The 72,089-nt window shown below is 36.6% G+C and overlaps 1 protein-coding gene across 1 annotated transcript; it reads right to left on the bottom strand.

Annotated features, from left to right (window-relative positions):
- Positions 1-28,393: 28,393 nt before the first annotated feature.
- Positions 28,394-59,470, bottom strand: LOC149783109 (coiled-coil domain-containing protein 43-like). Its single transcript, XM_089931332.1, has 5 exons — positions 59,206-59,470; positions 56,288-56,375; positions 43,751-43,895; positions 39,783-39,868; positions 28,394-34,574 (listed from the first exon to the last, which is right to left on the bottom strand). Exons 1-5 carry the CDS (start codon positions 59,374-59,376, stop codon positions 34,384-34,386), a joined length of 681 nt encoding a protein of 226 aa, XP_089787458.1. The 5' UTR covers positions 59,377-59,470; the 3' UTR covers positions 28,394-34,383.
- Positions 59,471-72,089: the final 12,619 nt, after the last annotated feature.

Here is a 72,089-nt window from a genome sequence, read left to right as displayed (position 1 = left end):
GGTCCCCAAGAAGAATAACTTCTCCAGTGGCAGGACCCTCCTCTTACCAAACACCACCCCGGAAAAAGAAAAAAAGCCCCCAGAAAAAGAAACAGAGAAAAAGTCCTCAGAAAAAGAAAAGTCCACAGAAGAAAACTAGTCGCAAGAGAGGCACTTCGGCCAGGACGCAACCTTACACTCGCAAACCACGACCTGCCACAGCGGTGACTGCGTCTCCGGCAGCCTCACGTTTGTCCACTTCTCCGTTGATGTCACCAGGAACTGAAGAGTACTTGGAGACGTTGATCACACCAAGAACTTCTCCGTTGATGACCCCCAAAAGAACTTCCCCAGTGGCAGGACTTTCCAATTTAGCGGCAGTGGCTGCTGCTCACAAAGTACCTTCTCGGGCATGTTGCAAAGTTTACTGGATTTGTCCAAGCAAGAACTGGCTCGATTTAGTCCGTTGCGTACCCCTGCACGACGTGTCATGCCTGTCCTCAAACTAATACGCCGTAAAGACAATCAGTGGCGACGTGTTCCAGTATAAAAAGGGCCTGTGACCGAGTAGGGTATCAGTGTTTTTAGGTGCTCCTAAAGACTCAAAGATGTCACCCTCCAGAAAACCCCAAGGAAAGAAAAGGAAAGGACTGCCACCACGTTTAGCCAAACATGGGGACCTGTTATCTGTCCTGTCCAAAGCTTCTCCACCCCTACGAAAAAAACTCATTCAAACGGCCTCCAAAGAGGTCATCGATACCGTGTGCGAATGTTGTTTGAACGTTTTGAAAGGCACGATCCCTTTGTCCAAACATCAGAAACAATGCTTAGGCAAACATCGTCACGTTCTTCGGAAAATGGTTCAAAAGAAAATTCCCATTCGTCAAAAAAAGAAGATGTTGGTCCAACGTGGAGGCATTTTACCTCTCTTGTTAGGCCCCATACTGAAAGGAGTCTTGGGAACCATGTTGGGAGGACTGGTGGGAGCAAGATAAAAAGGCCTTCGGAAGTCCCAAGATCTCAGAATCGACCCCTGACAACCCCATGGAAGGACGAAAACTAGCTTTAGTGCCTTACAAACGATGGATGGAATACCATCGGTGGCAAGAACAACGCACCCGCATTTACCTCCCAATCCCAATTTGAGCGAGATGTCCCAGTTACAACACGAATTGCAGTCCTTGATGAATCGCCAAGATTTGTCCGAAACAGAAAAATCGCAAAAGTACGGTCAACTCTTGCAACGACTGCAACTCTTTCACCAGAAAGCTTTAGACGAAACAGCTCTACCCACTTTGAAAGATTTTAAGACCTTGATGAAAAGTCCAACACCATCACCAGTACCAGTACCGGTACCAGTGGTCAAGACAGAAAAAGGAAAAGAAGAAGAAGAAGAAGGGTTTCAAACTCCACCAGAAAAAGTACGCAAGTTAACAACACCACCTACCTCCAGAATTGAATGGATTAAAAAGATGATGGCCACCCCTTCTTCATCACAAGAGAAAAAGAAAGTGAAGACAGAAGTGAAGACAGAAGTGAAACAAGAACCGATATCCCCCGCTCAAACATCCTTCTCCTCTTCGACACCTATTGCTGGCCGCACACGCAAAGCCTTGCAATCCAAGAAAATCCCCCAAGAGAAAAAGAGTAGCCTCTTCCAAGAGTGGGTGCCTTATTAACACACCAACCAACACAAAAAAAATGGAAAAAGTCTTAGCCAGCATTTACTACGATCCCTCGCATCCTGCAGGTTACGCAGGAGTTCAAAAATTGTATCGTGCTGCCAAAACTCGACTGAAAAGTCTCCGTTTACCTCAAGTGCAACGATGGTTACAAGAACAAGCTACCTACACTTTACACAAACCCATTCGACGCAAGTTTGCCAGAAGTCGCACCCGAGTGGAAGGCATCGATCATCAATGGCAAGCCGATTTAGCCGATGTCTCTCATTTGGCCAGCTACAATCGTGGCTACAAATATTTGTTTTGTGTCATCGACGTCTTTTCCAAATTTGCCTGGGTCGTGCCCTTGACTTCCAAATCGAGCAGCGAGTTAGTGCGAGCCCTGCAACGGGTGTTGAAACAAAGCGGTTGTGACCCTCTTCGATGGCAAACGGACAAAGGCACCGAATTTCTGAACCAAGCTTTCCAAAAAGAATTAAAGAAACGTGACATTCATTTTTTTACCACCGAGAATCCCGAAACCAAAGCCAGCATCGTGGAACGTTTTCAACGCACTTTGAAAGAACGCATGTGGAAATATTTTACGCATCACCACACTCTGAAGTACATCGACATCTTACCGCACCTGGTGCAAGCGTACAACCAATCTTACCATCGAAGCATCGGACGTGCCCCGCAAGACGTGACTCCCGACAACGAAGTGCTGGTGTTTGAGCGCCTGTTCGGTACGTCCCCGACGAGGGCTGTCCCCAAGAAAAGTGGAGAGTTGGCCGTAGGAGATTGGGTGCGCATTGGCAAAACCAAACGCACTTTCGACAAAGGTTCCTTACCTAACTGGACGACCGAACTGTTTCGCGTTACTGGACGAGTGCATGGCCGTCATCCTACCGTCTATAAATTGGAAGACATGAACGGAGAAGTACTCAAAGGAACGTTTTATTTGCCCGAGTTACAACGTGTCACCAAAAAAGAAGACGACGTGTACGACATCGAAAGCATTCTCGAACGCAGAACCCGTAAAGTGGGCAAACGACGTGTCAAAGAAGTCAAAGTACGTTGGAAAGGATATCCACCCAGTTTCGATTCTTGGATCGACGCTTCGCCAGTCATCGACTATAAAAAGAAGAAGTGACCATCATGCCCTTTCACACATCAGACGCAGCTACGTCGACCACTCCTTCTTCACCTAGTTCTTCTGTGCAAGATTTACAAAAACAACCCTTGTGGGTGTGGTGTGGAGAACGTGTGCCTAAAACGCAAATCGTCTTTTTCTGCCAAATCTTCGTGGTGTATTGTGTCATCGGGGCAGCCATTGCCAATTTGAGTTTGCAACAAGGAGACAAACAATTGTGGACCATTTTATTGAGCAGTTGCATCGGTTACCTGCTTCCCAATCCCTTCCTGAAATTCTCCTCGAACGGGAACCCCGGGAACCTTGTGTCCAGTGCCAGTGTCAGTCACCACTCCAACAACTACAACCAGAACCCCATTTTGGACGAAGACACGCCTCTGACGTCCAGTAACCCCTCGGACAGCCACAGAACTCTGGAATTATGAGTCACCAAAACCAATTTTACTTAACCTTACCCAGTGACAGTTCCATGGAGGTGTTTCCCCACAACACGTTGTGCTGTTACACGGCCAAATTACCTCAAGCCATCCCCTTAGATCACGAAGCCCATTGGGAAGTGGCTTTAGTAGAAATGATTCACCCGACCCAAGTCCTCAATGTCCTTCCCAATCAAAATAAATTTGATGTGGAAGTTTATGACGAGCAATTGCAACAGGAGTAGGATAAGAGAGTTACCATATCTGACATTAAAACCTATAATGAGAAAACTCAAAAGTCGACCTACCACTTGTCCATTCTCCCAGGCTATTATTTCAGTGGTCAACATTTGGTCAACACCATAGCTACCAAGTTTAATGGCGTGTTTGGGAAAGCTTTTGACATTGTCAAGAACAAAAGTGTCACCATGGAGTACCACAAAGTAGCTCGTCGCTTCTTAATAAAATTTGAACGGACTAAAATCCTGTCCATTTTATTTTGTCCTGAATTGTATGACATGTTGGGCGGAGACATGAACATGAGAATGACCATACTCAAGAACAACGAATTACCCAGCGTTTACGACAACGAGTCTTTTAAGCAAGTTATTTCGTACCCCGGTAGAACTGAACCAAGGACTAAATTTGATGTTCGTGTACTCCGATGTGGTGGAGTACAACGTGGTGGGACACACCTCCGTGCCGTTACTGCGTGTCATTCCTTTCAAAGTGGATTCTGCCGCGAACGCTGACGAGGAAGGTGGAAACACTTACCACGTTCACCGCGAATTTGTCCATCCTCACTATTTGCCGGTCAGCAAGTCGTATTTGGACATGGTCAACATTACTATAAAAGGAGATTTGGGACAAAATATTCCATTCACCAAAGGAAAAGTCACGGTGAAACTCCATTTTCGAAAACGGTTCTCTCACGACTCGTAAGTAAGTCATGTATCCAGTGTACCGAGGGGTTGCTCGACAGCGAGGACACGGTTTAGGAGACATGTTAAAATCGGCCTTTCGTTCGGTGGCCCCAGTGTTGAAACCGATGGTGACACGCGGATTGCACGCCTTGAAAGATGCGGCACTGACGCAAGGCAAAGAATTTCTCCAAAATGTCATCATCGACAAACAAAACCCTAAAGAAGCCTTCATGAGGGCAGGCAAAAATGTCTTGCTGCAAACGGGTAAAGACATTTTAGGTCGACGAGACACACCTATAAATGCCCTGCACGCTACCGAGTCAGGCATTCAACAAGGACAAGGCAGAAAGAGACGACGAAGAAAACACCCTTTCACCAGACTTCAAGCGAGAAAGGCCAAGAAAAGAAGAACCGTTCGAGACTTAGACGTTTTCGATTATTGAGAAAGAACAGAACAAAATGATGCACCGAGAGTCTTGCGCTTGTTCCAAAACGGAACTGGATCTGTTTACCATGCCCCCCACCATGATGACGATGCAAGAATCCCAGTGGGTGGAATTTCACCCAGTCTCCTCATTGACCGATTCCGCTCCCATCGAGTTTGAAATCAAAGGACAGCCCGAAGATTACATCGATCTGAATAGCAGTTATTTGTACTTAAAAGTCAAAGTTCTAGATAAGGATGATGGTGGAATAGATGACACTGAGAATATAGCTCCCGTCAACAATTTCATGCATTCCTTGTTCAGCTCAGTGGACTTGTACTTGAATAACAAACTGGTCAGCAGCAGCATGGATACTTACCCTTACCGTGCCTACCTGGAGAATCTCTTGACGTACGGAATAGATGACAAGGATACTCATCTCAATGCCTGTGTGCTGTGGGAACCTGACGAAGCGGGCATGTTCGACCTTGTAGATGGAACCAATAGCGGCTTTGAGCAAAGAGAAATCAAAATCTTAGACAAGAGGAGTTTAGAACTGATGGATCGTTTGCATTTGGACATGTGGTTGCAAGAGAAGTATTTGCTGAACGGGGTCAATGTCCGCCTCAGACTGAATCGCAGCAGTACCGCTTTCCATTTGTTGGCTGATGCTACTAAGGCTCCTAAAAGCAAAATCGAAGAGGCCAAACTCTACGTACGACGCGTGGAAGTGTTACCCAAAGTAGGTAACGACATCAGTCAAACGTTGAGCAGAACAACCGCCAAGTATCCCATACGACGTGTGGAAGTGAAAACGTTCACCATTCCCGCTAACCATCATTCCATGATCGAAGATCATCTGTTTCAAGGACAGTTACCCAAACGTTTAATCCTTGGCATGGTCGAGAATTCAACCTTCAACGGACACTTCGCTAAAAATCCTTTCAACTTTCAGCACTTCAACGTGAAGAAAATCGAAGTCAGTCGCGATGGCAAGACCTTGTGTACCAGACCTTTCGAACCCGACTTTGCCAAGAACAATTACTTGAGATCGTACTTGTCCTTGTACGAAGCCACGGGCCAGTTAGGAACCAACACCAGTCACGGCATTACGTACGACGATTATGCAGGAGGCTATGCTTTGTGGGCTTTCGATTTCACTCCAGACCAGGGCAGCGACGAGGGACATTTCCACCCTATAAAATCAGGCCAGATTCGTGTGGAACTTCAGTTTGCAAAGCCACTGGACGATACAGTGAACGTCATCCTGTATGCAGAATTTGATAATACCATAGAAATCAACAGTTTGAGAGAAGTCATCCTAGATTACTAGAAACCATGGAAGACTGTTATCTCTCTTTACCTAGTGGAGAAACTTTGGAGATGGAATGTAAGGAGACCGTAGAAAAAGAAGAAGAAGTGATCATGATGAAATCGAGATGGCCAGAACAAGAAGCCCATTTAGTCTCCTGTTTTGCCAAACACTTGGTCGACAAAATGACGGAATTGATCAAGAAAAATTGCTATGGATGTCAAAACGATCATCCCAGTCAAATTCAACACGATAAATGCCTAATGTTGAGTCAAGAAGAAAAATTGGACGAGTATCTGGACGAAGCTTGGAGTCTCATCTCGAACAAAGACGTGTTGCACCAGTGGTATAAAGACTTGCGTGAACATTCTTGTCCACCATTAACCACTCAAGAGATCCATCGTATCGAAGCTCTCCTGAATCAGAGTGAGGAAACAGAACGAATAACCGTTTATTCGTCAGACATTTTCAAGCAAAAAGTCAGGATCGAATTGACGACTTATTATTACCTGTGAAGAAGAAGAAGAAGAAAAAAACACAAAACAATGGATACCTGGGAACTTTATTACCTTTTGAACCACAGTTCGTATACGGCTTCTTGGAATCCTGTCGTCTGTGCTAAAGATGAACTCCCTCATCGCAAACCTAAAGACCATCAAGCTTACGTGATCAACACGGACGACAGTCATCTCCCAGGAACCCACTGGGTAGCCGTCTACTTTCCTCAAGAAGGATGTGTGGAATATTTCGATTCGTACGGATTGCCCCCTTTGGAAGACGATATCATCGACTTTATGAGAAGAAATGCTCAAACCACCCGATTCAATAATGTGAAATTACAAGGCACAGATTCCTTGGTGTGTGGACAGTACTGTGTGTATTTTCTGCATCATCGCAGCCTGGGCTATTCCTTAGAACATTTAGTGACTCATTTTGATCCTCGTTCTTCTGCTAGAAACGATGTGAAAGTAGATCGATGGTTTTGTGACCATTATGCTTATCTTTTGTCTCAAGCTAGGAAACGTAGTGTCCATCAATGGCCTAATGATTTCCAACAGTGGAAATCACAATTTCATTCACAACGTTGTCAGCCCTGTTGAAAGTAGAATGTCTTTTGAGAAAAAAATGTTTGTGATTTGAAAAAAATTGTTTGATGTTATAGTGTTGGATTATTGTTAAAAAAATGTTAGAGTTGTTGTTTAGTGTTAAGTGATTTTTGAATAAAAAATGTTGTGTTTTGAAAAAAATGTCTTTGTCTTTTGTTTAGCTAGAAGAATGTTGGATTGATGCTCTTTGATTTCTTACTATCCCTCTCATGACACTCACTAAACGTTGCGGCTCGAAAACCGTGTGGGGATGTTTTCCTTCACGTCCGCGCTTTGACTTTAAGAACCGGGGTTGTTTCCAGTCTAACCATCCATTGTCGACTCATCCTCCTACGAAGATGTGCTCCAAACTAGCTAAGCAAAACGAAGCCTACGTGAATTTGCATAGGGTCAGACACAGTCTGATACCGAAGCCAGAAGAAATACAGAATGTGAGAATGTTAAAAATCACTGAAGACCTGATAGAAGAGCTCTTCAGAGAAGAAATGAACAGGGAAAAAGAAGAATGGACAGAGAAGTACAGACTTCAGAGACAGCAGCAACAGCAGCAACAACAGCAGCAGCAACCTGAAGCTGACAGAGGTTTTGTCGATTGTCGTATCGACACTAAAGAGTTCTTCTTCTCTTTTCGAAGAAGCAGACCTATTGCCAGAAAGTCTATCCTCAGAGGACATCGCATTCTTAGAAACTAAAAAAGAATGCCATAGCAAACAAAAAAAACAGCCCTTTTCAGGGCTACCCAATACTCTAGAAAAGAAATAACGATCAATTTGCCAATGTGTGTAGGTAGAGTAGTGTGAATATAAACACTAACTCTTTTTTAAAAAAAATGTGAGGGTATGTGTTTGTGTTTGTAAGTGGTTAAGTAAGTTGGTATGGATAGTAGATTAAAAATGATGTCTTTTTTGGTGTTTGAGGTGTATATTTGGGGTTAGATTGGATTGCTTTGCGTATGTGGATAGTCGCTTGAAGTGATTTATAAAAAAATTTAAAATAGTGATGGGGAGCATAAAAAGTGAGTGAGTGTTTCTTTTAGGTCCGCGCGTTGTTGTTGATTTTGGTCACGATCTAGGTAAGATGAATTTTATGTTTTTAGGGGGATGTTTTCCTTCACGTCCGCGCTTTCAGTATAAATTGAAACTCGTTCGGCAGTCCAGCTACCCTTGTTGATTGATCAACACCAAAAATGAACCCGAGACTGGAGAAACTGTTGGAACTTCATGTGCATCTGGAATATGCCAGGCGCATATTAAATGAACTGGCCGCGGAAGCCATTGTCGAGGAGGGAAGGATAAGAGAGGAGGAAAGAAGAAACAAAGAAGAGGAGGAGAGAAGATATAAAGAAGAAGAGGAAAGAAGATACAAAGAGGAGGAGAGAAGATACAAAGAAGAGGAGGAGGAAAAGGAGAGAAGAAAACATTTCAGAATCCCAGAGAGCGAAAATTGGGATTCTGAAGCGACATATCCTGCCTCTGCTCTCTCCCCCCAAAAGGTAAAAAGTAATTGGGGGATAAGATGTGTATGTGGCGCCAGGCCTGGAAGGTGCCACCATTAACCTGGTGTCCATGAAGTTCCAAACAAAACAGCCCTTTTCAGGGCTACCCAATACTCTAGAAAAGAAATAACGATCGATTTGCCAATGTGTGTAGGTAGAGTAGTGTGTATATAAACACTAACTCTTTTTAACAAATGTGAGAGTATGTGTTTGTGTGTTTGTGTTTGTAAGAGTAAAGGTATGTTTGTGAGAATAGTAGATTATGGGTTTCTTTATTGATTCTTAGCGTATGTAGAGAGTATAGTTAGGGTTATATTATATGAAATGAGAAAGTAGGGGATGTTTTCCTTCACGTCCGCGCGTTGTTGGGTCATGATCTAGGTAAGATCAATTTTATGTTTTAGGGGGATGTTTTCCTTCACGTACGCGCTTTCAGTATAAAACTAACAGTGTTGGCCATTGGAACCCATTCTACGGAATAAGCAAACAAGAAGATGCCAGCAGCTTCAGCTTTATACAACGATCTTATGGGAAGTTGGTATTGGATGGTAGATGGATTGAGTGTAGTAGAAAGGGTTGAACAGGAATGGAGGTATGCAGTGACAAAAGACTTCGTCTCAAGACAAGTAACCAGCCTCCACTTATCCGTAAATATTGTAAAAGAAATGATAGAGGATGAGGAGAAGAGAATCAGAGGTTTAATTAACCCACCGTATGTGAAAGTGGGTAAGTTAAAAGAAGCGATAGTTCATGTGACGAGTGCAAGGTGCTTTCTAGAAGACATTGTAGAATGGACAGATTGGTGTTTCGCGAAGTGGGGGTTAGAAAAACTTAAGAAAGCTGAAGAACTAATGAGGAATGTGCTGACCGAAGAGGTCAAGAAGATCAAAGAAAAGTGGTCAAAGGAAAGAAAAGAAGAAGAAAATAGAAAAAAAGGGATGAATTCGAAAAACTGAACACAAACTGGATGAAAATCCAAGAGAAGTTCCGGGCCATGGGCCACCCGGACTGGTTGCCGGAAACAGAAAAGAAAAAGAAGAAAGGAATGATGGACAAAATAAGAGGATGGTGGAAGAAGTTAAGAAGTTAAAAGAAGAAGAAAAAAACCCAAAGGCCCTTTTCAGGGCCAGCCATATTTCTCGAAAAGAGATAGCCTTTCCATTGCCTACCCCTTTTTAAAAATTTTTTTTAAAAAAATCCCATGTTCTATTTCCCTTGACGCTATACAGTCCCACCCTGTTTAAATTCCCCTTGACGCTCAACAGTCCCACGATTTTTCTCCATGTTAATTTCCCTTGACGCTATATGTTCCCACGATTTTTCTCCATGTTAAATTTCCCTTGACGCTATATGTTCCCAAGGGTGTTTTTAATGATAAGTCCCATTGACGCTATACTATCCCTATTCACTAATCATACTGACACAAGATCGTTTTTACTTACTTCGTGATTAAAATCAGACATGTTTCTTCCAGGGTCTGAGTAAAATCTTACAGTTCGATCTCGTGGAAATATTGTGACTGCGCTAGTCCACGCGTGAGCAATATGATCAACGATATTTATTGGAGCCCTCTCTTTTTTATAATGTTTTGAATCGTGTAAAATCTCTCCTGTTATCGTTGCTACGATTACTGGGAACTGTAGTGTTTTTTTTTCTAACTTAGCGACATCATTTATTGTAGCTCCGGTATCCTTAACCGATTCAGCCCATTTGTTTATTGGCTCACGTCGTAGATTTGTTAGCCCATTTCCACGCATCGCATTTGTAAAATGTTCGATTACTCGCTCGGCTACACAATTCAACTTTGAAAATCTCATTGGTGCAAGATCATTAATGTTGGGTTTATCATTTAGCTGATAAATTCCATAAACAATCGCTGTTATAGGATACGCTCTTTCTTAATATGGTCTGTCAATACCAGTCAGGAATCCTGGCTTGGAATTTTTACTTAACGCAGCGGTTTTTCCATTAGCAAGGACAGGGTCAAGTTTGTCACGGATAATCCACTCAGCGGAATCTGTTTCTGCTAGCACAATAAACTTTATTCTAAAAAAATATTTCTGATCGTTGAGATAATCAATTATCTTTTCCGCTCTCGTATCAATAATAACATTAGCAATAAAACAGATTTTGGCAAAGACACATTATTATTATATTTATGAACAGTAATTATTATTTATTTTAGATGCACAATTCTGCATCTTTTTAACGTGACAAAATTGGATACCTTTTTGAAAGCAGAATATGGTTCAATCAGTGAAGAAAGCAAATAATTTTTTAGTAAATTCTATTTCTCCTAGAAAACTTATCTGATAACATTAACACTAGGAATATAAACACTTCCGATTCCAGCCGTCTAAAAGACGCAAATTCGTCTTTCAATCTATAAAATAATAATTCTTGCCCTTTACCTTCTCTTTGCTGCCTATATGAACATTCTGCAAAAGGATGCTTGCATTGTTGGGATGATATTACAGTAATGTGATCGGGGTAAATATTCTAGGAGAAACATAGTTTATACAAAATTTGCTTTATCCTTGGAATACGTTCCCCAATTACATTAACCTTAGGCTAACAGGTAATATGCTGAGGGAATGCTGAGCATGCAGCCTATACCCCAGGTAAACTCTGAGAAGAGAATATTGGATCCCCCAAAATGACAATTAGCCTACTCTCTTAATTACAAGAAGCACAACTGGAGGCAATGTGGATTATATGTGGAGACTAGAAACAATGATTTCATATCACATACCAGTTTCGTGCAAATCAAGCAGGGTGTTCGTCCAAAGGCTGTGCTGATGTCATTTGGGTCGGATAGCCACTTGTGCGACTGAGACTGGGTCTACCAGATCCAGAATGTGTCACTGTAGAGCCAAGTCTGCATCTATACTCTCATCACTTTGCTCCACACAAATGACACATTTAAGAACCTAAATCTATTATATATGTAGGTTTTTCAGTTTCAGTTTTAAACAATATGAAAAAGGACTTGCAAAACTTTTAGCACAGATACATGTAGTGTACAGATCAATGAGTACAAATACATGCAGTGTGCAGAATGTTAAGTAGAGACATGCATCGTGCACAGCTTTGAGCAAAGATACATGCAGTGTGCAGAGCTTTGAGCATAGATACATGCAGTGTGCAGAACTTTGAACACATCAGAAGCTACTAAATTAGCACCATGCAAATGTGAGCACATTAAATGCTGCCAAAGTAGCACCATGCAAATGTGAGCACATCAGAAGCTACTAAATTAGCACCATGCAAATGTGAGCACATCAGAAGCTACTGAATTAGCACCATGCAAATGTGAGCACATCAGAAGCTACTTTTTCCAAAACACACTGTTAATCGCACATATATTTCTGCCGAGTTAATACATGTAGGTCTGTATACAGTTATTTATCTAGAGATCTAAAATAACTTAGCTCTAGTATACACATAATGGGGCGTGTCTGATTTACTGTTTTTCTGAACTTATCAGGGATGAAGTTAGAAGGCGTAAATAAACTAAACTAATTTGAACTATTACTCCGCTTTTTTAATCGACAATTCCTGATTACACCATCACGAGATGCTTCATATTTCTTGATGATGGGATGGTTTACAAATTCATTTTTTTCCATTTGTATAATACTATTATTTGTCGAAATATTTGAAAATCTGGCGAGATAGTCTTCAGCGTTTTTTACGACCTTGTCATTGCCGACGTTATTATTTAGATGATAATATAGTTTTGGGGCCCTTTATTTTTTACCACCACATTAAACACACACAACGGCGTTTCTTCTCTAACACCAACTCCACACTTCCAAAACGGTTTTGGTCCTAGACTATCTCTTATTACACTTTGTATGTGAAGTCCACATAATTCGTTTACGTAGGCTTTGTTACATGGAGTGGTAGAATTTATCATTAGCAATTTACACTTATTCTCAATTATAATATGGAAGAGTTTGAGAGATTATCTGCAATCGAACCTTCTAAAGCTAGATTCGATCTTGACAGAAGAACCCCTAACTTGCCGAGGAGAGCTCTGGTTGATCCGACGAAATCTATTATTAAAATTATTCATGACGACAGGAATGAATTTCGCGACGATGGCGCAACTCATGTGTGGTCAACATTCAGAATCATGCACAACACTGAAGGTGTTATCGATGCTACAATGAATGACCAACGAGCGGTGACGATTAATAATCATCTCTACAGAAATATTTATTTTAGAGTAAAATTTATTGTAGCGGTAGATGCCACGGAAGACGATACTTGGATTATCCGAAACAAACGTGACCCTGTCAGCCTTCACACTGGAAATATTGATGCATTAAATAAAATTTCCAAACCAGGAGTGTTGACTGGTATTGATAAACCGCATTATGAATGAGCGTATCCTGTGTGCAGTTATTTATGCAATATATCCGATAAATGATAAACATGACCTTCATGATGTAAAACCTATGAAATTTTCAAAAACAGTGTAGCCGAACGAGTTACAGAACACTTCACAAACGCGATACGTGGAAATAGACTAACAGATCTACGGCGTGAAAAAAATAAATAAATAGCCTGAATCAGTCAAAGATAAAGGAGCTACAACAAATGATGCTGCTAAGTTAGAAAAACACTCAAATTCCCTGTAATGGTAAAAACAATAACAGGAGAAGTATTATACGAGCCAAACTATTTATTGAAAGGAGCTTCGATAAACATTATTGACGATAATGCGCACGCTTGGACTTCTGCTATAACAATATTTCCAAGAGATAGAACCGTTAGATTTTACCAAGGAGAAATATTGGATTTTGTTAACGAAATAAATAAAAATGATCCTGTATAAGAATGGTTATTTCAGAGTTCTGAAGAAAATCACGACGAATTAATTAAATCTGATGGAAATATCTGTATCGAAGAAAATAAATTTGATTAGTTAGTAAAACCCAATGGTGAAATTTATCGAACATAATTTCTTCATATAAAAATGAAAGATCTTGCGTCAAAATACACCAGTGATCATGTAAAGTTGCTCAGTAATTGTTTAACAATTTCATCAGTCGCAGCTCATTTTGTCAGAGAGAAAAAATCCATGGAAACCAACTGGGTTTGATTTTATCGATGATATAATATCGAGTTGTGTCGACTACGGACACGGTGGATTATAAAATACCAGATACGATTATAAGAATATTATCTCGGTTGATAAGGTTGCGTGTTATCCTGCAAGTTTTCTTGGAATGGGAGATTTGAACATCCAACACACGAGATGACCAGAGTTGCGATAAATGGACCTTTACCATATTCTGACTGATTTACACGTATTGAGTCATTTAAGATTGCAGAAGGTCTTCATCCGATTTGTCTGGTTTGGAAAACATTTTTCAGAAACAATGTGGGCACCAACAGTTTTATTATGGGATATACTTGATGTAAAAAAATTAATATCGTTGATTCTAAGGGAAGCAATTATGTCAAATAGTCCGCAGAAACAAGTTTGGTTTCCACAAGAAAAGAAATATTTTGATGATAAAAATTCTCATATAACTGATTTTGAGAATAAAATCGCAAAAGACCTTGGTATAAGAATAATTGGTAAATTTACCTAAGGAGGACCATTTGAACGAGATTGTACATGATTAATTATAGATGATGCTGAACTCGATTTTATAATTACTGATACAACGGTGAGAAACACGTTTATAAGTCGAAGTAATGTTAACTTATCGGACGGAACTAAATTATGTACAATGGTAAGTTACACTGATGGTGAGTCACTGCAGTTTACTCATTTAAGATCTTCGATGCTTGCGTACGTTTCAATAAATTTATTATCGATGATACATATATTTTCTGATGCTGCTCTTATAATCGCCATATTTCCATTTTATATCGATGCAAAAATACAGGATTACTAGAACAATTACATATAATAATAATAATAATAATAATAATAATAATAATAATAATAATAATAATAATAATATAATAATAATAATAATAACAATAATAATAATAATAACAATAATAATAATAATAATAATAATAATAATGAGGACTTTGTATAGCGCCTAATCTTTAGAAGCTCTAAGCGCTTTACAACATTAGACAACACCTATAAGATAAGAAACATAATAATATTATTACAAAAACAAACAACATGAAATTAGAAAAACATTAAAAAATAAAAACATGATGAGAATATTTCAGGTAGGAAACATTATTAGGTCTTTAAGTTTATTCTTGCAGTCGAAATAAGTGAGTTTTGAGAGCCCGCTTGAATGTGATCACTGTGTCTTTGTGTCTAAGTTCAGTGGGCAATTCATTCCACGTTGCTGGGCCCTGGTATGCAAAAGAACGCTGTCCATATGACTTTGTTTCATAGTGGGAATAATGAGTATACGATTGTCAGAAGAGGAGCGTAAGTATCTTGCTGGTGTGTACACATGGGTGAGGTCAGATAGTTATTTTGGACTAGAGTCCGACAGTGAAATGTAGCACAGAGAACAAATTTTGTGTTTCATTCTGGATCGAATGGATAGCCAGTGTAGGGAACAGAGCAGCGGGAAGGTGTGCTCTGATCGTGGTACTCTAAGTATGTTGGCGCTGATATTAAATATGGAGCGAATGGAGAATAAAACAAGACAAGATAGTTATTCTTAATCTGTTGAAATCAAAGATATTTATTACAAAAATAATCAAATATCAGAATTGTCATCTGCACCATCGGTATATGGTCATGAGACCAGACATAAGACTGTTTATCTCAATGGAGCGGGTGGTTCTGGTAAAACAACACGGGTGATCGAATTATTTCGTCAGAGTTTGAAGAACTCTGTTGATATAATCGTGTTAACCCCTACACATGACTCGCCAGAGAAATGAACAAACGAGTTAAATGTCATACTTACCACAACTTCTTCCGATGGATGGGAGATACTTTGACTCTTGGACGAATGGGTTAAAAATACATTCCAAAGTTTATTATCTGGGATGAAATATGTACAGTGTCGTTGAAGACATTAAAATATTTCTTTATTGTTTGTTCAAAAACAATGCTGCTGTGATAATGTGTGGTGATCATGGTCAACCGCCACCTTTTGTTGGATTGTCTCCGCATATAAGGTTAAAAAAGTTCGTAGATCAGTATGAAAAAATAGATGATGTTTAGAATAAAACAGCTTAAGAAATTAATCATCCCAAATACAATTCAGTGTGAAATAATGCGTGGAAGTAATTTCAGAAACTCCTATGGACAATTTTTGAATTATATGGAGACCAGATGATTTGAAAGTTGCAAGTAGAATGATAGTTCGCGATATACTTCAACAACAATTATTTCTGTTCATAAAAGTACAGGTTTCAAATCTACCTGCACCATTGTGTTATCGCCTAGCAGATACTCGACGGCAAAATACCGACGTTGAAATTCCAGGTTGAGGTAGTAAACAAAATCTTGTGTTCAATGATATTGTTTTTGTTCCTGTCAGTGTTGTTGAGAGCGCGTTACCGATGGACAAAACTTCATGGACGCAAGGATATGCTTTAACGATTCATTTGTCACAAAGATGAACTATTTCGGATATTAATATTTGGATTGTTGATGATCATACTGAGTGGTAAAATTTAGTTTCTCTCACAGTGTCTCGAGTCAGAAGAATATCTCAGCTGCGGAGAATTGTTATAGACTTCACAGAAAATAATAATCAAACTTATTGCTGGTAATAGCGATCTTAAAGTAAGATTTTTTAAACTGGTTATAAACTGTGACAAAACAAGAAGCGCGACTTTGATCTCGATGCTGAATTTATCACGACGCTGAAACAACAACAAAATAATCATTTTGCGAGCTGTAGCACAGTAATGTTGTGGAATTATTCAGTTATTAATTAACGACAGAGAGAATTAATATTAATCTTGGTCACAGTCGAGACGCTTGTTCACAAAAGTGAATGCGCTGGTAATTGAATATATTCAGGAATTACTTGTAATTGTTCACGTACAAGCCCACGTTGAGGAGCAGTTGAATCTAATCTGTAGATTGCAGGTCTACCCGTGGATCTTACCAGGCTGGAAATATGATGTGTCGTCAGACTCCAAATAGGATCAGCTGCTCTTTTTTTTTTTCATACCACCTTCATGTTCACTAGGTTCATATAAATATCTTAGTCACATTACCCAGTACTGGTTGTTTTGAGAATGAATCATGTCTTTGTATTGGTACGTGCTTTTTGTGACTGCATAAGCAGCATTGGTAGGTTTCATAAAAATTGCACGAGTAATGTCATTATTTAACGCAGCTATTACACTTGGTAGTGGGGCTCCGAGTGGCCAAGTGGTCTAAAGCGCTCACCGTTACGGATCACTGCCATCTCACCTCTGTCTGCGTGAGTTCGAATCTCAGCCTCGGCTAACGTTGGTACGTGAGAAAACCTGCCAGTAGCTTCTCGTGGGTCGGTGGTTCTTCCCGGAGTTTTCCAGGGTTCTTCCTCCACCAATTATACTGGCCGCCATGTATAGCCTATCTTGTGCTGAAAAATGGCGTTAAACCCTACAACAACAACAACAACACTTGGTAGTCTTGCAACCCAATCACGATATCTCTTGTCTTTCTGAGTTATTTCCTTCGCATACTGATATCCAAACAATCGCCCAGCAAATGTTCAATTAAATCGTACAATTGCCTAATCGCGATGAACTGTATTATGTCCTCGTCTGATTTTGACGTTATGTTTTTTCATCAGAGATGATACTGCACCAAGAAATTCCTTGCTAGGATCAACTTGTAACAACTGCGGCCATCGTTGACCAACTTAGATATCGGTATGTGCAGGAAATATCCTCGTTGATAAATTCGTTCAAAAGCAGACATAAATTCATTTGGTGCTTTAGTTGATAATGGTTCTGCTTATTTATACCTACTTGCAACGTCAACGATGGTTAACGCGTCTTTCTATGTACGTGATTGACGTTCACGTGTTTTAACGGTATCGTGTGGTAAAAACAAAATATCTTCATGAAGAACTTGATCTGGAGTGCTGACAGCAAAATGTGAGCACTGAATTGTTTTGGGTGGTGGTAGACAAATTTGCGATATTGCCTCTTGTGCTGACCAATTTTCAGCAACAGAACGTGTGCTCAGGTAATATATTATAATTTTAGTAAGGCTTTATAATAATAGCTAACATATTTTGCAAACATTAGGAATTTTCTTGAAGGTTATTTTCCATTAAGAAAGATTTTTTTTTATTATTAAAAAATGGATATGATTATTGTAACCTGAGGTCAAGTAGAGGACTATATAATCTTGTCACTGGAAAGATTATTCATCTTATGGGTTCGGTTTCAATTATTGTTATGTCCAGTAGTTCATTTGGCCTGGAATTTATTTCTTTAAATCGATCTATACAAGTGAATTTTCACTCGAGTGCTCATTAAAAAATAATATTCTTGTACAGACATTCACTGGGTTTTATAGTGACCTGTGTTTAAACAAAAGACTGTTGGTACAACAACACAATACAGGCCGCCACATGCACATCAACACCTTCACCATTGATCTTAATTTGGATTTCTTCAGAACTTTAAATTATTAGGACATGTGTCTGTAATTCTATGATTGTTTTGTATTTTAATTAACACTATCGTAGGTTCTTTTTTATTTTCACTCTGAATTCTAAGTCAATAAATTACTTTTGGAATTTACAAAACTTGTAGCTTTTCACTCTTTTGTGTTCCTGTCTTAAGAGCACAGACTCGTAACATTACAATGTGCAGTTCTGGTAAAGCGCATGACATATATACTTCCCTGTCAGTACAGCAAAATGATGTTCTGGTTTAGGAATGTATCCTGGAGGCTTAATTGCTGACACATGAGGCTTAATGGCAAAAGCTTAGGAGCTATACAAAGAAACTTGACAAACCCCATTTCGAAGTTGCAATAGAAAAAGAGCAGTTATTTGATATGTGGTGCCCAGCCATGACGGTTGATCAAGATTATGAAAATCTCATGCAACTAAAATGGGTTTAAGAGTTCAGGAATTGCGTCCATAGTGACGTTAGGACTTATGATCATGAACACACGGTCGAAACTTTAGAAAATGCTGCTCGTACAGCTGTCAAGTAGTCTTTACCTCACAAAGTTTCTTTTGTTAGTAGGTCTTTCACTTGACAGTCTTCTGGAAAAAAAGAACTATTTCAGTTTAATATTAGTACTTCCTAATTTCAAACTGGCACAACGTTTAGGAATCAAGTTTCTGATAAGAGTGATCAAAAATCCTTATCTCTTGCAATGTGCACCTATTGATCCTTTTGATTCTGCCAATCCCTATTAAAATTGTAAGAATCAAAAGAGCTCAGTCGTTTATTATCTGGTACTATGCCTTTTTCCGAGAAGTCTTCATCAAATGAGTGTTCTTTTTCAGGGAGAAGCTTTGTTAATATTCATCTCCTTTGTGTAAAATGTCATCAGATTTAGTCCAAGGAGCCGTGACAGCTGGAACAGTGGCCACCTATCAAGGAAATTAATTTATTACTAGGCAATGACATAGAGGGTGACGTGATTAATCCACTTCTAACTGACAAGCCTTGTTTGGATCAGAAAGTCGATCTTATTGAAATAAAAATCCCCGATTTATACCCAGTTTGTACAGTTACTAGAGATATGGCAATGAAAGCTCTTGAGAATGAAGCTGATGATGAAATTATTCCTTTAGCTGACGCATGTATTGGTCAGACTTTTGATGAGGTATTTATCATAGTGTTCCTCTTGTAGTTACTAATTCTTTTATTTAAAATCAGGGTGGCAAATGACAACCACTTATCGTCTAATAGGAAAAAGATCATCAGATCACATTTTCATTTCAGAGGGCTATTAGAGAAACTGAAGCCAAATAAGCACCTATATGTTAAAATGGAGTCATTATGAGAAAATGGAGAACACGAGGTATCTGTTGGGGAAGAGTGGTTGGTGGACTATTAAATTATACTTCCAAAATCGTACAGACAGGTAATTCTTTATCTAGCCCATGAAGCTTCTTTGGCTGGTCATTTAGGGATGAATAAGATTTATCACAAGATCTTGAATCACTTTTTTTGGTCAAAATTAAAACGTGATGTTTGTATATACTGCAGATCTTGTCACACTTGTCAAGAAAAAATACAATTAAAAGATATACTCAAGGCATATTTTAAGCTTATTCCTGCATTTGACGAACCATTTAGCGGAATAATGATAATTGTGTTTATCCCTTACCTAAAACCATGTTTGGCAATCAATACTTGCTGATCATATGTGTGTGTAAGATTCCCAAATGAATTCCCTTTAAGGAATATTAAAATTAATAAGTTTCTTTGCTGAATTTGACCCTCCCAAGTCTGCTCAATCTGATCAAGGGCCAAAATTTTTGACTGGAAGTTTTCAGCAAGTTATGCATGAATTTAGCATCCAGCAATGTTCAAGTCAACTATTACCCTGAAAGACATGGGTTTTTAGAAAGTCTTCAACAAACTTTGAAAAAAATAATGATTTGGTTTCATAGTGGAAAAGATTGAGACAAAGGTGTTCATTTACTGTTGTTTGCTGTCAGAGAATTGGTTGAAGAATCTTTAGGATTTAGTCCATTTTAACTAGTTTTTGGACACATTTGTGGACTACTTAAGATGTTAAAAAAGAAATTTCTTTCAAATGAAATGAACCTTCTCGATTAAGTTTCTTATTTTGAATAGAAGTTGTCAAAGGTTTGTGAGGTTGCATAAACTAATCTGGACTCAAAAATAAAAAATTAAAAATGCAAAGGAAAGGAGTTTCCAAGGTGGTGATAGGAGTTCGGTCTCTCATGCCCATGCTACAAAATCCTCTTCAGGCTAAGTACTATTGTCCTTACACAGTTGAAGAAAAAAAATTAAGTGATTTAATTTATATCATCAATACTCTGTGGAGACAAAAACAACTTAATCATATAAATAGGCTAATGGAGAATGTTAATAGAGATAGCCAGGTTAATGATGCAATCAATTTAGTCATACATGTCCCCCACAGTGAAGATCAATGTGATGGAATGCAATCAGACTGTAGTGACTTTGGTGTAACCAATCTTTTGAATTCAGAAATTATTTATAATCTGGACCAGACACTTTCACATATGCAGCCAAACAAAAAGAATGAACTAAAACAACTATTACTTGAATATGAGTACTCGATTCCAGATGTTCCTACACAAACAAAGCATCCTCTTAAACAGGAATGTCTGAAACAAACAAATTCAACATTTGCTGGAGAATGATTTCACTAAACTGGGATGGACAGTGCAAAGATGTCTTCAGCATTCATGACTGTAGATGGGCTTTATCAATATAAGGTGATGCTGTTTATGATGAAAGGTTGGCCTTGTACTTTTCAAAGTCTAGTGAACATGATTACATCTGGTCTAGATAAGTGTGATGTTTACATCTGGTCTAGATAAGTGTGATGATTACATCTGGTCTAGGTAAGTGTGATGATTACATCTGGTCTAGATAAGAGTGATGTTTACATCTGGTCTAGATAAGTGTGATGTTTACATCGATGATGTTATTATCTATAATGAAACCTGGAATGATGACCTAGAGACAATTTCGAAATTCTTTGACAGACTCACTGATTTTGAATTTGATAATATATCTAAAAGTGAAATTTGTCATACTTATGTTACATTTCTAGGACATATCATAGGACATGATAAACCTATACATAGTAAGTTAAGGCTATCTCTGAATTCCCTGTGCATATCAGTAAAAAATAACTAATACTATTTTTGGGTATGGCAGGATACTATTATAAATTTTGTTCCAGGTTTTGCATAATTGCATAACCCCTGACAAATGTATTGAGTAAGAAAACTAAGTTTCATTGGTCTGAAAAATGTCATAAGATAAGAGTGCACCAGTTCTTTCAGCTCCAAATTTCAATCAATCATTAAATATGTCTTTTGACACAAGTGATATTGATTTAAGTGGTGATCATACAGTATGCTATTTTTCTAAGAAATTAAATAAGCACAGGAGAAAATAATTCATGATCAAGAAGAAATGTCTGGCTTTGATGGTGGCATTGCAGTGTATATTTGTTAAACTCCTTCTCCAATTATTGATTAGTGATCACAACCAACTCACTGGCTATAAAAAAAAATAATCAGAAATTATTGAGGTTTGGTTTGATGCTGCACGAGTAAAATATTGACATCAGGCAAGTCAAGGGAAAAGACAATCTAACAGCAGATGCACTTTCACGTCTAAAGAAAAATTATATTGGTTGATATATATTTTGTATCATTATGAGATTTCATCGTATGTAAATTTTTATCACTGGTACACTTGACTAATAATTAAAAGAAAGCTTCATTGCACACGTATTTACTATTCTTTATGAAGGGAGGTATTATGTACATTTAATTTGTTTAACTGTTTGCTAATTTTTTAAATTTCAATATATACTGTTAATAATTTAACCTTCTCAAGGCGTGTTGCAAGGGTACCTGTTATTGGGTGCTATGATACTGATTCAAGTCTTATTGCTAAGGTATCAAGTCACGGTTTCTAGGGTACCTATTCAAACTTGTTGCTGGGGTACTTGTTTTTGGTTGTTAGGGCACATATTCAAGAGTTCTTGTTGGGCAACCTATTGTTGGTTGCCAGATAACTTTATGATTGCTATGGTACCTGTTCATGGTTGCTAGGTTTCATCTTCATGGTTGCTAGGGTATGCATTCTTAGGGTACCTATTAATGGTTGCAGGGGTACCTATTCCTGGTCACTATAGTACCTATTCAAGGTCACCTGTGGACTTATTCTTTGTTGCTAGTGTAGTTATTCATGGTTGCTAATTTAGCTATTGTGGCTGCTAAGGTATGTATTCATGGTTGCTAGGATACTATTCAAGATTTGTTGCTGGAGTACAAATTCATGGTTGCTTGGGAACCCTTCCATGGTTGCTATGGTACCTGATCAAGTTTGCTACAGTAGCTATTAAATGTTGCTAGGGTATATATTCTTGATTGCTATGGTACATATTCAAAGTTGCTATGGTGCCTATTCAAGACTTCTTGCTGGAGCACCTGTTCATGGATGCTATACCTATTTAAGGCTGCTTGCTGACCTATTCTTGGTTGCAAGGGAACCTATTCAGGGTTGATATGGTAAATCTTATTAGTTGTTTGGGTATATAATCTTGGTTGCTAGGGTAACTATTCAAGGTGGATTGTGTACCTATTCAAGACTTGTTGCTAGAATACCAAGTCATGTTTGCTAAGGTTTACTATTCATGGTTGCCTGGGTACATATTCACGGTTGCTTGGGGACCAATTCAAGTAGGCTAGAATACCTCTTCTTATTTGCTAGGGTACTTAATCCTGGTTGATACAGTACTTATTCATGGCTGTTAGGATATGAAATCAAGGTTGCTTGGGTGCCTATTCAAGACTTGTTTGGGTACCTAATTAAGACCTGTTGCTAGGATACCTGTCCTTGGTTGCTACACTGCTATTCAAGATTAATATTGTACCTATTCATAAATTATTGCTAATGTACCTATTCAGGGGTACTATGGTACCTAATCACAGTTTTTAGGGTTTCCTATTCCTGCTTGCTAGGGTATTATTCTCGGTTGAAACAGTACATATTCTTGTTTGTTTTGAGATCTATTCAAGGTTGCTCGGATACATATTCAAGACTTGTTACTGGTTGCTAGGTATGTATTAAAGTTTGCTGCAGTACCTTTTTGAGGCTGCTATGGTACTTATTCATGGCTGCTATGGTACCTAATCATGGTTGCTAAAATACCTATTCTTGGTTGTTAGGGTACCTATCCACCATTGCTAGGGTGCCAATTGTTTTGCTAGGGCACCTATTCAAAACATGGCATCTTACAATTCTGCATATCCATCACATGCAACGTGCTTCTAAATAAATGGTATGCTACCAGGATTATTCTAAATAAATGGCATGCTGCCGGGCATATTCTAAATAAATGGTATGCTACTGGGCTACTGGGCATATTCTAAATAAATGGTATGCTACCGGGCTAATTCTAAATAAATGGTATGCTACTGGGCATATTCTAAATAAATGGTATGCTACCAGGCTACTGGGCATATTCTAAATAAATGGTATGCTACCAGGCATATTCTAAATAAATGATATGCTACGGGCTACTGGGCATATTCTAAATAAATGGTATGCTACCATGCTAATGAGCATATTCTAAATAAATGGTATGCTACCATGCTACTGGGCATATTCTAAATAAATGGTATGCTACAGGGCATATTCTAAATAAATGGTATGATACAGGGCATATTCTAAATAAATGGTATGCTACCGGGCATATTCTAAATAAATGGTATGCTACTGGGCATATTCTAAATAAATGGTATGCTACTGGGCATATTCTAAATAAATGGTATGCTACCGGGCTAATCCTAAATAAATGGTATGCTACCGGGCTAATCCTAAATAAATGGTATGCTACCAGGCATATTGTAAATAAATGGTATGCTACCAGGCATATTCAATTTTGGATATTATTCCCACATTAACCAGACACATGTATCCCTAGAGTGTAACAAAATAGTTCTACACCAATGGACCAATTATGCAGTCAGCAGTGATAGCTTGCTAAGCCAATCTAATGTTGATATGTGTTTTTGTTAGATGTATAACTGTCCATGCTCATTTGGTCACTTCCATTGTCCAATCGTCAGTTTTACAGGTACTGTACATAGGCTTTGTACGATGTAAAGATACATAGGCTTTGTACGACGTAAATATACATAGGCTTTGTACGATGTAAAGATACATAGGCTTTGTACTAAATATTCTAAATAAATGGTAGTCTACCAGGCATATTCTAAATAAATGGAATGCTACTGGGCATATTCTAAATAAATGGTATGCTACCAGGCATATTCTAAATAAATGGAATGCTACCGGACTACTGGGCATATTCTAAATAAATGGTATGCTACTGGGCATATTCTAAATAAATGGTATGCTACCAGGCATATTCTAAATAAATGGAATGCTACCGGACTACTGGGCATATTCTAAATAAATGGTATGCTACTGGGCATATTCTAAATAAATGGTATGCTACCGGACTACTGGGCATATTCTAAATAAATGGTATGCTACCAGGCATATTCTAAATAAATGGTATGCTACCAGGCATATTCTAAATAAATGGAATGCTACCGGACTACTGGGCATATTCTAAATAAATGGTATGCTACTGGGCATATTCTAAATAAATGGTATGCTACCGGACTACTCGGCATATTCTAAATAAATGGTATGCTACCAGGCATATTCTAAATAAATGGTATGCTACCGGGCATATTCTAAATAAATGGTATGTTACCGGGCATATTCTAAATAAATGGTATGCTACTGGGCATATTCTAAATAAATGGTATGCTACTGGGCATATTCTAAATAAATGGTATGCTACCAGGCATATTCTAAATAAATGGTATGCTACTGGGCATATTCTAAATAAATGGTATGCTACCAGGCATATTCTAAATGAATGGTATGCTACCAGGCATATTCTAAATAAATGGTATGCTACCAGGCATATTCTAAATAAATGGTATGCTACCGGGCTAATCCTAAATAAATGGTATGCTACCGGGCTAATCCTAAATAAATGGTATGCTACCAGGCATATTGTAAATAAATGGTATGCTACCAGGCATATTGTAAATAAATGGTATGCTACCAGGCATGTTCAATTTTGGATATTATTCCCACATGAACCAGACACATGTATCCCAAGAGTGTAACAAAATAGTTCCACACCATTGGACCAATTATGCAGTTAGTAGTGATAGCTTGCTAAGCCAATCTAATATACTGATTGTAAGATTGTGTTGGTATGTGTTTTTGTTAGATGTACAACTGTCCATGCTCATTTGGTCACTTCCATTGTCCAATCATCAGTTTTGCAGGTACTGTACATAGGCTTTGTACGACGTAAAGATACATAGGCTTTGTACGACGTAAAGATACATAGGCTTTGTAGGACGTAAATATACATAGGCTTTGTACGATGTAAAGATTTCCAATTTTGGAGGTCAGTAAATTTTGCACGTGATCAATGATAGAACTTATAAAGTTTGGATTTAAAAAAACATGCATAAATAAAAATATTAACTTCAGGACATTAACTAAACTTGAATTTCTCATTTCACTATCTCAACTAGAGTCTACAAATTGTTCCAAGTTCAAAATGAAAAATAAAGTGCAACTGCAAAATCAAAAATAGATGACACAGAAGGAAGGAATTCCCTCAAAGATTAGCAATGAAACATAAACTTCCAGCATGGAGAAAAACGTGAATTTTTATGTACTGGCCATTTCTTCTGTACAATTCATTCCCTGTGAAAAATTCTGTAAAGGTGTAATGCACCAAGAAACAAAAAGAAAAGAACAATAAAAAAAAACCCAGTTACAAATCCAATCATTACTGACATTTTTCCCTTCAATACTAAAGAGTCCAAAGCACATAATACCCACTAATAAGTGGAGTCCATCTGCCAACACTGTATGTTCCTCTATTTATTCCTGACAAACTGCATGGACCCAGATCTACTGGTGCATTATGTGACTGCAGATCTGGGTCTGGGCAGCCTAAAGTTTGACTTGATTTATATATCTACTATAATTTTTCCTTTCATTATATTAAATAACATACAAAATTTTAGATCAAGTTAACTGTTGATATGCTGTTAAACTGAAACTAACAGATAAGGCATTTTCATTGCGGAAAACTTGTTCTTCATATGAGAATTTGATATACATGGATTCAGACCTGAAATTTGTGAAACCTTTCACCTGCAACGTCTAAAGCTGAGACTTTTCTCACAAATAATTCAACACAAAAATAATTCATTAGAAATTGTCACAAAAAGTATATTTTTAGTGTTAAGATAACATAAAATGTTTAACTAAAATGAAGAGCATGCTGTCTACATGACCCCCATGATGGCCTGAAATCGCTTGCCTTGCTGGCAGCAACCTTAAAGCCCAACATCAGAAAAGGTGGTTAAGAAATGTCAGTAGGATTTTTTTCTGTCAGAATTTCTTCCAATTTTTTTTCTGTCAGAATTTCTTCCAATTCTGTTGATTATTTATCAAATATGTTTGTAGATTTATATACCTTTACTATCTTTGCATTTGATACCTGATTATAATCATTTTCATAAAACAATGCTTTCAAAACTAGATGATTTTCAAATTTTGTAAAATTGTGTTGAGCAATTTTTTGAGACTAAGTTATTTAAATTGTGTTATTAATTGTAACAGCAGTGACTTTTTCTGAAAGGTATTTATGCCAGAATGCTTACTGCAATATTTGGTTAAAATCTTTCCAGTGCTTTTTTAAGATGAAGTTGTTTTTAAGTGTTTTCTAACTTTAGTAACAGCAGCCATATTTAATTACGGACCTGCAATCAGCATCTTTTGTATAAAATTGAAAGGTTTTCATGCCAAAATGCATTCTATCAAATTTGGTCAAATCTGATTTAATTTTATTTTATGTTTAAATTTAAATGGATCTGTCCTATCAAAATTGGCTAAATTCTGTATTTTCTGAAAGAAGAATTTTTTTCTTAAGGTTTCTTTGTTTTTTGTTTAGTGGTCACATTTGATATTTGATCATCATTATTTATATACATTTTAAAGAATTTTACACCAGAGTATTAAATTCTATTTGAGGGGAAATCAATGAAGCCATATTTGACCACCGATTAGCATGACAGCTGCAACATATCTGAAAGGCCTTCATGCCGGAATGCCATCTGTTAAATGCAGTTAAATACTATTCAGCGGTTCTTTAGAACAAGTCATTTGGAGTTAGTTTTGTTTGTAGCTATATTGGCCAATCAGCATAATCTGTAAATACAAGTCATTTGGAGCTAGTTTTGTTTGTTTGTAGCTATATTGGCCAATCAGCATGACCTGTAAATACAAGTCATTTGGAGTTAGTCTTGTTTGTAGCTATATTGGCCAATCAGCATAATCTGTAAATACAAGTCATTTGGAGTTAGTCTTGTTTGTAGCTATATTGGCCAATCAGCATAATCTGTAAATACAAGTCATTTGGAGTTAGTCTTGTTTGTAGCTATATTGGCCAATCAGCATAATCTGTAAATACAAGTCATTTGGAGTTAGTCTTGTTTGTAGCTATATTGGCCAATCAGCATAATCTGTAAATACAAGTCATTTGGAGTTAGTCTTGTTTGTAGCTATATTGGCCAATCAGCATAATCTGTAAATACAAGAAAGGCTCTAATGACAGAATGCATTATGTCTCATTTGGTTAAATTCTGTTTAGTGGCATTTTAAGTTGTTTAAATTTAATTAGTAAAAGTGGACATCTTTAATTGCATCTGGATATAAACTTTAGAGTTTAAGCAGCTTCCATGCCAGGATACTTTCTGTCAAAGTTTATCAAACTCTATTGAGTGGTCCTGAGAAAAAATGTTTAAAGGTTTTCTAATTTTAGAAACAGCAGCCATTTTGGTGGATGAATGAACACTTTTGCAAAAACCTTAAAAGTCTTTATGTAAAACTACCTTTGAAATTAATTTGGTTAAAATCTGTCCAGTGGTATATTAGTAGAAGTTGAAAATAATAAATATTATTGGACAGATGATGCATATTAAATGCAAGCCATACCATAATTTCACACGGCATTTCAGCAGGGCCATACCATAATTTCACATGGCATTTCAGCAGGGCCATACCATAATTTCACATGGCATTTCAGCAGGGCCATACCATAATTTCACACGGCATTTCAGCAGGACCATACCATAATTTCACATGGCATTTCATCAGGGCCATACCATAATTTCACAAGGCCTTTCAGCCAAACAAGTTAAATACAAATTTACAAAGTGCATAGTTTTTAATTGTAGCAATAATCTACTTATACACATAGGGAAGAAAACAAAAGTATGAAATGAACAATTTAGTGATAATTATTCTGTTTGGAATTAAACAACCAGTACAAATATTCATCTATTTACACGTATCTTCTTCAGATGATGCTTTTCACATCATGCTCTTTTTCCTTTCTATGACAAATCAACTTCAACATTTTTTTAAACATTACAGAATAGCAATCCATTTCACTATCAATACTGTCCCATCAACGACGTGTATCCAACCTTCAATACTTTCAACCAATCAGACAGATGTATTTGAAACACTAACTTCAGCCAATCAGACAGATGTATTTGAAACACTAACTTCAGCCAATCAGACAGATGTATTTGAAACACTAATTTCAACCAATCAGACAGATGTATCTGAAACACTAATTTCAACCAATAAGACAGACAGATTTGAAACAATAAATTTCAGCCACTTGATGGATGTATTTGAAAATTAAGCCTTGGTTCTTTTGGTGAAATTTAAGTTGACTTTCTTCAAACTAAAATTACACAGAAAAGTTTACAAATTGTCTGCTTGCTCAATAAGGTATCCCGAAAACTCAATATTCCCTAGTTAATCAAGTACTTTGTGAAATTCTAAAATTGCTGCTGAAAAATTAAACAAAATGAGTCTCTCAACAAAACATAGCAAATGCACCAATTGGACTGGATAAACATGAGCAAAAGCTGTACTGTAACTGTCAAAAATTCAGTAAATCTGATTTGTATAATTAAATGGTTTGGTTTATTCAGTAAATGAGATTTATATAATTAAATGGATTGGCTATGGCATAGCCACACCCATAGATTATTGATTCATGAGGAAACTGAAGTAAAGTAAGTACATAGCCTCAAAGACAAACCAAGATTATGGATTCCTGAAGAGTCAAGTACATAGCCTCAATGACAAACCAAGATTAGGGATCTGGGATGATCCACAGGAACAAAATGACTTCCAATCCCATCCAAACAAAGATCTAATGAAGATCTTAACCAGCAAGATTGGAGTATGTACAGATGGCTGAGTAAATATATATATATATATGCCCCTTACTGATGGGGCAACCAGCAATTGAGTGTAATTAGATACCATACACTGCCCTGGGTAAACTTCAATGTAATCAGATAATACAATACACAGCTCTGGGTACACTTAAATGTAATTAGATGATACCATACACTGCCCTGGGTACAAATCAATGTAATCAGATGATACCATACGATGCCCTGGGTACACTTCAATGTAATTACACGACAACATTCACTACCCTGGGTATATATCAATGTAATCAGATGATACGATATGATGCCCTGGGTAGTGTAATTAGATGTTACTATACGATGCCCTGGGTACACTTCAATGAAATTAGATGATACCATACGATGCCCTGGGTACACTTCAATGAAATTAGATGATACCATACGATGCCCTGGGTACACTTCAATGAAATTAGATGATACCATATGATGTCCTTGGTACACTTCAATGTGATTAGATGATACCATAATATGCCCTGGGTACAAACCAATGTAATTAGATGATACCATATTATGCCCTGGGTACAAATCAATGTCATTAGATGATACCATATTGTAATTAGATGATACCATATTATGCCCTGGGTACAAACCAATGTAATTAGATGATACCATATTATGCCCTGGGTACAAATCAATGTAATTAGATGATACCATATTATGCCCTGGGTACAAATCAATGTAATTAGATGATACCATAATATGCCCTGGGTACAAATCAATGTAATTAGATGATACCATATTATGCCCTGGGTACAAATCAATGTAATTAGATGATAACATATTATGCCCTGGGTCCCCTCACATTAAGCTTAAAAAACAATTGCAGATTTAAATGAGAAACTCAGCAAGAACCTCATGACAATTATTTTAAAAAGTTGTTCCACTTAAAATGTATGTGTGTTATGGCTGCTTGTTTTTTTGTGAATGAATTTCTTGTAAATAAAATTATGCCTAAAATTATCGTCAGGGGTTTGATCAAGAAACAATATACAATATCTTGGTCAAATGTACACTGTACATGATCTCTGGAAACTACTATATTTTAGATGTAGAATAATAGCGGAGTCAAATGTACAAAATCTCTTCTGGCAACCAAATAAAATTTTAAACATAAAATAGCTCAGTCACATGTACAACATCTCAGGCAACTGTACAACATTTTAGATGTAAAATAGCTCAGTCCGATTACAAGATCTCAGGCAACTGTACAACATTCTAGATGCAAAATATCTCAAGTCAAATGTACATGAGCTCAAGACACTACAATGTTTTAGATGTAGATTAGCTCAGCCAGATGTACATGATCTTAGCTCAGCCAGATGTACATGATCTTAGCTCAGCCAGATGTACATGATCTCAGGCAACCATACAACATTTTGGATGCATAACAGCTCATTTGAATGGTACAAGATGTCAGTCAAATATACAAGATTTATTTCCCTACAAACTACATACTTTTCCAGTGAAAGCAGGAAAGCATGCCTCAACCCTGTCTTTGTGGCTGAGGTGAGTTATACATTTGGCATACTCTTAAGTATCACAAGATCCAAGTCACCTTGCAGCTCATGAAATTAGAGCAATCTTTGCGAGCCTCACATCTGAACACAACATTTTGACCAGACACATAGTAAAAGCAGTTGACGGGCATGCAAAAATAAAACCTTCTAAGCTTCTGTGTCAGAGATTTAGCTTCAATGAGCCAAACTCTGGATCTGGACACAGTCTATTAGCATCTGGCGAGTCCAGTATAAGCAGTCCAGACACAGCCTATTAGCAGCAATGGATTTGCCATGAAATTCTGTAGGAAAGAAGATTTTGATACTCATCTTCTTAACTGTATAGAGGTCACAGAGGTCACTGTATAGAGGTCACAACCATGGGACTGGTTGTGTTGTTTATGAATTATGAAAATGGATAATCATTTATTTGGTGAATACAGGCACATTTTCCAAGAAGTATACCCGAAATTGAGGTTGGATGCTCCAAATTCCTACTCCTATTACATGTTCTCCTAACATTCATGTGACTGGCAAGCGTATTTGAAGCATGTATTTGAAGTTATGTTCCTCCAAGAATACTTACCCAATCATGTTACCAAAAACCAATCCTAACCACCCTGCCATGTGAGCACTGTGTTCATGTTACTAAGCTTAGAAACCAGCAATACATGCTGGTAGCAAGGGGAGATAATAAGAGTTATTGCCTTTTATCTTTATGAAATAGATGATAAAAGACAATTTATTGATATCTTTTTTGTAGGCTGGATTCAGGAAGTAGTAGGTTTGTATCTTAATGTTAATGTGATTAGTTAAGTATTCACAGAGAAATTTTCTCTTAAAATTTGCTTTTTTATTGGTACCTAAATTCAATGGTGGATCAGGGTCAATTTCTTTTTTATTGGTACCTAAATTCTATGGTGGATCAGGGTCGATTTCTTTTTTATTGGTACCTAAATTCAATGGTGGATCAGGGTCGATTTCTTTTTTATTGGTACCTAAATTCAATGGTGGATCAGGGTCGATTTCTTTTTCATGCCAATAGGATTGTGTCATGTAATGTATCAACCAAAGATCAGCAGTACCCATGGAAACCATTACATTACTTTCCCAGCTCTTTCAAAATTGACAATGCATAGGTTCCTGACAATAAAAAAGGCATACTGGAGAATGTTATTAACTAGCGGTAAAACTATATCTCACATATCAAAATAGATGAAATTACTTATGATTTTCAAATTCATTCATGTTGAAATGTCTTGAAAGATACAATAACTTCACACCAGTAAAACTGTTGGTGTAGAAAGGAAAAGAACTCTGCTGTGGTTCTTCATTCAAGTCTGTCTCAGTACAATTCTTGATGTAACACAGGTATGTTCATGGATCCGGATTCACATGGTGAATTTTAATTTTGAAATTTATATTTATTTATCTCAATTTATTTATTTATAATTCTTGATTTCATTTTGCTTAAGCCCAACAAATCTGTTCTTATGCAACAAACACAATTTTCAAATTAACCAAATGGTGCTATAAACCTCAAAAAGTGCAGAAATATCTCATCTTGCACATATAAATACCTTGATTAAATTTCACTAATATTATAAAACTTTTTTACAATTACTTTTAACATTTTTATTATAATTAAAAATTCTTATTGGAAGAAATATTTATTAGGTTGCAATACTTGTAAAAAAATATATGATCTGATTACTGCATTACTAATAATCATAAATCTTTGCTTTTATTAAGTCAATTATCAAATATCTATTGAATAATTAAATCTATTATTAAAAAGCAAGAATGTGTTAATGACAATGTTATAAGCAAGACTGATAATGACAATGTTATAAGCAAGACTGATAATGGCAATGTTATAAGCAAGACTGTGATAACTGCAATATTTTAAGACTGTGATAATGGCAATGTTATAAGCATGACTGTTAATGACAATATTTTAAGCAAGACTGTGATAATGGCAATGTTTTAAGAAAGACTGAGAAAATAGCAATGTTATAAGCAAGACTGATAATGGCAATGTTATGAGCAAGACTGTGATAATGGCAATGTTTTAAGCAAGACTGATAATGGCAATGTTTTAAGCAAGACTATGATAATGGGCATGTGATAATGGCAGTGTTATAAGACTATGATAATGACAATGATATAATGACTATGTGATAATAGCAATGTTTTATGACAAATTAGATTGTGAGAAAATAAAGTACTTTTGATGGAAAATCACATTATATATATATATATATATATATATATATATATATATATATATATATATATATATATATAGTTCATAATGATAAAATTATTTTTGTGAAATAAAAATAAATTAAACAGTGATTTCAAAAATAAAATTCACCCAGGATATCGCTGTCCAATACTATACCTGTATCATATATTAGGTTTGGATTATCAGGGTCTAATACCATACCTCTAAGATATATTAGGATATGCATATTAGGGTCCAAAACCATACCTCTAAGATATATTAGGATATGCATATCAGGGTCCAATACCATACCTCTAAGATATATTAGGATATGCATATCAGGGTCCAATACCATACCTCTAAGATATATTAGGATATGCAGTATACTCATAGGATTTATAGCCAAACTCTACATAAGACAGAAGTAGTAAATAAACTTGAGACTCCAGTGTTGAGCTACAATTGTAAAATATATTTAGTAAATAAACTTCAGACTGAAGAAGTAAATTACAAGTGTGAAACAGACTGTAGTCAATACACCTGAGACTCCAGTGTTGAGTTACATGTGTGAAATATATTTCAGTAAATAAACTCTAGATGTTGAGTTACCAGAGTACAATAGATTGAAGGTACATAAACAGAACAATGTATCATGGATTCAGTAAATAAACTCTAGATTTTTGAGTTACCAGGGTATAATAGATTGTAGGTACATAAACAGAACAATATATCATGGATTCAGTAAATAAACTCTAGATGTTGAGTTGCCAGAGTACAATAGATTGTAGATATATAAACAGAACAATGTATCATGGATTCAGTAAATAAACTCTAGATTTTTGAGTTACCAGGGTATAATAGATTGTAGGTACATAAACAGAATAATATATCATGGATTCAGTAAATAAACTCTAGATGTTGAGTTACCAGAGTACAATAGATTGTAGGTACATAAACAGAACAATGTATCATGGATTCAGTAAATAAACTCTAGATGTTGAGTTACCAGAGTACAATAGATTGTAGTACATAAACAGAACAATGTATCATGGATTCAGTAAATAAACTCTAGATGTTGAGTTACCAGATTACAATAGATTGTAGGTATATAAACAGAACAATGTATCATAGAAAAGAATCAATATAAGACCATGAATATTTCCTAAAGTTGTCTAAATATTATCTTTTTCTTTCTCCTTTCTGTGTTCTTTTCTTCTCTGTATCCTTCCTTTCATTCTGCTTTTGCTTCTGAGCATCTCTGTCTTGCTTGTCCTTTTCCTTCTTTTTGTCAGTCTCTGCTTTTGCCTTTTCTTTCATCTCTCTTTCACTTTGTAATACAGATTCCACATTTCTATTCTTAAAGGCAAGAGCTGAGGTTGTGTTAAGCCTGATAAATGATTGAATAATTTATTAATTTGTTTTAATTAGTATATCAACAGATAAAAGACTATTTCATGGCAAGGCAAGGTACCTTGCCCCAAAACGTACTACAACAGCCAATATGGGCGGCTCCCTGCTGGATTCAAACACTGTCTGCAAGTCAGGCATGACAACCATGTCACTCCCTTTATAGAGGTACTCATCACAATCTTAATACTGCTGAAGGCATTTGTGTTCATAGCACCTTATTGTTCCATGGTTCCTTATTTTATCAGTTTAGCTCACAATTCTTCTGAAACAAAGACTCAGTCCAGATGTGTGTGAACCCTCAAAATCAAAAGACCAGTCTAGATCATTTCTGAAACAAGGAATAAGTCTATAAGCTAGTGAGCCTTCTGAAATGAACAAACAGTCTGGATACTGATGACCTACTGATACAGAGAACCAGTCTATGGAATTAACAGTACAACCAGTGTAGGGAATTAACAGTACACTTGGACATCTATGTAATAAGGAGATTCCATTATATAATTCACAAAAAGGATTTCAGATTCAGATGCAGTATCCTCTCTTTATGTCATTGTCATAAAGACCTTGCCAATGCATTGGTAACACACCTTCTTTACCCTACACACAAAGACCTTGCCAATGCATAGGTAACGCACCTTCTTTACCCTACACACAAAAACCTTGCCAATGCATAGGTAACACACCTTCTTTACCCTACACACAAAGACCTTGCCAATGCATTGGTAACACACCTTCTTTACCCTACACACAAAGACCTTGCCAATGCATTGGTAACACACCTTCTTTACCCTGAACATAAAGACCTTACCAATGCACAGGTAAGACACCTGCTTTACACTACACACAAAGACCTTGTCAATGCATAGGTAAGACACCTGCTTTACCCTACACACAAAGACCTTGTCAATGCATAGCTAACACAACTTCTTTACCCTGAGCACAAAGACCTTGCCAATAAATAGGTAACACACTTGCTTTATCCTACACACAAAGACCTTACCAATGCATAGGTAACACACCTTCTTTACCCTGAACATAAAGACCTTGCCAATGCACAGGTAAGACACCTGCTTTACACTACACACCAAGACCTTGCCAATGCATAGGTAACACACCTTCTTTACCCTGAACATAAAGACCTTGCCAATGCACAGGTAAGACACCTGCTTTACACTACACACCAAGACCTTGCCAATGCATAGGTAACACACCTTCTTTACCCTGAACATAAAGACCTTGCCAATGCACAGGTAAGACACCTGCTTTACACTACACACCAAGACCTTGCCAATGCATAGGTAACACACCTTCTTTACCCTGAACATAAAGACCTTTCCAATGCACAGGTAAGACACCTGCTTTACCCTACACACAAAGACCTTGCCAACTCATAGGTAACACACCTTCTTTACCCTGAACATAAAGACCTTGCCAATGCACAGGTAAGACACCTGCTTTACACTACACACAAAGAACTTGTCAATGCATAGGTAAGACACCTGCTTTACCCTACACACAAAGACCTTGTCAATGCATAGCTAACACAACTTCCTTACCCTGAACATAAAGACCTTGCCAATGCACAGGTAAGACACCTGCTTTACACTACACACAAAGACCTTGCCAATAAATAGGTAACACACTTGCTTTATCCTCTACACAAAGACCTTGCCAATGAATAGGTAACACACTTGCTTTATCCTCCACACAAAGACCTTGCCAATGAATAGGTAATACACTGCTTTACCCTACACACATTTTGGACATTTTTTGCTTCTTTCAGTTACAGTAATTCTACTTTTGACCTTTAGAACAAAAATCAATAATCTTCAATAACCTACCCTCAAAAGTTTGGTCATGTGATGTAGAACTAACACTACTGTGCAAGAACTATTTTTCTATTTTGGTCTCACTGAGCTTCACCTTTGACTAAACTGATAGGCTTCCTCCTTATCCCAAGTGCAAGCCATCCACACTAATTTGGTAACTGTAGATGGCAGATGTATTGTGTGGAAAGGAAATAAGTAGAAACTGATGTATTGTGTGGAAAGGAAATAAAAAGAAATTGATGTATTGTGTGGATAGGAAATAAGTAACTGTAGAAGGCAGAGAAATTGATGTATTGTGTGGAAAGGAAACAAGTAACTGATGAACAGAATGACTGAGAGTATCCTAACATAATACACTCAAGCATATACAAATTACACTCCACCTTATGGTGGGCAGATACAAATTACAATCCACCTTATAGTGGGCTGATAAAAGTTACACTCCACCTTATGATAATCATGTACAAATTACACTCCAGCATATGGTGGGCAGATGAAAGTTACACTCCAACTTATGATGTTCATGTACAAGTTACTCTCCACCTTATGACAGTCATGTACAAATTACATTCCACTTTATGGTGGGCAGATACACATTACACTCCTCATTATGATAGGCACAAATTACACTCCACCTTATGACAGGCATAAACAAATTATTCATTCAGCATGTGCTTTATTATCATCTGATTAACACAAAATAAGAATTATATTCCAATCCAAAAGAACATTTATGCCTGGTATTTATCAATTATGCTAATATACTAAAGTATTTTGAATCAGTAACACTCCTCCCTCCACTAAATGACAACTTTCCTCCATCTAACTCCTCCCTCCACTAAATGACAACTTTCCTCCATCCTAACTCCTCCCTCCACTAAATGACAACTTTCCTCCATCCTAACTCCTCCCTCCACTAAATGACAACTTTCCTCCATCCTAAGTCCTCCCTCCACTAAATGACAACTTTCCTCCATCCTAACTCCTCCCTCCACTAAATGACAACTTTTCTACAAGTATGGACCTCCATATACTTTTTATAATTAATTTGAACAAAGAATTTCATCACAACACTTGCCCCATTTATTTTCATTTCCATTGCCTAAGCAAGTAGTTGGTACTTATCTTTCCTGACTGGGGCCCAGAGTGAATGAGTAGTCTAAATACTCACTGTTCCATATCACTGCCATCTGTGTGGATTCAAGTCTTGGGTCTGGTTACTGTACTTAGTTTCTACGGTTGGTGGTTTTCCTGGTTTCTTTCTCCACCAGTTATACTGGTCACTATGTATAGCTTATCTTGTGCTGAAAAATGGTGTTAACCCCCGTAAAAATAACCTTCCTGACTGGTTAGATGCATCTTGGTGTCTATTTGCCTGTGTGAAAATTAACTTGCCCTAGGCTCTGGAAAACAGGAATTCTATATTGTCTCAAATGCTGATCACTAAAATCTTTAATGAACTGAATAATTACTTATTTTCTTTGGGCTTTATATGGAGAAAGTCCATGCTTTCAATATGTCAAGTTTCGTGTCCTCAATTCTCAGTTCTTAAAATTTGGTCTACTGTCTCGTACATAAATGTCTGTTAGAAAGCTGGATGAAGTGTGCAAGAAAATGAAAAAATGTAATGCATTATCTTTGAATACACAGGCACTCTATTTGTGTCCAAATGAGTCTCAGTGTTGACATGCCAAATGTTTGCTATATTGACCAAGTAAATAACCCTATGATGTCTAACTGAATGTCAATGCCGGCCAAGTGTCCTCAATTCCTATAATTTAAGCACCCCATTGATATCTAAAACTGAACACCAGTACTGCCAAGTGTCCATAACTTCTTATAGCCCACTTTATTAAATTGTTAGTTGTAGCACTTTATATACAGTGACCAATTTTAAACAAGAGGCCTAGATCAAAAGAAGATCACAATCTGACTAACAGAAACAAAACAGATTTTAAAAAAGCAGATGGCTAAAGGACTGTGCTAGCAGAATGCTTTTGTCAAATTTGGGCAAAATTCTGCTGAACTATTTGAGAGATTCAGAGAAAATTAACTGAAAGGCTTTACAGGATGGATGGCCAATGAGAACCATTCCAACATCTCTGAGCAAGCTAGAATACTATTTCCCTAATTCAGGACAAATTCTGTATAAAAGTTCTGAGATGTTATTTGAGGTTTTTCTATTTCAAGAAATAGCTGGCAATATCTGTGAGTGACTGGCATGATTCATACAAGTGTGAAAGACCATAATGGATGTGGTTTTTTTTTATTTGGTTAGATTCTTTTCAGAAGATGTGGTTTTAATTTATAATGAACACAATTAATAGTGGGACAGTCATTTCTAGGTTTAAAATGACCTCATGGCAGCATAATTTCTTTTGCACTGAGACAAATTATTTTAAGGTTTTTGAGAATATATTACAAAATTCTCTATGTTTAAAAATGTTGGTCAAATCTGATGGTGGATCAATATAATTTGCATGAATCTGAAAGGACAACAACCAAGGATACTTTCTGTCAACAACCAAGGATACTTTCTGTCAACAACCAAGGATACTTTCTGTCAATAAACATGCTTTCTGTCAATAAGCATGGATTCTTTCTGTCAACAACCATGCTTTCTGTCAATAAGCATGGATACCTTCTGTCAACAACCAAACTTTCTGTCAACAGCCAGTGATACTTTCTGTCAACAAGCATATTTTCTGTCAACAACCAAGAATACTTTCTGTCAACTAGCATGCTTTCTGTCAATAAGCAATGATACTTTCCATCAACAAGCATACTTTCTGTCAACATGTATGGATACTTTCTGTTAAATACAGTCAAACAGGTTTTTTTTAATTTATAAGTCTTCAAACAGCACTGGCAGCAATATTTGCTGGTGGATCCAGGCATTATTTGTGCAAAATTTAAATGTCTCCATACCAGGATGCTTTCTGTGTAATAGTGGTTTTAACTGTTTTACTGGTTTATGTTGTTGTTGGTGGTGATGTAGGGTTTAATGACATTTTTAAGCAGAAGATAGGCTATATATGGCAACCAGTACAAATGGTGGAGGAAGAAACGAGGAAAACTCTGGAAAGAACCACACCAACCCAGGAGGAGCTACTGGCAAGCATTCTCACATACCCACATAAGCCATACCTGAGACCCAAACCCATGCAGACAAAGGTGAGATGGCAGTGATACAGTCAGCGCTTTAGACCGCTCAGCCACTCGGGGCCCCTTGCTGATTTGTGAGAAGCTGAAAAGAAGCAAATGCTGATGACAGAAGGACATATAGACACAGAGCCATGCTCACTTGAATCTATGACCAGGTGGTCTAGAAAAGGATACGGTCATTTTTATCCACAGCACCTCCACCTCCACCACCACCACCACCTGCTGGGCCAGCACCTCCTCCATCATTACTGTCATCATCTCTAATATCTGGTCAAGGTCCATATCATGAAATCTAGTTATTTATCTTCAAACTTACATCTGTAGTTAAGTATGTAATAAAGTGAGTACACACGAGAATAAATCCTAACCTACATACGTGCAGACATATCTTTATGGACATTCCTCAGCCATTTTGACTGTTCTTGATTGAAACTAAATGGCATCCATCTACCCAATCACCCACCCACATAATGGTGCTGAAAACAGATGATACCATGCAATGATTCCTATAAGACCATTTTAAAGACTATAACATAAGTAACTGTGGCAAATGGTAATTTCACTCGGGTCAAAGACAGACCAACTATGCTCGTGAAAGACAGTTCAACATCAATCAGCCATATATATATATATATATATATATATATACACACACACCCCCCGCATACATTAAAAATAAAATGGCTTTTAAAGTGTTGGTAAAAAGCAACCTGATTACTATTGGTATATCAAATTGTGATCCACCCATGCCACAAATATATGCATATATAAACTTTCTTGCTGTCAATTCTAGGCATATAGAACAAAGATGACTTTCCACTAATTAATCCAGGCTTTCTAAATGAATTTAATAAGATACATAATTCTATCACAATCCTTTCTGCTTTTAAAACCAAGCAGCGGGGGAGGTGGGTGAACAGACCATGGGGGGGGGGGAGAGGAGCAACACCAACCCCCTGCAGGACTCACGGTACTAATTCCACTCCAATGGTAAACATATGGAAACACTGTCATATTCAAAATTCAATAACTTAAAATTTATGGGTGCTGATAATGACACCTATAATTTTTCTTGCACATCTAACCTTGGTGCAAGCTTATGTGTGGAGAACACCATATGACCCGCGGCAATTTGTTTACATACATGTGCATGAAACACGTGTTATTGATTCTGCACCAAATGAATCAGGTGCTATTTTCAGTATTGAGTACTCCTGAGTCAAGCCTGTAAAAATGCTAAAATTGCATCAGTAGAAATTTGTCAATATTTTTTTGACATTACATATAGGATGAGCTCTCAAAAGATATTTTTCCTAAAATTTTAATTTTCATTATTAACCAATTATGGACCACCAAACCTGTAAATACTCTATTATTTCTTCACCCATTTCTAGACTGGTTCACAGTTCTTCCGTATAATTAGTACCGTGTGTCCTGCAAGGCCCCAATTCTTTAATAAGGACCTTGGAAAATTATTGATTTGTTAGTTGCCAAAAACCGATCTGAGCCCTGTCTGGAAGTCTGGTTAACTAGATATTGGTGGTGTTTTGAAATTCAAAGGGGGGACCAACTATTTTTTAAAACTGAATAGCCACAATAAGGCCATGCCCCTCTCTAATGCAGTCTAGGCCAAGTGCAAAAAAAAAATAACCAAGGGACATGCACACCATTGCATTTACTGATATTTGACTGTTTCATGTGCAATTTAGTGTATAGGTTGCTCAACCAAGGATTTTGTCAAGGCCAATGTGATATTGTGTTGCTGGATCATGTAAATTGATTGTAATGAATTCATGTGGAGTTCCCTAAGCAAGTGCAAAGAAGTTTTTTAACTTACTTATGTCTATGTCACCAACAGGGCAACAGGTCTGATGAAAATTTTGTAGTGCATGTGTATCAACCCTGTTAAAACATTACAGTTATCTCTGATCACTATGGAGATATGAGCATACCATTGTGTAATGTAAATGACATCTGTTTTATGTCTGCATCATGAAAATATTCTGGCTGGATTTGTTTGTCAAGAATGACATATACGTAAACCACAATATTATTAATAATACCATCAAGAACTTGACCAACGGTGCATCATTGATGTCAGTGATAAGTACAACAACACCTGCATCATTCGATAAGGAATCTCCTGCAACACACTGCTAGCAATATTATTGAATTCTTTTAGGATGTCATAATATTGCTGTCGTCAGTGGATGGTGCTATAAAATAAAGTTTGAGCCATCTCATTATCAGGCTGAGCAATAACTGAGTTTTACCAGACACACATGGACCAATGACTCAAACGGAAATACTGGATGTTGCTTGACAGGTGCTTGCTCTTGTGTCAATAAAAAGTCAGCCGCAATCAAATTGTAGGAATATGTATTATTTATAATCATGAGTATATAATGTGTTTGATGCAAGGCTGTCGCTAAAAAGTCAACCGTGTTCAAATTGTAGGAATATATATTATTTACAATCATGACTCCATATTGTGTTTGATGCAAGACTGTCGCTGATACTATTAGATTAAGAGCAACAATGACAAAGAATAACAGGTGAGCATCAAGTGTGTAAAATGTGGCACATATCTAGCAGACAAAGCCTTCATGGCATCAAGTGTGTAAAATGTGGCACATATCTAGTAGGCAAAGCCTTCATGGCATCAAGTGTGTAAAATGTGGCACATATCTAGTAGGCAAAGCCTTCATGGTGATATACTGCAGATTACCAGGAACTCCTTGATCTTCTGGGATATAATTACTGTGGTCCTGGAACCTGAATTGCTATGAGAATGGATGGAGAAGAAAAAAAAGGCAAATTTCCAGTAAATGAGATTGATCAAGCATGCCATGCTCAAGACATCACATATATCAAAAAATGTCTGCAACAATGACATATCGCTAATGTCAAGTTGATTCATGCTCTGAAGTAAAAAAAATAAAAATAATGACAGTCATTTGCCAATTGGTTGATAAGATCCGCTAATGTGGGTACATGAGAAAGCTTGCCAGCAGCTTCTTGAGGGTCGGTGGTTCTTTCCGGGGATTTCCCGGGTTCTTCCTCCACCATTAATACTGGCCGCCATATATAGCCTATCGTGTGCTGAAAAATGGTGTTAAACCCTACAACAACAACAACAACTTCCCTAATCCATGCAAATCAGTACTAATTATAGTATTATGCCTTTCCTAATCCATGCAATTCAATACTAATTACAGCATGGTATCTTTCCTAATCCATGCAATTCAGAACTAATTACAGTATGATCCCTTTTCTAATCCATGCAATTCAGAACTAATTACAGTATGATCCCTTTCCTAATCCATGCAATTCAGAACTAACTACACCATGATGCCTTTCCTAATCCATGCAATTCAATACTAATTACAGTATGATGCCTTTCCTAATCCATGCAATTCAGTACTAATTACAGATGATGCCTTTCCTAATCCATGCAATTCAATACTAATTACAGTATGATGCCTTTCCTAATCCATGCAATTCAGTACTAATTACAGATGATGCCTTTCCTAATCCATGCAATTCAGTACTAATTACAGATGATGCCTTTCCTAATCCATGCAATTCAGAACTAATTACAAAATGAACCCTTTCCTAATCCATGGAATTCAAAACTAATTAATGAAAGATGCCTTTCCTAATCCAGGCCACTGACTATTAATAAAACTGTTTTGTAGAAGCAAAGTTTAACAACTGTGTGAATAGATGAATTCTCATTATTTGATTTTTCTTAATTTCTTAACTAATAATATGTATGTATTACTGTACTAGACTTCACTGTATATCTAAAGTGTTTTTGTTTTCTAAAGAAAAAAGTTTTTGACAAAAGTTGAAGGAGGAATTCAGGATCTGAAGTTTATCAGAACCAACATCTCGCATTAACAAAACTAGCAAGGGAGTCCATTCTGTAGCAAGGGAGTCCATTCTGTATGTGGCAGTTAAAATAACCAATTGACAAATATCATTCCAAGACCCAAATGTTATTCAATCCACCTTCCCCCATGTCAATCATTATAAGGGGAAAATATCCACTGGACAGTTCAAACTATTTATAACACATATCTCACAAATTTATTATAGTGCACATCTGACAAGCTTCTTTCTACAAGGGTCAAAGATACTCTTCATCCTCGCTAGAGATGGTCCCATACTGTGCCAATATTGCTGCCTTGGCTTCTGACATCTCCTTGCTTACCTCCCTTGGTTTCACAATCTCAATCTTTTGATTTTCTAGCATTTCTGCCAGATCACTAACTTTGTCATGGCCTGAAAGGGAAGAAAATCTGTTATGCTCTGTATATAGAAAATGCATATAAAAAACCTGATAAGGAATTGCCCATGGAAATCTTCATGACTTTATAAACTTTGGACTATAGCACTTTACAATGACCAATATCAATTTCAAATTCTGTCCATGGATGACATTTGTACCATTATCCTTTACACTGGAAAATAATTTTAAAGTTGTTTGCCAGTAGTTACAGGGTGAGAGTGTTAGGGTTAGGGTTAGGCTTGTTTTTTGATGGTACAACAACACTTTAATGTTACAGTTTGCCAAGGCTACTAAAGTGACCTGCCCAAGAATACAACAGCCTTTCCAACGTCATCTAGGTGATCCAATGGTGGAAATCAGACATGCAATATTTGGGCCACAAGGCCACTACCTTAACCTCTAGGCCACAGAGAAGTGAGCAAGGAAAAACTGCATGTCTTACATATAGTTATACCCATAACCAATGAGCCACAGAGCTGAAAAGGTGGGGGTGGGGAGTGAATGAGAGTGTTATATACATGTGTATATGGCTTGAAGAGTAGTTGTTTTGGGGTTTAACGCCATTTCACAGCACAAAATAGGCTACACAAAGCAGACAGTCTAAGTGATGATGGAAGAAACAAGTGTGATGTATATTTAATATGCATTGTTTGTTGGTATTTTGTACCTAATCTTGTCCAGAATGAAGTTTACTGTGTACCTGACCAGTAACATTTATTTTGTAAACAACATATTAAATTGCTAGCATTTTTCTGTAAGTTTACATTTCAGATCATTATCAATGAAGGTAAACAGGTTTAACTGGGTCTGGGTCAAGATATCACATTTCCATTTGGAAATTCCAAAATTTGTTGACAACTTTGAAACTTTCATAAAGGAGACTGACCTACATCCTGGCTCTATTAATCTGTATTAGCTTTTTAAATGCCTCAGCATAACGAAGCAGAATCAGTTTATTGCTGTGTTCAGTTTTTCATTGGGTGGATTAGTTTATTCGATTATTATTCACTGGAAATACAAAGTGATCATCAATAATATTCTTGGGCTGGAACATTAATTTGGCATTACAGTGAATTCAAAGAACATTCTGGATTATATTGAGATACATCAAAAGACTCTAGGCACATTGTAGCATTCAAGGCCACTGCAGGCTTATCAGCACATTTAATATTGGCGCTTACTTAGATTACCGCTGAAATTCAATTGGAACTTTACACATGAGTTTTGATAAAACTCCAACAACTATGTATACTGTAAGTTCTTTTTAAATTTTCACTCTGCATTCTAGGGAAATAAATTATTTTGCTGAATTTTACAAAAATCGTTTTCATTCTATCCTATTACTTTCTTTAAAACTGTAGAGTTCCCCGTAGGAACCACTGACCCATGGGAAGTTAGTGGTAGCTTTTTCACATATCCACATTGGCTGAGCCCGAAATTCACACCCATAGGTGAGACAACAGTGATCTGTAAAGGAAGGCACTTTAGAACACTCAGCCACCAAGGCCCCAAAAGATTAATCCCCATACCTTACATACAGTCACACATGATGTTACGACTCTATGGACTCATATAATGGTCATAAACAAGTAACAGAACGAAGCAAAATCAACAAGTTTAGTAAACTTAACAAGTAATTTCATTATCAAAGTTATAAATGAAAACGTGAGGAACTTGCACATAAGTATTATGAAATAAATCCAAAATAATCCTGAAAAAGTTTTATTAAACTCCAAAAGAATGAAAAGTTCCATATAAATTTCAGAACTGGAAATGTATTGGTCTGCCAAGAATCGTGATGTTGTCGAAATGGCACTGTCCAGAACTCCTCTGAATAATTCTCTATAGTTCCAAAATAATAGTATACTCCTATGAGCACATTATATTTCCAATGAACACTCCAAATGAATTAAATTTTTCCTCGAAGTCCAAGACTAAGCCCCCAAAAATATACCAATAGGAATGAGCCTTTAAATACTATGGCATTCTGATGTTTCAAACATTATCTCAAATTTAAGAGTTGATTGATCCCCAGGTCTGGGTTTGACCTGTTTGTCACTGGGCATGCTCTAAAATACATGAAGAAAGTGATAGTAAACTTTTACCTTTGCTCTAAGATGGACAACTTTAATCTTCCATCTTCTTCCTGAATGTAACAATCCTCAAATCAAATTAAGGATGATAACATTTAACTAATGTATATATATATATATATATATATATATATATATATATATATATATATATATATATATTTTAATGAATTTACACTTAACCCTCGAAAACTTGTGAGTCACATCCAAAAATTATAAAGTGATGTCATCACTGCTGGATAGCAAGAAAATTGTTGAGAGGGGGGTGGGGGTGGCAAATGGACTATTTAATGGATGTATACCCATAGAGTCGTAACATCATGTGTGACTGTATGTAAGGTATGGGGATTAATCTTTTGGGGCCTTGGTGGCTGAGTGTTCTAAAGTGCCATGTATATGTGGTCTTAACACAGCTCCACTCAACTCCATGAACTTGGTGTAAACACTGGTGTTAAATATGCTAATACCTGTAGCCATCATTTATACTGTGGATTTATGACAATATTAAGTTAGTGTAAGTGAAATTTTATGTGCACATGTTCATGTATTCAAGTGAATTTGGAAACCTGTTCAGAACAAAGGATTTTTGGCTATCCAAGATGGCTACCGAAGTGGATATACTTGAAATTGAACTACACCTACCATATCTGAACTTCAGTTGATACCAACTCAAACACATTATGCAAGTTTCATTCAAAAGTTTATGGATATGTGCTAGCCATAAATAAGGATCTGATATACTTTTGCTATCACTGCTATGAACAAGCTGAAAATATCAGAATCATGGAAACATATTTAAATACCAGCCTTGTAGGTTCCTTACTCAACACACTCAGCTCAGCCTTTTCTGCATCATTCTCTGGCTTTAGTATGTCTGATATACCTGAAGATCAGAGCCACACAGATAATCCCATGCAGGAAAGTCATGTTCAGAATAAAAATGAAAACAATGGTGCAGATGATGATTTGGAATTATCCATTATGGCTGACACTCCAGAATTCTTGAGGGTCAAACATAATAAATACAGTATCACTGTGAATATAGATCCACAAAAGTTTGAGTTTGTAAAACAGATATTGGATTCAGAACCTTGCATGACTTCATGCAGTTCAAGTGTACAAAATGGTATTATCTACAGAACACAAGAGAAAAACACTGTGACAGCTACATTGTATAAAACAACATGTGTCTTACATATACAGGGGCTGAACAGTCTCACATGGTTAGATCATATTATCTGTAAATGTAGACAGGATGAGAATACCCATGCTAAAGGCATTTATATGCTGACATCTACACCAGTAACTAGATGTAGTACCAAACATGAAACAGTTCCTAAAGTCTTTGACCTAAATGACTCAGGCAATAAAATTAACACCCCTCCAGAGTGTCAGGCAATTACACGCTCCATAAATCATGACCACAGCAGTGATGGCTTAAGCCTTAATGATTTCTTCATGTGTGTACATCAAAAAACAATTAGGAAATTGGAGACCCAAATCGAAGAATTAAAACTACAGTTACATGCTATTAAATCAGCACAGGGAAAGGTTAATGAGCAAGTAACCTCATGTGAAACAGCAATTCAGACAGACTCCCAAATATCAACAGTATCAGATGCTCAGACACAGACAATCCCAGTACCAGCCAAAAGAAAATGTAAAATGACCATGCAAATAAAAACTGATGCCCAAAGTAATCCTGCATTGCAGACAACAGTATCCCCCTCTCAGTCATGTGACACACCTGCAACAGCAATAAGTGTACATCCATGGCCCGCAGTTCAAACAAGTCTGTTACCTTCACCAACAACTGCATTTCCCAGTGCTCAGACAAATGTGTCAGAATCAACAACAGTAGTTCACACAACTGAAACACCAATTTCAGCACCCCTTCCTCCAAGATATGTGTCTGAAATACAATCCAGAGTCCAACACACGACATCACAAGCCAGAAAAGATAGGACTCTAATAATTGGCTCCTCAATTTTGAAAAGTATAATACCAAGGAGACTTTTTAAAACAGATGTACAGACTTTAAGAGGTGCAAAAATCAACAACATCACTGACAGAATAATGAACAGCGACCTAACCAAATACAAACAAATTATTATTTTAGTAGGTGGAAATGATGCCTGTGAGGGAAGGTCACTAAATCAACTCAAAACAGATTTTGAAAGTTTATTGTATGCTGCTAGATATTGCAGCCCAAATACATGTAAATTAATGATATCGGGACTACCTCCTCATGTGGACACCAAGGCCAAAGAAATAAATGATCTGATAATTGACTTATGTGAAGATTTCAACCTACAGTACATTCCACAATACAAATCTTTCTTCATTCAGAATCAGGATGTCAACCTTAGTCTCTACCACAGAGACAAAATTCATCTAAGCAGAAAAGGAACCTCTCAGCTACTGAGAAATATTAACATGTATGCCCCTATTTTCAAGCACTTTAATGAAGAGTGTTGTCTTAACTGTGGAGAAACTGAGCACATGACACAGGTATGCCATCATGGCAAACAGATCGAGTGTTTTAGGTGCCATAAATATGGACACAAACAAAGACTTTGTCCATCAATGTATACATATTAGGAAGCTGGCAAAGAGGAGAATGCCAACGCTTCATTTACAAAAAAACTAAATGTACCCAGTGGGACTCTTGACTCTAACTATTCAATGGACACTATTGTAGATGCAAATGTAAATGGATTTTCAGGGTTTGTAGGTGACTTTGAAGATGCTAATATATATGAACATTTAAATATAGAAATAGGATGTCAGAATGATAAAAGCAGTATGGAGACAATCTCAGTGAGTACCCCATTGCATGATGACATACATGTAATTGATATGAAACTAAATACAAAAGGTTTTAACATAGGTCACTTAAATGTACAAGGTATAGTGGGAAAGATAGACCAGATTAAGTTAATGTTGTCTTCCATGGAAAATAATATACATGTTTTAGGACTCACTGAAACCAAATTAAATGCTAACCACAATGATGATCTATTTCACTGTCAAGGCTACAATAAACCATTTCGTAGGGACAGAGAGACAGCAGGGGGGGGTCTTGTTGTATACATTAGGGAAGATGTAAATGTAAAAAGGCGACTTGACTTGGAGTCACATGAAATTGAGAGTATCTGGGTGGAAGTTTTTCAAAATAATGCAAAATCTTTCCTAGCTGGTTTCATTTATAGACCACCTTCCTCCAAAGCATTTTGGAATGATAACTTTTTGAAACAAATAGAAAATGTTCTAGCACAGGAGAAAGAAACATATATACTCGGAGATATAAATAAGGACCTTCTCAATACTCAAATAAGGAACAACTGGATGGAATTTATTGAATCATTAGGCCTAGACCAGCTGGTAAATGAGCCTACAAGGGTAACAGAAAAATCAAGCACTCTTATTGATCCCATTTATACTAACCTACCAGACAATGTGGCTTGTGTTAATGTACCAAATGTTGGTCTTAGTGACCACTATCCTACTTTTTTGACAAGAAAGGTTAAATGCAAGAAAAATAAGAAAAATACACATAAAACGATCACTTACAGATCGTTCAAAACTTTTAATGAAGAACAATTTCTCAATGACCTATATAAAGTTCCATGGAGTATGATCCAAAATTTGGATGACATAGATGAAGCCATGAGGGTGTGGACTGACTTATTTATGGATGTAGTATCTAAGCATGCACCACTGAAAGTACATCGAGTAAAGACTGATATTCAACCTAATTGGCTTACTACTGAAATCCTAGATGCTATGAAAACACGAGACAAATTCAAGGCTATGGAAAACCATGCACAATATAAAGTATGGAGAAATAAAATAACAAATATGATCAAAAAAGCTAAAAAGACTTATTATCAATCATTGCTTGAAAACAAAAAGAGCAACACAAACTCCATTTGGAAAGTCTTCAATGAACTCACTGGAGGAACGCACAGAAAACAGACAAATAAAATTCACTCACTTCTGGTAAATGACACCATAGTCACTGATGAAACTGACATTGCAAATGTTTTCAATGATTTCTTCATCAACATTACCACAAAGTTAAAACAGCCAGTGATAGAAAACAACTTTAATGAACTGAAAAAGTTCTGCAGCAGTAAAATCTCAAAGGAGGTATGTTTCTCTATCCCACCAGTGTCAAAAAACTTTGTTAAAAAATGTCTCAGTGAACTTGATACCAAGAAAGCTACAGGACTTGATCAGATTGGTCCACGACTCATTAAATCTTCTGCCTTTGCTATTGTAGATAGCATAACATTCATAATTAATTTAAGTATTGCAACCTCATCTGTCCCCAAAATATGGAAAACTGCAAAAGTAACTCCTATTCACAAATCTGGTTCTAAGGATGATGCTGATAACTACCGACCAATTTCAATACTACCAAACTTGTCAAAATTGATTGAAAAACATGTCCATAACTCATTCATGTCATATTTAACCAAACACTTGCTGTTACACCCTAATCAATCAGGCTTTAGACAGAACCATTCCTGTGAGACTGCCTTGATCTCCCTAACTGATAAATGGCTTCAAGCACTTGACCAAGGTAGAATAATAGGAACTGTATTTGTAGATTTCAGGAAAGCTTTTGACATGGTGGATCATGAAATCCTTTTGAAGAAACTGAAAATCTACCAGTGTGATGAAAGAACAATTAGATGGTTTACTTCATACTTAAATGAGAGAACACAACATGTTTACATAAATAATGTTCTGTCTGAACCTGAAACAATTAGATATGGAGTACCACAAGGCTCAATTCTAGGTCCACTACTATTCATTTTATTTATTAATGATCTACCACTTTTACTAAGAGACTCAATATCATCTACAGATCTCTATGCTGATGACACAACATTGTCAGACATCCAAAACACAAAGCATGAGCTCGAAATTTCTTTACAGAATGCACTAAACAAACTGGAAAACTGGTGCACATGTAATGGCATGGTGGTAAATACTGGTAAAACTAAAATATTACTTATCTCAACACGCCAAAGAAGGACAAATCTTGATAGTGATGAACTATGTCTGACATGGAAGGATACAAATCTGCAAATAGTCTGTCATGATAGGCTACTTGGTGTTCTGGTAGATAATAACCTATCATGGACTGAACATATCAAACATACCAGTAAAAAAGTCAATTCAAGTTTATGGCTTCTCAGTAGGATAAGACATTTTCTCCCTGAAAGGCACAGGAAACTATTTTATAACAGTTACATACAACCCTATTTGGACTACTGTAGTACAGTATGGGGCAATTCAAATGATAAAAACATAGCAAAGCTGGCACATCTTCAAAAAAGAGCATTTGGGCTAATATCAATCCAGAAAGAAAGCAAGGAAAGTTTAGCTGATAGGTTAAAAATATTACCTATTAAAGACCGAATCTGTTTGAGAAAAGCCAAATTAATGTACAGGATATCTCAGAATAGTGCTCCTGAATATTTACAATCACTATTCCAGTATAGGCTACCTGGTAATACTCCCCACCTGCGATCCATGTCTACCAAACAGTATAAAATTCCCAAACCAAATAAGGAGTTATTTAAAAAAAGTTTCCAATACTCTGGAACTCTGCTCTGGAATAGTATTCCAGCTGAGATTAGAAATGCCCACTCTATTTCCTTCTTCCAAACCCAATATATCCAGTGGCTTCAGAGATGCAGCTTAAATAAATAAATTCCTTTGTATGAGGGCCTCAAGGTAGATTAGTTTTTAGCTAATTGTGTAACCCTCTTTAAATAAGGTCATTATTATTATTATTATTTTATCTCATTGGAATTAATTCTTAATAAAGCACTTTTTCTAACAAAGTTGTTAGCTTTTCTGTATAAACCATGAACTTTATTTTCAAGATGCCCAGCCTATGAAAGATCAATAACATTATTCCAGCTGGTTTCAACAACCTTCACCTGTACATGAAAACAGTGTATTACATTGCTGTTGTTGCTAATTGAAAATCAAACAAGATTCCTGTTTTAAAAACTGCCAACATTTATTTCAGGAAACAACCATTAATTTCATAACTCTGACAATCACTTATCCACAATGAACCTTTTCTGTGAAACAAAGTTTCTCATTCTAATTGTTATCTCTTATGCAGATAGGATTTTAATGCTTTTTAACTTTTATTTTATTCCAGCCCCATTATCTGATTCAATATAAAAGACGAAATTAACATGATAATACAAAATAGATCTGCTTCAGTGCAATACAACGCAGTCACATGGTCAGCACCTAATTAGATTCTCGCCTATATGCTTGCAAAGATATAACTGTTATGGTAAATTTACATATTTCAAGTTTAAATACAAGATGGCACATGCCATTATGATAATCGAATTTAAACCGAACAAAACAACAGTTAAAACATGAATTTCACTTGACAAACTTATTTAATTGGTATCTAATTAACATGCTGCTCCAGTGGGCATGATTGACATTTTCATTTATAATTTTTGTTAGAATATTGTCATTTATGGTGTACTAAGAACACTGATTGGAAGGGACATTGAAAAATATATTTCTTCTTATTAAAGTTTGAGAATTTCATCATGTTGATTCAAATTTCTGGGTACAATCAAACATTTTTTTGAAAACACAAGCAATATATAAAGGTTTATCATTATACAAATAGGGATGATTTTTTTGGGGGGGGTTATTTTCTAGTAAAAGATAGATGAAAACAGTGTTATTATATCACTGTTGTTGCTAATTGAAAACCAAACAAGATTCCTGTTTTAAAAACTAGTGACATTTGTGGGGGTATTTTCTAGTAAAAGATAGAATTCACACCTGACCCCAGCATTATAAACAGGTTGGAGGGTTATCCAGGCACAAGCAGGGATGGTCCTGGCGTTTAAAAAGCTGTCGCAAAAAAAATCGCCAACCTCAATATTTTGTCGCCAATTTTCAAAAAGTGTCGCCAAAGCAAGTAGTGTACATTTTTCCAAGTGTTAATTTAGTCTATTAATGTAACAGGCAATGAAAATTACAAAAGATGGGTTAGTTAATACTTTAATTAAAACAAGCATTAACAAAATGTTACAAAGTGTTACATGAAGATCCGTCGCGATTTTAGGGCTGCCCACTTGTTGAATGCAGTTTCAAAGTCTAATTTTTCACATCTGTACATGCTGATTCTCATTAAATTCTCGAGAGATGAGATGCAGAGCTTATTTCTGATGTCAGTTTTTATGAGGTTCATCATACGGAATCCACGTTCACAGTCTACAGTGCTGACAGGTGACACTAGTAGTCTTTCAGCAGCACGCAACCCCCCCCCACCCCCCCACCCCATGGCTAGCTTCACAAAGCTTGTAGCGAATTGCTTCCTAACTCCCAAGAATGATCACTGAATGCTGTATAAATTTTCTCGACAAGAAAAATAGGATCTCCATTCCCATGAATGAAACGTACACGAGTCAACACCTGGCAATACTGGACTGTATATATAAGCATAAATTCACACCCAATTTAGGGATTCTTTCACTCCTGTATTTTGAGAAATAAATAATTATTATTAATTATTATTATTAATTATGCAAAACTGTTATGTTTTTTTTTTGCTATTTCTTGTTGTGGAGTTTAAGTCTCTGCAGCCGTAACATGGGACTGATGGCAAAAGGAAAAGATCAATGAGTAAAATGCTGCACTGGCGACAGATGTAATTGTGACTGAGATTTTTTCCATTGGATTTGTATTTATACACAGTAGTCGGTACTTCAAAGGTTATCAGTTTTCTATGAAGGTTCAGCAAAACTATTGTATTGGTATATGTATAAAAAAACCAGAAGGATTAGCCATACAATTAATTGTATCTGTTCTATTCGCGTCTTCAGAAGTCGGTCAGTTGTAGGTATAGTGCAGTAGCATGATTGACTGTATCGCAGCATACTGTCCTCAGCCCAGATGTCAGCATAAGCAGATTATGATGTAACAATGCACTGTAAAGATGGGGTTGTCAATAAGAACAAAGGATCGTTTGTGTAACAGATTGATTCCAATGCATTGCTTAGTCAAGTTTGTGGCTTCCTTTCGTTCTGCCTTTTAATTTATCCAGTCCAAATCCATGATTGTATGTACAAGTTAAATAACCAAAAAGTATGTCGCCAAAAAAATTGCCAGATGGGATATTTTTGTCGTCAATAAGGAAAAAAAATCGCAATTTGCGACACTGGCGAAGCCCAGGACGATCCCTGCACAAGTTATTGAGGGAGTAGTGTAACATTTCACTGGGTCCACCTCTACCTCAACAAAATCATTCTAACTGACATAAACTCATCAAACAAACCTATTGTTACTGGAAAATAAAGATGCGATAAACAAGAGCTGGGGGATATCCAATCGAGAGCAACTGTATAATATTGTGGAGATAAAAACAATTTAGACACTAAAGCGGTAACACTCACAGGGAATTTCAGAATGGAGGTTAGATTACTGTACAATATGGTGTAAGGGATTTCAGAATGGAGGTTAGTTTCTTGTACAATATGGTGTAAGGGGCTTAAAAAGTGGAAGACATGTTTTTGCTTAATATGACTTAATTTACATGTGACTATTCAAACAACAGCAATTGTGTTACAATCACTGTAATGTATTCCTTATCTGAAGCACTAATCTTTTACCCACTGTGTTACAATCACTGTAATGTATTCCTTACCTGAAGCTTTGATCTGTTACCCACTGTGTTACAATCACTGTAATGTATTCCTTATCTGAAGCTTTGATCTGTTACCCACTGTGTTACAGTCACTGTAATGTATTCCTTATCTGAAACTTTGATCTCTTACCCACTGTGTTACAATCACTGTAATGTATTCCTTATCTGAAGCTTTGATCTGTTACCCACTGCGTTACAATCACTGTAATGTATTCCTTATCTAAAGCTTTGATCTGTTACCCACTGTGTTACAATCACTGTAATGTATTCCTTATCTGAAGCTTTGATCTGTGACCCATTGTGTTACAATCACTGTAATTTATTCCTTATATGAAGCATTGATCTGTTACCCACTGTGTTACAATCACTGTAGGCTAGCGTGGGTACGTGGGAAAGCCTGCCAGTAGCTTCTCGTGGGTCGGTGGTTCTTCCCTGGGTTTTCCAGGGTTCTTCCTCCACCAGTTATACTGGCCGCCATGTATAGCCTATCTTGTGCTGAAAAATGGCGTTAAACCCTAGATCAACAACAACAACAACAACAACAATCACTGTAATGTATTCCTTATCTGAAGCTTTGTTACCCAACTGCTTACAAAAGTAACAGATCTGAGCCTAGATAATGATCTGTTACCCAACTCTTTTGAGACTGATAACAACTCAAATCCAAGTTCTCAATCTGTTACACAACTCTTTTGAGACTAGTAACAGATCTAAGATCTATTACACAACCCTTTTGAGATTAATAGCAAATCAGATCAAAGTTATAAATTTGTTTGAGGCTGTAGCAGATCAGATCAAATTTATCTATTACCCAGCTCTTTTGAGGCTGATCTGAGACCTGAGCTCAGATAACGATATGAGATAAGTAGAAGAACATAACTTTCATTAGTAAATATGTCAACATGGCAGATATCAACTTCTCTGGCAAGTAGTTCCCAATTATGTACTACTGCACAGAGATAACTCGCTGAGTGTATATGCTTAACATACAATCAGTTTTAAGTTCAACTCAAACAACATAAACCTGAATCTGCCATCATGTAATGAGCAGATAGATCAGGGTCTCATTGTCTGTTCTACAGCTTAGTCCTAACAAAACTAGATATATCCAGATCTACCAGCACACACCTAGATCTACCAGCACACACCTAGGTCTACCAGCACACACCTATATCTACCAGCACACACCTATATCTACCAGCACACACCTAGGTCTACCAGCACACAACTAGATCCACCAGCACACACCTATGTCTACCAGCACACACCTAGGTCTACCAGCACACACCTATGTCTACCAGCACACACCTATGTCTACCAGCACACACCTAGGTCTATGCAATTTGCAAATAGATAAGCATAGTATGGTACATTAAATGAAGGTGTAGGATAAGTTACCTTTTGTATGCAAGCTGTACCTATTGTATGCAAGCTGTACCTTTTATATGTAAGCTGTACCTTTTCTATGCAAGCTGCACAGCTAAAATACCTCTTGTATGCAGAATAAGATAGATCCAACATCCATCAGAGAGCTACGACAATGGAATTTGAACTTTATGACTTGTGTAACTTTCTCCCTTACCTGTTTCATCCAACTGGTTACTTTGGAGACCATGAATTCTGTCCCACTGTTTCAAAATCTCATCACACAAGTTATCATATCCTTCTTCCTGAAAAGAAAAATTTACAATGAATGGACAGTATATCTTTAAATACTATATATTTCTAATGCGGTTGCAACATGAATGGACAGTATATCTTTAAATACTATATAGTTATAATGCAGTTGCAACATGAATGGACAGTATATCTTTAAATACTATATAGTTACAATGCAGTTGCAACATGAATGGACAGTATATCTTTAAATACTATATAGTTACAATGCAGTTGTAACATGCTGTCTTTGTATGCAGTCATAGTCAACTTAGTGTGCTCTCTTGTGTACCAACTTGTTATGCTGCTTTTATGCTGTCTTAGTGTGCTGTATTAGATCATTGTATCCTGTCTTGGTGTACTGTGTTAGCTTGCTGTCTTAGTAAACTGTTTTGATATATTATTTTTATAAACTTGGTATGATGTCTTACATGCTGTCTTAGAAAACTGTTGGTATGATGTCTTAGCATTCTCTCTTGTTACATGTTTAGGCTCACTTAGACAATAAGCTTTGTAAAATTTAACAAATAATTTATTTCCCTAGAAAAACAAGGTAAAAATAGGAAAAAGAACTTGTGGTTCTAAGAATCACATCCAAAAATAGTCCAAGAATAATCCAAGAATTAAAAATTATAAGTCCTAGTAATAAAAAGTCCTAATGAAACTGAGTTCGAATCCCAATAAAATCCAAGATGGAAGGCAATGACGTATGTTGTGGTCAGTGTCGTACTGATGTGTCAACAGTTCTTTGTTGAATCACCAAAAATAATATTCCACTGTTTGAATTCTTAGTAAATTTTAATATCTGTCCTTGTCCAAGAATTGATTCAGAACACTAGTATTTCCGGAAAAACAGACTTGCAATCCAAATAAATTGAAAAAAACAATATAATTAGACCAAAATTGGTCACAACATAAAACACTTTAACTTCTCAAGTGATAAGGCACTAATGACTATTCTTTCTCAAAATATCAATTATAAATCTAGATACAACGCAAAACAGATGCCCAGATGTGGGTCAATCCTCTGGGAAAAACTAATTGATATATGTTATTTGTCACGTACTCCAAGTATGGCCTTGATTCCACTTTATGAACGTTACTCTGAGAAAGAATATAAAAAGTTAAAAAATAAATTGTTTTCTACAACTATCACTGGTTCTGAATCAAGGTCAGGATTAGATGCAATGTTTCTATAAAGTTGTTTACATCAAAAATATAAATAAATCAGTCAGAACTGAACTCTATTCCAGTAAATAAAGTTTTGTATGTCTGGGTCTCACTGCCTAACTAATGGCACTGTGTAGCATGTTTTGATGTCAACTAACATCAAAACAAAAGTGAAATTTTCAGAAATATCTCAAACGACAGGCTACCAATAATGATGCTTTTCTACAAAGTAAATTCATAATGTTTAAGTCAGACTTTACTTACTCTGATGTCTTTTCTGTAATAAATTCAAATTCTCACAAAAGAAATGGACTTGTTTTCAAGTTTTGTTGGCCTACATTTCAGTTGGCTGGAAAGCAATAAAAGCAAAATGCCAAAACCAGGTTGAGTAGAAATATTATTCTTTAACGAAATGAAAAAATATATATTATGCCTATTGGAACTATAAGCAACATTTCATTTCATTCATGAAACATATCCCCCAAATGAAATTAATTGAACACACCTTGACTACCGTTGCATTTCAATAAATTCAAATGTATGTCAATGGAACATGCAAATGTGTCCATTTGTTAGTGTCAGAATTTGATTCCACCAGGATAAAAACAGCACAGTAAGCATATTAATTACATATCAATTTGTGGAAGAGTGTCCATATGGGGAGCCAAGTGTGTGAGATATTCCACAAACTTTGACTCCTCATTCAGATGTCAACTGACATCGGAACATGCTTACAAGGCCATTATTATTATTAATGGTAGTCCTAAATGTAAGACCTCGAAGCTGATATTCATGTTGTGGGCGTCAAGGTCTTACAGCCTAACTAACAGCATTGTGTAGCGTGTTTTGATGCATAGGTAAAATTTTCAGGAATATTTCAATCAACTGACAACTAAAATAACGATGCTTTCTATAATAAATTCAAATTCTCACAAGAAATGAACCTGTATTCAGGTTTCGTTGGACTATATTTCAGTTGGCTGGAAAGCGATGAAAGCTGGGAATACCGAAATCAGGTTAAGTTGAAATATTGTTCTTTAACGAAACAAATACAAATATATTATGCCTATTGGAACTGTAAGCAACGGTTTCTTGCGTTCAAGAAACATATCCCCAACATGAACCTACTTGAACTTACTTCAGCATACCTCGACTACCGTTGCATTGCAACAAATTTAAATGTATATCAATGGAACATGAAAATGCATCAATTTGCTAGTATCATATCTTCATTCCGCCAGGATAAAGACAGCACAGTAAGTATATTAATTACACATAAATTAGTGGAAGAGTGTCGATATAGGCTGCCAAGTGTGAGAGGTTCCTGAAACTTTGACTACTCATTCCGATGCCAACGACATCAGAACACGCTATACAAGGCCGTTATTTGGACAGTAAGAGAAAGCACTAAAACAAAAACTTGTGCTGTCTTACATTGTAGGATTAGGACTAATGGTAGAACTACATAAACCGTAGTGAATGTATAACATAAACCACCTGCTGGTGTGTACCAGTATCCAGTGTGGAATATATCGCTATTGTTTTTTTTTTTACTGTGAAGTAATATTTCAAAGCTACGTAGATTAAGGCTTACACTACACATGTGATACGTCTTACAGTGTAGGATTACTGTACACCCCCACCCTTGTTCCACGACGTAATTTTCAAGCTTACCACAACTTGTTCTAGGATCCCTGACAAAGAATCTTTCTTGTCTTCTAAAGATGAATCTTCTTCGAGTATCCCTGAGATGTACGGTCCAAAAACATCCATGTCTATATCCTGGTTGTGCGACAAAAGTTTATCTCTCAGCCACTTGTCATATGGGTCCATGGATGCCGCCATCTTGAACAGGGTTAGGTGGGTAACACTAAAATGCCAAAAGAACTTCGCAGAAGAAATAAGTGCGAAAAGAGCTTGTATTTTATTTCTTGATCAATCCAATAATTATTTTCGTAAATGAAAGATACCGACAAAAACATGCTGACTAATGCATTTTCAATATGAATTTTCATAACATTATGGTCAGACGACCAGTTAGTACGAAAAGCGGTGTGTATAATGACTTGCGAAAAGAAGAACTTAGTGCGGAAAATTTGTAATTTCGTTCTTTTTTCTCAAATTCAATTATCATTTTTTAAATGAACCGTGACGCTTCGTCTTATCGTCTAACTTTGATATATACTTTCGGCAAAATAGTTAAATGAGTGTGCATTATTGACGACCCACTTCAATTTATTTATATATTATCGTTTTCATTTTAAGTCATTTCAGATTTGCTAGTCTTAATACATTTATAGATTTGTAAGTTCAAGGTGAACTAGAAATGTGATGGGGTTGAGGCAGAGTGTTTCAATAGAATACTTTTGTCGGCGTTGTCGTAGTAACGAAGATGGACATCTGACTATATCTTGTTGTGTATGGAGAGACTGAAGAAGGTTTGCGAACAAATGAGATGATTTAAGAAAAACTGGGTATGCGTGTAACCAAAATAATTTGAGAACTCGATGAGTAATACATGCACACAAAGGCCACCAATGACTTCGGAAATTACTTTTTTAAGCTCATGAACAATGTTGTGATTTGGAAAACCAAGGAAAACCAAATGAATTCGAATTGATCTTGTTCGTGATAGTGAGCAGGAAAAACTTCAATGGTTCATCGCTGACCAGGCCTTTGAATCCAGAAAAATCTTTGATGGTAGTAGCTATGCTCAAGGCATTTTGAAAAAACGTGTTTTCAAGTTGTAATATTAACATTTTGGGATTTATGATGTTCTCATTATTACATATTTTCCCTCATAAACCCTGAGATATTTCGTCAGGAGCTGTTCACAAATTTAAATCTAACAATAACTGGCTGTCAAAATTTTCGACTTTTCAACATCAACAGGTTTTTCCTAAACAATCGGGAATTTGTAAAAATTTAAAAAAAAATGAAAACATTTTTTTTTAATAATACCCTAAACTAAATAAATGTTCAGATATTAATGAATTTATGCGAGTAAATAAAAAAGGACATTTAAAACATGTGTTTAAAAAAAAATCCACTCACGGTAATTGGAGAAAATGGACGCTGATGTGCATTAGGATTCACATCGCTTTGACTAACTCCAGAATATTATTAAAACCCGGGTGAATCAAAAATGCAAAATGCGTGTTACTATGCATTGTTTCAATTTCTTCCTAAGTACTGAGTAGCAAATTAAAAATTGAGACTATACTTGATGTGGTGTTTGGTAAGGTTGGGGTGGGGTGCTCCCAATATATTAATTCAATTACTATGGAAGTCCCACACAGGCTAGATCTTGTAGGAAGTGAAATTAGTGATAGAGAGAGAGAGAGGTAAAGCTCCGAGCCCCCAGCCAGCAATGCCGACAGTTAAATTATTGAGAACACAAAGTTAAAATTCAAAGGAATAACAATTTAATGCAATTCAATATTCAAATGATAATAATATCCCAATCACTCTTCTTCATCTCGACCAAGTGATAGCCTATTGCATCCTGTGATTTATAGTGTGAGATCGCTTTTCCACCTGTTCTTGTTTTCTACTCATCTGTATCTCTCCTATCCCGCCAATTCCTTCTCTCCTTCCGACTTCCCTCATAACTCCTTCTCCTTGACTGATCCTTCTCCAATTTCTCCTCCTCGACTCCTTTTCCTTCTCCTCTGCTCTCCGACTAGCCTTCGATTCACAATCGACTTCTCCACTAGTCTCTATTCCGTCTCTCTCCTAGAGACTCGGGACTAAACCACACCGGAAGTCTGTCCCCTAAAAGCTTCCTGTGAAAACACAAGGACGTTAGCATAGTTCCTTAGCCATCTCGTCTCACACTAAACCAATAATCAATCATCAGATAAAGGCTATTACATTTTTTGGTCACGCATTCTTGCACATCGAAATACCCATACGCTCTTGTATGTTAAACAAGATCGTAATAAAAGCACGGTATCACTACTTATCATACAGACATCAATAAATTGCGTCACATCCGTATATATATTATTAATCTCATTATACTGAACAATAGCACAGCAATCAGACGCATCTCTATACATTTCATTCCCACAAGTGTACACAAATATTCAAATTAACTAATTTTACACACTGCAGCCATTTTCCAAAGTTACAATTCAATTCAATATCACATGGATAAATGCACTAGTTTATTACGAATTAACCAAATAGCGAATTACAATATTAATTTTAACTACGAGCTAGCAATCTACATAATTCTTTACATAATCATAGCTCATTTCTCAAATACGCATGTAAATTAAACACTACAAAGGTAATTCTGCGTACTAACGATTCTAGTAATGAAGTATACATACTGTACATAATTACATTTACAATGCCGAAATATTCTGCAACAATCGAGCAAATAACTGACTGACCTTTATGAAGCTTGTCTTTCCTTAGAATTTCCTTAGTTTTCTAGCCAGTTCACGAGTGTCTTCCCGGAGTTATTGCTACAACTTCTCAGCACGATGTTTCACGATGACTGGTTTTTAGTCTAAAGTACTCAGTTAAATTCGGGTTGAAATGTTGAGCACACCCTCTCTCAATTCCGATTGGATATCTATTCTACCCTGTTCTATTCAACTTAGCAGACAATGCTCCGGCCGTCTGTCAACGTGGTGAGATTTACGACGCCAATAAGGGTCCTTTGTTCTTGAACAAAGCTTTCAACGTCCACATGTGATTTTTGACACACAAAAGCTGGGCTCTCGTAACAATTACGAACAGGACCACTATAGCCACGAGGTCTAACATACATGCATGGCTTCTAACCAATTCCTTTGTTCATATCTTACGTAATCGCGGGCAGGCAACGTGACACTTAACCACACTTCGGCATGACGTTGAAGAGTTAAGGTGGCGAAAACCATTTTCGTATTTTGCATTTAGAATTTTAAAGAAAAACAATTTCCACAGGTGTCCTCACTGGTTATACTGGATATTTAAAAAGGACCTTGTATATCTTAGGTATTATTCAAAGACCCTTTAATTCCTTTTATTTTGGTATATTATTGTTTTGTGTAATATGGGTCATGGTGTTTACAGCTTGGCTTTACTTTTAATGAGCATTTCTCAAAACACTGCTATCTCCGCTTGGTCATTTTCACTTTCTGGACTTTATATGAGCAGCAGAGAGGGTGAACCCACCTCATTTTAGACGCGTAATTTTGGAAAACTAAGGCTTTTACAAAAACGAAACAAAAAAATAAAATACGCCGATAACTCGAAATCGAAGCTTCTAAATTTCTGAGAGTTTCTCTCCCAGAGTCTCTCGGGAGGTTTAGTGTTTTCTTAAAAAGTATGCGCGCGCGTTTTACTGCGTTGACGCCTCATTGAGTTCGCTGTTGTAAATGAAATAAAATTAGATCAATAATGCTACTATCTAAATAATATTACACGCCTAGGTTAGCTCGAGAACGACTAGAAGCAATTAAAAAAATGTATTGCAGTCCGTGATTCTGTCAGAGAAAAACTAAAGCACGGCAAGAATCACAAGCTGAATTTGTAGAAGATGCAGAACAATTATTTTGACCTGTCACAATGGTTACTGAAAGAGTCGCAACGGCTACTGAAGGTCCTCTTCAGTCGGTTAAACAAACCGCTGAACAAACTGAATAAATATCAGAAAGAACTAAGCAAACAAAAAGGATTTTACGAAAACTTCCAACTGATGTAACTACAGCTCAACCCCCTGTAGGTGAAGAAATACTTGAAAATGATCGTACTGAAATCGTCGGCGTAAAACAAGAACTTACACCTAAACCTAAATCAATAAAAGAAAATATTGAACTGATTGCAAAATTTAACGAAGGTGTTATTAAGCAATTAAAAGAAATTGAAGAAAAAATGTACCTACTAAGACACTGGAAAATATGACTCGAAAAGACTAAATTTTAAAACCAAAGTATGCTCCATAAACAATGATACGTTTATCAGGTGGATATATCGTATATATTTCAACAAAAAACAAGCCAGAAATAATGATCCAAAATTTAAGGATGTGTGAAAGAACTACAAAGAATTTATGATAAAGAAGCAAAACGATATGAATCACAACCTCAAGAGCGACCACCTCCCTATTCGCCATCGCCACAACCTCCTGAACAAGAGCCTTCATATCAACTTCCTCCACCGCAGCAACAGATAGAACGACAAGAAGGAAAAAAAACCCAAAGCAAAGCATAGAAGGTAACCGACCTAGAGGTATGTTTACTGATAATGCTCTTTATAAATTTAAAAATCTGGATGATTTAATCGATATTGCTGCAAGTGGATATGATGAACTTCAAAAGTAATTAAAACGTAAATACGTCATATCGTCTAATAATTGGATTCCTGTGGTATATTTTGCTGTTAAAGATTCAACGATTAATCGACAAGATCCTTGATATATTGAATTTTAGAAGAAAGGAGTCAAGAACTAGAACAACAACAACCTTCTCGACCACAATCTCCATAACAAGTTTACGATGCGCCTACAGGAAGTGGTTTTTCCCCTCAAGGAAGTGGTTTTATTGCTTGTCCTAACAATATTCTTGATGACGTGCAAAGACTAGAAGTTCTCATAGGAGGAAAACGAGCCGTTAATAATTCTCCGGAAATAATCAATGAAGCGGCTGATATTTGTCAACGATTATTTCAAGGCGGTATCATGGATATCAATGTTTATCGATCTCTCATTGATGAAATCGTTCATAACCACTACAGTGATTAAATAAATGAATAATACATAAGATGATCATACACAACTCTCAGCGTGGACCCGTAACGGTCAGAGTAGTAAACTCACGATTACCCGTTTGCAAAGCGATTTACGGAGATGGACTTGGTGATGTTGTTCAGGGATTATTCAGAAGGTTAGCTCCAAAAGCAGCACTGATCGCAAAACAATTATCAATGAAAGCTATTGACGTTGCTCGTGAAAAAGCTCCTGGTGAAATCGGAAACGTTGCTGGTAAAGCATTCGTTGCAATAAAAGAAAGACTAGCACGATTAATACGACGAAAACCACTACCAGTAAAATTAGCAAGCACTGAAGTTATGCCTGCAAATGTCAGTAAATTAATAAATCAAGCCGCAAATCAAAAACTAGTAGAGTTGGCTGGTGAAGCAGAAAAAAAATATTGCTTCAAGTTTGATAGCAGGAAGCGGAGTTTCCCGAAGTAATCCTCGTGTTAGACGACTATGATTTAGATCAACACAGTTATAATATAATGTTCAAACGCATATCCGACACAGCATTTGATATGAACGCACCAGTTCTCAAGGATGAATCGGTACGTGATTACTAATTTTATTCTTATGACGCACGACTACTAGATCAACGTAGAAAAATTGATTTACAAGTCCATGATACAAGTAGATGCTTTCTACCCGTTGATTCTTTTATTGAGGTAGAAGGTGAAATTATAAAAACAGACGATACTGTGTATGTAGACGATGTTAGAATTGGCGTTGTTTGACAGCGCTACATAATCGATTGATGGAAAAAATACTGAAACAATTCAGAAAGACGTGACGTTGCTACAACAGTAATAGGTTTAGCAAGATACTCTGATGATTATACAACATCAGCCGGTCTCACAATCATGTTCACTAAGGACACCCTAACGACACCCTAACGATCACCCTAACGACACATAGTATAAAGACGGCCAAAGAAAGTCACCGCTTCCGCCGATGATGCAGATGTATTGCCTATGGTTCAAGGTTCAAATCCATCCAGAATTCAACCTAGGATTTTTAACGCGCAGATCAATGTTGGGTCGAGGTCATAGAGGTTTTTCATGTGCAATTCCACTGTCACATATATTTGGATTTTGTAGAGGTGTTAGAAAAGTTATCTTTGGAGCTAAACAAAAAGTTACTCTTGTGAGAAAAGCTACCGACAAGGACGCTATCTGGAGACCTATTGGTGATGCTGGTAAAGTAATACTGACAAAAATTTCGTTGTGGATGCCGGTAATGACTCCAACGATCGCCGAAGAACAGCGACTACTGTCTTCTATGAATACAGGTGGTAATTCATTGCTGTCACGGTTGAGAGTAACCACGGATAGTATGCAAACTAACATCAACGGACAATTTACATGGCATATAACATCACAGCAGGGTGTTTCTGTACCGCGACATATATTTATTGCTTTTCAGAATTATGATCGATTAAACTCACAAAGTCGTAGCCGTATGATATTTGACAGACTTGGAATTAGTGAAGTTTCTTTACGAATATACGGACAATAAGAACCGACAGAAAACATACTACTAAATTATGAACAAAATCTTATAGCATCATCGGTTAATGACATTTATGGGACGCGATCAAAACGTAGACACTGGTTTACAAACATCATAATAAGATTTTAAACATCTATATGCGATCTATTACTTTTCGCTGTTTTTGATACTCACTTTCGAGCCAGAGTAAATACAGGTAGTGGTGTTGATTACAGAGCAATCGCGGTTATACACATCGACAAAGAAGTGCTGCTTGAAGGTGCTGGTGGCCAAATGAGAATCGTTGACGCACCAGTAGAAAATATGTAATCGTGCGGTGATTTAAAAATACGAGTATTATCATAAATGTCATCACATCATCATGTTAGTGTCAGTCTGACTCCTGGTCAGATTAAAAATCTACAATCCGCATCAATAAAAAAATCGTGAACCACAATAACGCTAAAACAACACTCAGATTACAGGTGGTCAAATTAAATTATCGTTGACAGAACGTCAACTTAAACATCTTAATAAAGCCAAACAATCCAAACCTGGAATACTACTTGAACTTTCCGCCGATGCAATTAAAAATACTGCTAAGACAGGCGGTATATTTCCACATCTCGCGGAGATACCAGCATTGATAGTTGCAGCAGCACCAGCCGTTGCAAAGGCAGCTGCGTTAGGTGCTGTTGGAACAGCTGCTGAAATGGCATTAAAAAGCAACATGAAATGATCTAAGACTTCCAGGAACCCCCATTCGATACGGAAAGGGTCTGACACTTCCAGGAACACTTCGTTAATTTTTCCAATGTCAAATTTGATTTACTTGATGCTACTAAAAAATTAAATATAATTTTTTTTAGAGGTGTTATTATGCGCGATCAGTTAATACTGAGACAGGTATTATTAATCTTGATAATAGTACCGGTGTAGGAACTCACTGGGTAGCATACGCGATTGATCCACGTGGAATTGTTTATTTCGATTCGTATGGGTTGGCGCCACCGTAGGAATTTATCAACTATGTCACAAAGCACAAAATCCCGGTTTGGTATTCAACATTACCAACACAAACACTAACCGATCCACCAATATGCGGCCCTGAAACAATTGCTGTATTCGATGCTATTTCAAAATAAAAATTACCACCTCACAAAGTCGTATCCGATTATACAATTGTACTGTTTAAAAATCGTGATTTAGATGCTCGTAAATAAATAATGGTTGATATTTACGGAAGATCCCGCGGCGATACTATTAAGAGGGAAAACAAAATTCGACGAAAAAGATTTGTCAAATTACGCGACAAAGGATGAACTCGCTGATATTATGAACCTCGCTGGAGCTGACCGAGATGAAATTGTTATTTTTCAGGATAGATACGGCGTTTTAAAAACGAGTAATATCAAATGTAATGACATAGTTCGTAGAGTTCTTGGCGCTACCATGGATAATATTCCAGTGTATACCAATGACGGTAAGATCAGAGACTCAAATATGTCAATCGTAAATATCAGAAATGAAATTGCAAGAAGCGTTGATAATCGTTTGAAGAATACCGGCGACACAATAACAGATGAAATCAGCATGAACGGAAATAAAATAGTTGTTTTAAGAGATCCAACATCCGACAAAGATGTCGCAACAAAAATTTTGTAGACGTTGACTACAATACCGTAGACAATAAATTATCCACGCTGCGGGCCGAGTATGACGTTCATGTAAATATGTTTATGAACATCGGTAGAAATGTTCAAAAACTCAATAAAATCGCAGACGATTTCTTTACCACTCCGTTGACTGTTGACGTGAAACTCTCTGATATCAAGACGAGCATTGAAACGATTAAAAAACACTAGAAGATGTCATAAGTGGAATTCCTGATATCGTTAAAAATTAATCTGGTTAAAATTCCCCACAAACAGATTGTCAACGTAGTATATACACAGTGTCATCGGGATTCTCAACATTGTCACAGCAACATAATACTATCAAACATACCGCGAAAGTCACTGGCGTGTATAGACTATCTGTATTCAGCACTGTAAAATTTAGTATATACACTAGGTATTCCTGGCGTCATTCAACCGATAAGTTTTCTGGAACCGTGTCTATTGTGTTAAATAGCGGTGACGAAGAAACAGTTATGCTAGAATCAGCTGATAAGAAATTAACAGCAACATCTTACTGGTGGTGTCTGGAATTGTTTGCTGAAACGCCTCAGTTGATAACTTTGTAAAATATAATAATGGCCTTAACAGAGATAAGCGTTCAAAAAGTTAGATATCATCAAGTACGTGAATGGCAAACAGCGCTAAAATCCATCGTTACGTGCGGTTTTCATTGATGTTGTAAACTCGGTATCTGCTATCACTGCCGGTACTGGCGTAGTATTATCAGTGTTAACACCATACACGGCAGCAGTAGCAGTAACAATATAAGTTTCATCATCAGCAACGACTGCTGCTGTTTTTATCCACGACCACGAGCACAAAATTGCACGATTATTCTGTAAAATTACAAACGGCATCACACGCGTATTCTAAACTATCGTCGTTGATATCATCAAACCTTAACGATGAAACGATATCAGATTCTGAATTTGACACAATGCTTAAGACATACAATGAAGTAATTGATTTAAAAAATGTAGTCTGAATAATGGCAAAACTACTCCAGCAGAGAGTTGCAAATACAAGTCCGCTGAATACCACGATGATATCAGTAAGCTCAACATTTCCCGGCGAGTATACTACGGTTGGCCAAATATCAGGGCGATATCATTTGGTGGATTATCAGCAAATAATTCGTTGGTATTTGCAAATAAAAATAAGCCAGATGGAACACCCAATATTAAAATCGAACAAATCAATGATGAATTTCAACGTAGAATTAAATCGGTAATGGGACGGGAATCCAAGATAGCTATAATAGTCCATGAACCAATATTATCGGTTGCGATAGAGATAAATTCACCGGATTACGCTGTTGATATATATCAGTCATCGATCAGATCTGTACTAGGATGGCCTGAAGTTGCTCCACCGGTACCTCCACCAATACCTGAATTTACACGGGCTGATATTACATCGCCGTATCGTTCGTACCATGGAATTGATGTAAGTTATAGTTACGATCGCAGTTTTTATAGAAGAGTTAAAGACAGCAAAATAATACACAGCGATATAAATAATAGCAAAGCGTGGCGTTTTAAATATATCGAATCTAATAGCGAAAGTTTAGCAGTTTTCCCCGACGAAAACATTTTCACCAAACGTTTTCATAATATTAATCACGAACATGAACAACAACGAAAAAAATTGTCAGCGTTTTACCGGGTATCTTTTTGATTTGACCTCTACGAGAAAGGAGATTATCAAGCAAATAGAAAGATTAATTAAAATTGTATTTAATCTTGAATTTTTCTGTCAAAAATTGACACAAGCGGTAATCCAGTCAAAAAACACAAGAAAGCAATTATTTTTTAATAACCATTCAATAACAGAAGCAGATCTACTGAATTTTAATTTTCCTGGGTATAACCCAGCCGAGTTAAAAAAAAATCTGTCGATGATATCATTGATGAATTTTTTCCTAAAATACTTGCTGAGTGGAAAAAAATGACACCGCAGCAGTTTAACATTCTCCGATATAATAATGGTCAGCACGATGAAGGTCGCCATATATCGTCGGGAATTGTAAATATGACCTCAACGATCACGATCAATATTGTATGTGATGTAACTGATGGAAGTTATCAGACAAATAATGAAGAATCAAATCAGGCTTAGCAGGAATATATCTTATATACTTTCACACTGCAAGTATCACCCGGATATTTGGGCTGTCCTTGGACCTGTTGGGCCGTGCCCCATATATTTGTCCAAGATAAGGTCATCAAACTTTCACTTCTCATTTTTCGCATTGCTGATTTTGCCTCTTTTAATTCCTTTATCATAAGCTACCTCTCCCTTTTAGATAAACACTTTCCTTCTGTTTTTAACTCCATTTGATGTGCTATACTTAGTGTTTATATTTGGCATTTTTCTGTATTTTATTCCCCTAAGTTCACCCCCCAATCCAACATAACCACTTAGAAGCTGTGATTTACTATATTTGGTGACTGATTGGCTTATTGAAACAATTTTATTCACATTACAAAGGAGGAAAGCTTACTATTTGTGTTACAAAGAGGATGGGTAGGTGGACCTTTGTGTGAGGACCGGTGGTTAGTGACCTCTTGTATCTGCAGATAGTGTAAAGTGGTCAAAGCTTATACTTTATAATAAGATTGGGTCATGTCCACCTGTCTCTGATGTTAAGTTCTGCACCTACCAAACAAATATAAATTCCTTTCTTTTAGGTGAATTGTACATTTTGAAATAGGACAGGTACATACTATTTGGTACATTGACCTTTGACCTAGTTATTACATAATATGACATAATGTGATTTATCCCATATCACCTATGTGAAGTTCAATAAGTGCTGATAGGAATAAGATACAAGTCATAGTTGAAAGAATTCATTTTATTTCAAAAGATGATTTTGATGGTGAAGCAAAAGTATGAAAACAATAGTTCAAACAGCTCAATGACATTTCTATACACATTCATATAAGACATAGGTTAGTACCTCATCAAATTGTTTTTCACAAGTGAGACTAAGTATATTTGTTACTTATACAGTCCCGAACTATTTCACAGATTATTGGAAAAATTAAGGTTTGCTATAGGTATAACGGTACCAATTGCGCAAGTCCAGGTGGGCAGAGCTTAAGGTGTATGGAACATTGTATTCAGAATTAAAGAACAACACTAGCTGTGGTTGGTGCATTATGTAAGAGTTGTACTTTCTGTTTGGCTTAAAAAAATGTTGAGTCTCTTGGCAACATGTGAGTTTGTGTTAATTTCTATCTAGATCATATTTTGTATTTTTTATGATTTTTTTAAGATATGGTACACATGGCTGAAAACGTGCTTGTTGTGACTAGATAACTCTTACCCCTGTCTAGTTCCAGTAGAGTTATCTCTCTTAAATGCAATGGGGTACCTGGTTATGTCATTGTCAAATTGACAATCTAGCATTGTTCTATATGACAGTGTGTGACATGCATGCCCAAGTAGGACAGAAAGTATATTTATTTCACAAAACATTAGCATTGAGGTATATGGAAAAACAATTGGTACCGTGATACCTTCAACCACTTCATTATTAGATTAAGTAACATTTGTTTGTGTTTTAACAGACCCGGATGGTCCAGTTATTATAATTCCGATGGAATTTGGTGACATTGGATGATGTTTAACCGGTTCTCGCTTTTTTGTTGCCGAATAATCAATTAGATCCATATACTTATAATATGAATTTATATTGTGTGAAATGTAGACCACATACCCCCACAAGTGGACTAACAACTATAACAACAAAAAACAAACGACAAGCACTTACGGGCAAGCGTGAACGATGTGGTACAATTTTTTAATTGGTTAGTAAGATCTGCGATGAAATGTAAACTAGTACTAGGCGCTGATAATTAACCAACCGATTATTATTATAATGGAATCAATTTATTATAGCCCAAGAGGATATTGGAAAGGTAGAGCACCGATTAGGAAACTCGCCGACGCAGCAAATATTGCACGTGTTGCGGCTGAAAAATGGTTAGCACGACAGGCAATATGGCAAATTTTATGTACCACCACCTTAAAAAATTCACCATGCAAATTTTGATGTCAGCGTAAAGAATAAAGTTCATCAAGCGGATATTTTGTTTATACCACATGATACTATCAAAACACGTAGACGTCGATTGACATAGAAATACGCATTGACTGTCGTTGACGTTGCAAGTAGGTATAAAGAAGCAGAATCAATATCAACTAAAACAGCTGCTGAAGTTGTATCTGCTTTTGAGTGAATTTATCGACAAGGAACCTAACGTAGGCCACAACTATGAAAGGTTGATCCTGGCAAAGAATTTCAGGGTGCAGTATCATCGCTGATGAAGCAACATAACGTCAAAATACAAGGACATACTGCAATTCATCGTGATCAGGCAATTGTTGAACGATTTAATCGAACACTTGCTAAGCGGTTATTTGGATATAAATATGCAAAGGAAATAATTCAAGATAAGAGATCTCGCGAATGGGTTGCAAGATTACCAAGTGTGATAGCTGCATTAAATAATGAAATTACTCGAACAACTAACAAGAAGCTATTAATGCGATTACAAAAAACATATACCTGTACAACGACATGACTTTTCAAAATAACCAGTATTAGGTATTGTGACTGTAAGATATTTA

Source organism: Sinohyriopsis cumingii, chromosome 14 (assembly GCF_028554795.1).
Source record: "Sinohyriopsis cumingii isolate HCF-2022 chromosome 14, ASM2855479v2, whole genome shotgun sequence".
NCBI classification, from domain to species: Eukaryota; Metazoa; Mollusca; class Bivalvia; order Unionida; family Unionidae; genus Sinohyriopsis; species Sinohyriopsis cumingii.
Note: the sequence above shows the minus strand (reverse complement) of the source record. Positions and strands in the feature narration are given on the sequence as shown.

What these genes read in the sequence shown, in the direction of transcription:
- LOC149783109 (XM_089931332.1), bottom strand. Translation starts at nt 59,376, where the DNA reads ATGGCGGCATCCATGGACCCATATGACAAGTGGCTGAGAGATAAACTT. An exon ending in TAACCAGTTGGATGAAACAG is followed by an intron (nt 43,896 to 56,287) that starts GTAAGGGAGAAA and finishes CTTCCCTTTCAG; the next exon opens with GCCATGACAAAGTTAGTGAT. An exon ending in ATCTCTAGCGAGGATGAAGA is followed by an intron (nt 39,869 to 43,750) that starts GTATCTTTGACC and finishes ACCAGATATTAG; the next exon opens with AGATGATGACAGTAATGATG.